We start from the raw sequence: 72,089 nt of genomic DNA, 5'->3' as shown, positions 1-72,089 counted from the left end.
TAATAAATCAAACAATGAGAATTCAAACTCGGATTGAGCACACCTATGACTTTGAATTCTACCCTGAGGCCAGACGAATCCGCGAAATTTACGGGTCTCTGCCTAAGTATAATCAAGACTTTTCATATTTTTTTCAGAATACGCATTGTTCGATAACAAGATTCCGTCACTTGACGGGTTACAGGTAATTGGGTAACTGGTTAAGAGATATCAAGGTCGTGTCTGGAGAAAAATAGTCCAATCATCAACGTGTGCTTCAAGTCGTTTCTTCCCTTCAAAACAATTGTCTCACAACTATTTTGTTAACATGGAAACATATTTGGTTAATAGCCTAAATAATAATTCGAAAATCGTTGCCATACCTACCACTGATTTTATTAATTTGTCTAGACGTATAAACAAACGTTAAGAAAATTATCTCATTATTGGAGACCGGAAAAATTCGCGGATTCATTTCGTGATAGGCTGAAATTCAAACATGCGTATAATTCTGCTGGTTCTGCTATTGGATCGCGGTTTAACTGGAGCTCTCTGGGCCAATGAGAGACTATTGACCAAAGAAGCGTCGAATCACAAGCTACCCAGTGGAGACGACTCACAATTTAGTAGCCAATGAACATGCGTGTTTACTTGAGAAGTGCAGAGGATAATGGAGGCTATCCTAGAGGTCATTGAATCCGCGAATTTTTTCGGTCCCTACTCATTATATGAAAAAAAGCATATTATATTATATCAACAAATCGTTTCCGAAGCATGATTTTGTTAGTAACGACTGATAATAGGGCACAAGTCAATGAATATGCATGAACTTAGTAATATTCAAAACAAGTATAAATGACTGAAAGAAAAAAGAGGTTCCTAAACCTGAACCGGTTCGCGCGTGTTCAGGGAAACCCGTCCTAAATGACGTGGCAGCCATGGAGAAGGTGCACGAATGTCAATAGCGAGAAGAAAAGTGGGTAGGAAACGTGTTTCATTCCAAGTAATCCGGAAAAATCCGGATCGCAATAAACCTCCTCTTTATTTGCCCTCCATTACGACATAGGTTTTTTTTTTAAATCTTTTCTCGCGCATTTTTAAGCGTGCTTTTTTTTTGCCTAATTTTTTGTAGGAAAAAAAACTTGTAAGATCACCTTCCTGACTGAGTGTATGTATGTATGAGTTGTATTTGTATTTCAAAGAATTTTAATATTTTTAGCTACTATATTTAAATTTTGTATATTTGGTCGAAATTGGTTTGCTAGCTAGAGCTCTGTGAGCGCTCAGCCTCGAATGTCACGTTGTATTTTTATTTGTTTTATTGCTAATTTATGAAAAAAAACCTCTAAACTAATAAAATAACTCTAAATGTTAAGTTCTATATGTTTAAGATGTATGGAAAGAAAACAGGAAAATAACTTTAAATGTGCGATCATAACGCATTAGTAGGGGCATGCATATTTCACGAAAAGATTTCGAGACTAGCTGAAAGTTAAAACATTCTAGCATCGTCTATGATTCCTGATTGGTAGAGACCGGAAAAATTCGCGAATTCATTTCGCGATAGGCTAAAATACAAATAGTTATACCTCAGTGCTGCCTCCGCTATTGGCTCACAACTCACCTGGATGACTCTGGGCCAATGAGAAACACCCGACCAAAGCTTCATCGAATCACAGGCTGCTACGTTGGGACGTCTCACAAGACAGCAGCCAATGAGTGGGTGGCATTTGACCGAGTGTACGTAGAACTATGGAGTTCATCCTGCAGGTCATTGAACCCGCGAATTTTTCCTGTCCCTACTGATTGGGTGAGTTCCTTTCATGTACATGTCGACTGTTCCATCACCAATCACAGTAATTCAGCGCGGAAGCAAACGCGTCCTGAGTGGCTGTGTCAAATAAGGCAACGACTTATCTCGCAGACGGCTGCCAATCGCAAGGAAGAAACCAATAGTACGGGTATACCTTGTTGCAGTCTAAAACGCGTTCATATTTATTCGCGAAAAATGCGTGCCCCTACGCATTAGTAAAGACAGGAAAAACTAGCGGGTTCATTGACCTCTAGTATAGACTCCACATTCCTTTACGTACTTGGGAAAACGACACCAGTTCATTGGCTGCTGACTAGTGAGGCGTCTCAACTAGGTTTGTCTCTAATTCGGCACTTTCTTGGTTTAGGGTTTCCCATCGCTTCACTGTTCCCCAGATAAAATGTAAGCCAATTGCATAAGCGGTGCGAAGGTATATTTGTTTGGATGTTAGCATTTCGCGAAATGACTCCGCGAATTTTTCCGGTCTCTACGCATTAGTCAGGCAGTTCACAAATATCAGATAATCAGAGACTCGGAAAATTCGCGGAATATTTCTGGTAACCAGTTAGACTGCAAAAATCTACACCTAGGCATTGCTTTGATCATAGGTAGAGACCTGTAAAATTCGCGGATTCATTTCGCGATAGGAGAGAGTCCAAATACTTTTGACATTATTTTGCTTCAGTGATTGGGCCAAAGTTTATCTGAAGGACTCTAGGCCAATAAAAAATCTTTAACAGAAGAATTAGCGAATCACGATCATTCCAGTCAACAGGTGTTACGAGTCGGTAACCAATCAGCAGATGTAATTTGCGCGAGTGCATAGAGGATCATGGAGTCTATCCTTTACGGATTTGAATTCGCGAATTTTTCCGGTCTCTAATCATAAGTTCACAACAATTGTTCCACCACTCCCTTCTACGATTTCGAACTACGAGGCTCAAGGCTACGAGTCTACAAGGTTCTAACTGGCTACGAGGTTACAAGGTTACGAGGCTACAAGGCTACATGGCTACGGGACTACAGTACTACGAGTCTATAAGGCTCGAACTGGCTACGAGGCTACATGGCTACGAGACTACAAGGCTTAAAGGTAACAAGGCTTCTAGGCTACGAGTCTACAAGGCTGCAACTAGCTACAATGTCTTCATTCAGCAAAAATCACATCTTCCCAGTTCAAAGATGGGGAGGTTTTACATAAATGAATCAGCCAATAGAGGAGAAAATGAAGGCACGTTGTACATAGTACTGTGAATTTTAGCCTGACACTAAAATAATCCGAAATTTTTTCGGACCTCTACAGATTAAGTTTGGAATAAATCTAATTAACAACAAAACCTAGTTTGCAATCTTTATATAGTGAGACATTCGAAGGAATTGCACTGATACAAGCACAATGACTAGAGACTTTAAAGAATTTCTCGTTATTATTCGATAACAGTCTAGAATGAAAACGTATGTACATATTGGTGATCCTTGTCAATGGAACATGAGTAGGAGCAAGCATTATAAGCGGAAAAAAAAATATTTGAAGGCCTGTTAGACTGCAACAAGGTATATCCGCAACATCGGTTTCTCCCTGTGCGGGAGAAGTCGTTGCCTTATTTGACGGAGCCACTAAGGACGCGTTTGCTTCCGCTCTGGAGTACTGTGATTGGTAGAGACATGCAAAATTCGCTGATTCATTTCGCGATAGGCTAGCATCAAAACAACTATACCTTCGTACCGCTTCTGCAATTGGCCCACATTTTATCCGGGGAACTGTGAGCCAATGGGAAACACTAAACCAAGAAAGTGCCGAATTACGGACAGCCTAGTTGAGACGTCTCACGCGTCAGTAGCCAATGAACAGGTGTCATTTCCGTGAGTATTTAAAGGACTGTGGAGTCTATCCTAGAGGTCAATGAATCCGCGAATTTTGCAGGTATCTAGTGATTGGTGAGCTGACAGTAGACACGCGCCTGAAAGAATCTCACCGAAACACGAAACAAAGATGATTCTACAGTTTTTTGACTTTCAGCTAGTCTCGGAATCTTTTCCACAAAATATGCATGCCTAAAACACGGAAATTTCATGCATCACCTAAATCGCAAGGTAGGCTGCAGACGTGTATACCAATGGTTTTCTTCGACGAATGCATCACAATTCTCTCGGCGTTCCCCCTATTCGGCTGTGCGACAGTCAAATACCAGCTAGCAGCAGAGAGACCGAATAACAGCGACCCACGCAAAAGAATGGGAGGTAATACAATAAGGAATCAGTAGAGACCGGAAAAATTTGCGATTTCAATGACCTGTAGGATACACGCCATGATCCTCTATCCACTCGGGAAAATTACATCTGCTCATTGGCTACCGACTCGTGACACCTGTTAACTGGGACGCTAGTGATTCGATACTTCTTTTGTTTAAGTTTTTTCATTGGCAGAGTATCATTCAGATAAACTGTGGCCCAATCACTGATGCAGTAAAAAGGCAAACGTTTTTTGATTCTAGACTATCACGAAATGAATCCGCGAATTTTTCAGGTCTCTAGGAATCAGCCAATAAGGCGGGCTTATGAGGTCACGGTGTACACATTACTGTGAATTTTAGCCTGACACCAAATGAGTCCGCGAAATTCCGGGTCTCTAAGTTATCAACAGAGACCGGAAAAATTCACGGTCGTTTATAGAGCAGTTAATTCTATATGTACTCGGAAAAATCGCATCTGTTCATTGGCTACTGACGCGTGAGAACTGTCAACTGGAAGGCTTGTGATTTGAAACGTCTTTCGTTTGAGGGTTATTCATTGGCTCAAGAGTACTTCATGTAAACTGTGGTCCAATATTGAAGCAGCAAAAAGTAAAACGCATTTGTGTTCTAGCCTGTCGCGGAATGACACCGCGAATTTTTTCTGTCGCTAGTTATCATGAGCACACATGAAATTTCCAATAATATGATTCGCTGTGCGATAGTTTGATAAGTAAAAACTAGGGGCAGGCACATTTCGCGAAAAGATCTGAACACTTTTTAGACTGTAACATGGAATACCCGCACCTGTGGTTTTTATCCTTGTGACTGGCGGCCGTCTGCGAGAGAAGTCGTTGCCTTGTTTGACCGAGCCACTCAGGACGCGTTTGCTACCGCACTGAATCACTGTGATTGGTGTTGTTACAATTGAAGTGTACCTGGGAGAATCTCACTCAATCACGAAACACAGACGGTGCTACAGTGTTGTAACTTTCATCGAGTCTCGAAATCTTTTCGCGAAATCTGCATGACCCTAGTAAAAACGTGATGTATTTATCAAGAATATCATCGTGGCCTTCTATAAACATCACGCTTGCTATTTAAAAGTTGAATGGAACACTTAATTTCAAATATGGAATTCGGTAACGCAAGCAGAAAGTTGGCCGAAGCTTGCGTTGCGTTTTTGCGTCTTGCGTTAGTTTATAAACGGTGTATTTGAAAACGTCGTAACTGAAATTTTTGCGTCTTTTCGTTCCTTGCGTGGCCTTCTGAACCTAGCCTCGACACCCGGCCAGTCCAGCTGGTGTCGAGTCGGCAAAGCAAGCCCGTGCTGCGTTGCCAAATTTCCGACGGAGAGCAGCTGTTCGTTTCCGAACACGCGCGCCGTCCGTTTGTTTCGAAAGCAATCGCGAGATAACTTTGTCGGTCAACCGCCTTTCTGCGACGTAGAGTGGATGTGTGTGTGGAAAGCGCACGCGTCTCTGGGCAGCAACAAATCTTTGGTCCCAACACCGAGACAGGGTTTGTTTGTCAACACAACTCGAAAAAAGTGTGTCGTGGCGCATGCTGTTAGGCACGTTTTTGAGGTTATGAATTTTTTTACAACACTTCGTTATGTTCCAGTTTCAACGACTAAAAGGGGCATGTCCCGTTCCGTGACATTGTTTTTAATTTTTTAAGTTTAAGGGGCCCGTCAGTTCAGGCGTGTATCTACGTCAGTGAAGCGGGGTGATAAGTGCGACGCTCTGCTGGTGCTTCTAACGCCGTATCGCCTCTAAGCGCAATGCTCTGAACTAGCGCGCTGTCTTCTCGTCGGGCATAGGACAACTGTGAAATTCCAGCGATGATCCTAACATTATATGGCGGATAAATTAAGATAAACTCGTAATGCAATGCCCTTAAGGGGCCCGCCTCGTCAGGGGTGTATGTGTGTTAGTGAGGCGGGATGATAAGCGCGACGCTCGCTGGTGCTTCCAGCGCGGTATAGCCTCTAAGCGCAAGTCTCTGAACTGGCGCGCATTCGTCTCGTCGTCACAGGATAACTGTGAAATTTGAGCGGTGACCGTAACATTATATGGCGGAGAAATGAAGATAAAGGTGTTATGCAAGCCCCTTAAGTGCTTTCAAGAATCTGTACTGATTGTGTTATGCCTAAAAATTACTCTGAAAACACGCGTTTTAGGCATTTTAACGCTTCTAAAAATACAGTTTAAAAACTTAATCCGAAATTAAAAGTACTTTTCGGTCCTCAGCGAACTCTTAAATGCTATTCGTAAATAGGCCCCACTCGGATATCTTGAGTAGTTTTGAAATCGCGTTGTTTTTCCTGAAGCTCTGCACACCGTACGTGTGCCCAGGTAGGCGGGCCCCTTAAGTGCTTTCTGAATCTGTACCGGTTGTTTAATGCCTAAAAATTACTCTGAAAACACGTCTTTTAGCCATTTTAACTTTACTAAAAATACAGTTTAAAATATCAATACGGAAACATAACTACTTATCAGCTCTCGGCGAATTCTTCAATGCTTTTCGTAAACAGACCCCACTCGGATGTCTTGAGCAGTTTTCAAATCGCGTTGTTTTTCCTAAAGCTCTGCGCACCGTGTGTGTGCCCGGGTAGGCGGGGGCCTTAACACGGTTAAACTTGTAGACCTTTCGTGTGGCCGAACTTCAACAAAATGAAAAACTCTATACATTTGGTTCACAACTTTTTCATAATTAGCTGCAAAGTTAAATTTTTTCACATGTTTGTGCACTATGGATAGAGACCGGAAAAAATCGCGGAAACATTTCGTGATAGGCTAACATCTAAACAAGTATACCTTTGTATAGCTTCTGCGATTGGCCTACATTTTATATGGAGAACTATGAGACAATTGAAAACCCTAAACCAAGAAAGTACCGAATGACGGATAAGCTAGATGAGACGTCTCTTGAGTTAGCAGCCAATGAACAGTCGTCAATTTCCCGAGTATGTAAAATACTGTTGAGTCCATCCTAGAGGTCAATGAACCCACGAATTTTTCCAGTCCCTAACTATGGATAAGAAAAACAACATTAATAAATAACTAATAATTTTTGGTTTTAAAGGCAATGCTGGTGGCTACTGCGTTGTATTGTTTAAAATTATTTCAGAAAATTGTATTTAATATTTTAAAATCATGCAAATTCTGATGATTTTAAAAGGCCAGGTAAAATTATATATATTTTTGTTTTTGTGAAAGAAACTAAACCATATCACAGCAGCAGTAAAATTGACTTTAAACTTAAAAAGTTCAACTTCATTCCATTTATCCATACTGCACAACAACTTGAAAAATGCAACTCTGCCAGCTAATTATGCAAAAAGTATGCGATATATATATATATATATATATATATATATATTCCCGTTTTTTTTATTTCAGCCTCTCAAAAATTCGGCAAGTTAAACCGTGTGGAACGCGATATAACCCTTAAATGGTCCCGTCTATCCGGGCAAACATACGGTGCGAAGAGATTCAGAAGAAACAACGCAATTCGAAAACTGTTCAAGTTATCCGTTTGGTTGCATGACTGTTTAGGAAAAGTGTTTAAGAATACGCTGAATGCAATAGAGCAGTTCTGTTTCCAAATTTCGTTTTTAAACTGTATTTTTAAAAAAGAGAAAATGTAAAAAAATGTGTTCTTTTTTTTTTCAGAATTATTTTTAGGCATGAATTGAGATCGGAAAAAATTCACGACTCCATTTCCCGACAGGCTATATGCCAAACACGTTTACCTTCATGATGCTTCAGAGATTTTAAAACAACCACGAAGGACCAAGAGCTAATAAGAAACCTTAAAAAAAAAACATTTTTGGAATCACGAGCAACCCAGATAATTATCTCACAAGTCAGTAGCCAAGGAGCAGGCAGCATTTGCCATAGTACGCAGAGGTTCGTGCTATCTATCCTAAATGTCAATGAAACAGCAAATTTTTTCAAGTCCCTAGGCATGAAATATCCGTGCGTTAGTTTTCTCCGAATGCTCCTGATTATTACTGTCATTATGCTGTAGGTTTTTTCTCCGTTTGCTCCCGATTATTCCTAACGAAATTTCTGTTGTTTTTCTCCGTGCGGACCTGGTTATTCTTGGTAAAACTACTGCTGATATTATCAGAGTGTTTCTGGTTATTCTTGAGAAAACAATCGCTGCATGTAATTATTTTTGTACTGAGATAAGTAATATTATACAGAGTCTCGTTTGATTGGTGAATAACTGCTACTAAATCAACACTTACAATATATTTTTTTTCAGGTGTAATTCAAACAAACATCATCCATTACTCAGTCAAATAATATGCCTTGATACAGCTTCGAAGCACTATCATATAAGACGAACTTCCTTCTTTTTGATGTCTAGCGAAGCCTTCTTACTCCTGCGACCGTGAGTAAGCATGCCGCATCCCGCATAAAAATTAAATAATATTTACCTAAAACACAGCACGTGATTCCATCTGTTGGCAGGAATAGGAACTACTTGCAGCAAGTTTCTTGCATGAGATATTAAAAATTCTATTTAAGTAATGGTTCCAATTTAAAACTCTCAGTAAAGAGCTGCTATTAGTCTCACTAACTAATATTGATCCCTGTTCGATGTCTGCAGCTGTATCGAAAGGTCACAAGTGTAAGTTCTGCAACAAGGAATTTATCTTGTGAAAGAATGGTAGACAACGCGAGAAGAATTACTATGTTAGAAATCTGCTGCAGAAAATGATAATTTGCGTTCGTTGTAGCAAATCGTTTACGCGAAGCGAGAGAGAGAGAGCTTAAAAAGACACGGCATAACTTGTAACGCCAAGCCTTCTTACAAGATAGAGAACAACGATGGAACTACTATTCTAAAGAAGAGTGTTCTGCATTACGCCAATAATTTTCCTTGTCTTGAACGAGATTGTGTTCATAGCTCTCCTGATCTCGACAAAGAACTTAAATTCAAGGACGATGATGATTTTTGGAAGAGTGAAGACAATTGAAGTATCATTATCATGAAAAGAGAACATATTCAAGACGTATTCAGGTAGATCCTCCGTACTTTGGAAAAATGATGGAATCTTAAAAAGGAAGCTTGAAGACGATGAAGAAGCTTCGATGTGAACGATTTCTAATTATTACAGTAATCTGGGTGAAGACGCTTACTTCTACGATTATGGCGACAGTGACTCAAAGGTTGGTGACAAGTCCAAAGACTTTGATGAAGCACCTAAAGCTGGCAAGATCGAAACATGTGATGAAGCCCTGAGACTGAAGCGATAGAAACTGCGTGATAAAATAAATTATTCCGATCAATCTTACGATGAACACTAGGCCGATAGTGATTTTAAAAATATTAATAATAGACATTCCAGGAAGATGACGATAGCAGAAGAGATTGATTAAACGTCATGGGAAGAGCCTAACATATTGGTTGGTTCCCTGAGACTATTGGTTGCATCTGTTCGTAGAGGAAACTACTCGCACATCGACGAAGTAGTCTCCATACTTAAAGAACTGAGGGAAGCTGGCTACATACAATAATCACTTGTTTAACTTGCATGTGTATAATATTGAAAAATAATTATTTATATTTCAAAAATTTGTTGTTTTATTAATTTTATCTGATTTCTAACTTATACTGAGTTCTAGTAATACAGAATACTTGTTTTGATTGTGCTTCCAAATGTGCTTCCTTTTTGTTGATTGTGTTTCCAAATGTGCTTTATTTTTTATTGAGCTTCCTTTTTGGTTGATTGTGCTTCCGATTGTGCTTCTTTTTCGTTGATTGTGCTTCCTTTTTAGAGTGTGCTTCCTGTTTAGATTGTGCTTCCAAATGTGATTCCTTTAAACTGATGGTGGATCGTTAAGTCTGTACTCAGGCCATGATTGGTCTCGTGTTTCGTAAATGTTTGGTCTAAACGCCTGCCATTGTACATGGCTTGTTTAAAGTGTTTCTTCGAGTATCATCGAAAAATACCCCTTGGTTCGGAGACGCTTGGTCTATACGCCTAACATTGAACAATATCTAGCTGGAAAGTATTTCAAGTATCAAAAAATTAGCATTCCATAGTAGGCACAGCGACAACATATTTATTCTTCGGGCAGGTATCGTGTATAGAGTCGCTTTTTGTAGAGTGAATGATAAATAAACTTTACAAAAGGTAATGGGAAACAGAATTTAAAATATATTTTAAGCTTTAGTTACTCTATCACTGGCCGAGAATCAAACCAAGGACGTAAATCTATCGAGTCAAACTTATATTTTTTTGAAGGATTTTTAGAATTTTTTCAGAATTTATAAATTAGTTATTTATTACAAATTTACAAAATATCAACAAAGGCTTACTAGAGTCTGGTAGACACGGAACCTAAGCTTATTTTAGGACTTTCCACCATATTTATTGAAATTAATATTTTTTACATAAAATTAATTTTTTTTCATCGATAAAGTATCGAACCAAGCACAGGAATCGTTCGAATCAATCAGTACCTATATTAGTTAAAGATATTTAAATTTATTTGAGAATTCTTCCCGAATTTTTAGTTAAATAATTACGAATTTCCAAGATTACGGCCTAATTTCAAGTCAGCGGGTGCCACAGTAATAAATGATTACTGCATTCTAGTGGGTAAAGATTAAACTAACATGGCGACAATGCATTATAGCAGATAAAAACAAGATGGCGGACATTACGTCATACAAGCTGACGATATATCTACCTTGGCATTGGTGGTGCGAGGTCAGTCTGTCGTTGGCTTCTATGGAGGAAGTATCTGTCATATATATATACATATATATGTGTGTGTATATATATATATATATATATATACACACTAGCTGCCCGACCCGGCTTCGCACGGCTATACTACAGGGAAAAGAAGACCAAATATCACATTTACAGTAATAATAAATTAAATACCATGGCAATTAATTTATTACAATGTTTTTTAATGTATCGGAGAGAAAACGAATAGCACCGATGGTTTCCCGACTCTCGAGCACGCAACGTACAACTGGTGTACCCGTACTTCGCTTCGGCAGTCTGCAGGCAGTACACTCTTGCGCCGCTCATTTTATATGCCCCTACTTGCGGGTACACCACTGCAGCGCCTCGAATGGAAAAATAAATCAAAGCGATGCCCGTTGCCATGTTCTGTTCAAACGTTTTAAATTCGAAAATTTACAGGAAATTTCCCTGAATCTAATCGCAGCGTCATCTGCCGGGTCGAACTGAAATTACTATAATTACTATAAGATACTATAAATGTTATAATGTTATAATTTATTTTACAAACTAATATTTTTATTTTCAAAGAGACATCAATACGTCATAAGTTGCATAGAATAAAATGAGAACTAACAATTTAAAATTGTAGGTTAAGTTGATTGTTATTGAATGCACGTCTATACATAATTTAAAGTAATGAAAAATCGTGTTAAATACTCACTTTGATACTGCACCTTACATATTTTGCACAATGCATATTTTTTATTACATTTTAATATGTAGAATAAAATGAGAACTGACAATTTAAATTTGGAGGTTAAGTTGATTGGTATTGAATTCACGTGTATAAATAATTAAAATCACGAAAAATCATGTCAAATACTCACTTAAATACTGCACCTCACAAATTTGCACCTATATTTTTAATTATACTTTAAAAAATTATTTCAATAAATAATAATATAATAATCTCAATAACCAATTCTATTTTAATTTTAATGTAATAACAACAATTCATAAAATCCATCCAAAGATTAACAACAACACATAAATAAATACACAACACACACACATATATATATACTGTAAACCTAAACCATTCAAAGATCAACAACAATTTATAAATAAAAAATTAATTAAATAAACATTTTCCAGTGGACCAAATTGTGAATCCAAACCATCCTCGAATCCCCGTGAACTCTCACAAAAAATTTCATCAAAATCGGTCCAGCCGTCTAGGAGGAGTTCAGTGACATACACACGCACACAAGAAATATATATATAAAGATACTAGATGATGCCCGGCATGCGTTGCAATGCCTCAATCAATTTTTTTTTGTAATTTTTTAAACGTATACTAAGCATCTCTCTTTATCTCTCTAATTCTCTATCTCTCTATGTATATCTCTATAACTCTCTCTATCTTTCTATTTATATCTCTATCTCTCTATATATCTTTCTAGCGGACCCGACAGACATTTTCCTGCCCAAATGTACTTTTTGTGAGATATGGATATGGCGGTAAGTATTTCTACGCTGGACATTTTGTATCTTCTCACTATACATGCCCCTCCTCTTGGGCATGCCACTTCCGTTACCAAAAACCTTTCCCATGGTTACGCAGAAGGCAACAACAATGCAAAAGCCCGTTGCCATGGAGGCTAATTATCAACAATGCTTAGTTTTTTGGCTTTTAAAGCGTGTATTTTTAGTTTTTCTTAACTCAGAATCGAGATAAAATATCCAATTGTGAATCTAAACCATCCTCGAATCCCCGTGAACTCACACACAAAATTTCATCAAAATCGCGTACAAACAGACAGACAGAAAAAGTACTGTTTTATTATAGTAAGATAGATAGATTATTCTTACATGTTCGCATCCATGCAGTATATGAAAAATTAACACGCATAGCCCCACACCTATAACTATACGTATCTGCTGCCCACGACTTTTTCCGCATGGAATTTTGTATTATCTTGCACCATTTAGAAATTTAAACATTATAACATAACAGTTGATACAGTTGTAGTAGTTTTCTTATGTTCACAAATGATAATTTTTCTCACCTCTATTTCAGTCTTTGCAATAAAAATATGTTACTACCTAAATTTTTAGTAAATATGTTTCTACTTTCAAATGTAATGACGGGAAGACACTTCATAAAATGTCTTTGTAAACCACATTTACTGTTTTTTCCGTCTCGAGCTAGAATGTAAAGATTGTCTGCATTACTGACCCGCGAGCAAGCTACATACATGTTAGAGAGAGAGAGTGAGAGAAAGACACCTATTGAATGTCTATCTAACTAATTTTTTTTGAGAGCATATTTTCATTAAATAAATCATGAAATCATTCAACGATAAAAGCTGTTTATTTAATCAAGCGGACGGGTTCGCTCCAAGGAGAAAATTGACGCGGCGAGACCTCGTGGACATAGAGAAATGACACACACTCACTATTTGTGTGGCTATGAAACATGATTTTTTTCTGCAATTTAAATTGTAATATACAAAAAGGGTATTGAAAATTGAAACAAATATGGCGACACTATAAACTGTCAGGATCTTTTTTTTTTCTTACACTCTACTTAGTTCCTTACAATAGCAAAACTTAATGGCTTCTAATAATGCGTTGCAATTTTTGCTTTTAAAGCGTGTTTTTTTAATTTTTATTAACTCATAATCGAGATAAAATATCCAATTGTGAATCTAAACCATCCTCACTATTTGTGTGGCTGTGAAACATGATTTTTTTTCTGCAATTTAAATTGTAATATACAAAAAGGGTATTGAAATTTGAAACAAATATGGCGACACTATAAACTGTCAGGATCTTTATTTTTTTCTTACTCTCTACTTAGTTCCTTACAATAGCAAAACTTAATGGCTTCTAATAATGCGTTGCAATTTTTGCTTTAAAAGCGTGTTTTTTTTTAGTTTTTCTTAACTCAGAATCGAGATAAAATATCCAATTGTGAATCCAAACCATCCTCGAATCCCCGTGAACTCACACACAAAATTTCATCAAAATCGGTCCAGCCGTCTAGGAGGAGTTCAGTGACATACACACGCACACAAGAAATATATATATAAAATATATATATACTAGCTGCCCGATCCGGCTTCGCACGGTTGGGGGAAATGAGACCAAATCTCTTATTTACAGTTATAATAAATGAAATAAAATGAAAATTAATTAATTTTGACAAAAACTTAATACAATGCTTTGTAATGTACCGAAGAAAAAACGAATAGCACCGATGGTTTCCCGACTCTCGAGCACGCAACGTTGTCATGGAAACGAAGTACCCACTGTTTCCCGGGCTTAAACACCAATCAACATTGATGATCAGTTTATTATTAATAATAAATTTTTAAGACCATTGATCGAAATAAAAACTACCCTATCTCTCAAGTTGGAAAAAATTACACATAAATGCCCATTTTCATCGAAATCAGTTGACTTGGTGAAGGGGGCCTTTTTAGAAATCAGATGTAGTTAGTAATTGTCTTCTTAATTTGAATAATTTATAACACTTTCAAATCCCGACCGACTTTGTTCTACCAGTGTATAGCTATTTACCTGTATATATCTAAAAATTGGTGGTCTGTATTTAATGAGTGATGAGGACTACACTAACAATGAAATAGTCGTTGCCATGGAGACGAATGAAGCATCAACAATGCTACAGCCGTTGCCGTGGTGATTTTCTGCCAACTCATACATACATCACATTAGAAAACTCTAAAATTATAAGATTAAGACCATTAATCGAAATAAAAACTATCCTATCTCTCAAGTTGGAAAATATTACACCTAAATGCCAATTTTCATCGAAATCGGTTAAGTGGTTTAGGAGTCCATTGAGGACAAACATTGTGACACGAGATTTATATATATTAATATATATATATATATATATATATATATATATATATATACATATATATTGCTATCGCTGAGTTAGACCCGAGGACTTCATGATGTAAGTGCCCTTTTTAAATTAAAATTTTATTAAAATAGTATTTAAATATTTTTTTTATTAAATTCAAATTATTTCCTGAATTTATTGCTAAATAACTACAAATTTTAAAAGTTGCGAAGTGACGAAATTATTTCAAAATGGCGAAACGTTTTTATTAAAAAAATAATTCATCAAATGTTATATAAATTAAAAAATATTCCTTGATTTTCTAGCATAAAAATACAGATTTTTCAATATGGCGAAAGTAACGAAAAGCGCAACGGTGACGTCATAATTAAAAATTGTGGCCATAACATCCTAATGGTCGAGATCATAACTTCGGCGGTTTAGTGTGGCTTGCTCATGAGGAATTTAAGCAGCTTTCGGGAATTAGAGCCCGTTGACATTTTTGAGGACTAAAACGGGTAATCCTCCGTCAAAACGGTAATTTTTCCCTTCAAAATAGGTAAATTTTTGTTTTTCGAATTTTTTTGAAAATTTTTGGCGGATTTTTCTTAAAAAATTGGAAATTTTGGTAAATTTTGGGAAAATTTTGAGGCTTTTTTGGGCAATTATTTGGTCAATTTTGAAGGTCAAGGCATCCAATATGGCCACCGTGACGTCAAAAACCAAGACGGCGGACACAATCCACACAATCTACATCTGGAACCCTGCCGCCGGACCTACTTTTATACACTACTCTTATGATTATTTTATTCTTCGTTGAAAAGTTCGTGAATTTACTGTAATTTCTAAAAGTGTACAATTTACTTAAACGTAAAAAACGGCAACCAATTATATTGAATTTCGCGATTATAAAAAAAATATTTAATATAAAAAAATCGAGACACGAGAACTTAATGTTACGAGTGGGGTAAGGCCCAATTCATTTACTGATAACTAGGGACACCTGTATTTCGCGATTTCATTTCATGTCAAGGTATTTCATAAAACACTGTAGCTTTTTCTAAGAGTCATGGGCTCATGGAAAATTGTGAGGGTGCAGCAGTACGGTGACCACATTCTCATTGGCCCCGTCAAGAGCGGGACGACACCTCCCACCGACCTCAGCCAATAACCACAGGAGAAAAGCTACAGTATTTTGTGAAATACCTTGACACGAAATGTATTCGCGAAATACAGGTGTCCCTACTTATAACTAAAGATTAAATTCAATCCAGAACACACTCTGTCCAATCTCTGTCCTTATAATCGGTCTCACGCCGACCAATCAGATGTCAGCTCGGCTCGGCGGTGGCTCGCTCCTCTGCCAGTCCTCGACGACTGCCTCGCCACTCGCCCACGCCGCGCCGACAGCACCGTACCTGCTGTCGCTACTGTCGCTACTGTCGCTACTGTCGCTACTGTCGCTACTGTCGCCCCAGCTCGCTACCGCAGAGGCGATCGAGACACACACTCTCTCTCTCTCTCTGCGGAGGGGACGACGGAACACTACCATACTGGAAGTATTCCACCCGGCCTCTTCGAAAAAAGGCGATAAAGTACCATAACGGAAAACTGCCATAATTTCAAAGGGCGAGGCGGAATTCTGCCATATTTCCTTATACACTCCATGGAATGAGTAACACCTGATTTTTCTCTCGGAAGGAGTGTAAAGAACACGTCGCTAGGTAGCGCTGTTAACCCCTCTAGCTGTTGATTATGGCAGAATTCCGTCTCGTCCTTTGAAATTATGGCAGTTTTCCCGTTATGGTACTTTTTTTGCCATTTTTTCGAAGAGGCCAGGCGGAATACTTATGTTATAGTTAGAGTCCCGGAAATTTCGCGGATTCCTCTGGCCTCAGGATATAACTCAAAGTTATAGGTGTGCTCGACCCATGTTTACTTTCCCATTGGTTGATTTCTTAGCGAGAACAATTTTATCCTTGTTATTTGGCACTGCCTGATTCGTTTACTTCTCTCCTAGCTGGACATCGTTGGCTCACGGTCGTAGAGGGGCGTGTCCAGATAACTGCGGTCCAATCATGAACACAGTGCGACAGTGTGGAGGTTTGCATTCTAGCTTGCGACTAAATGAATCCGCGAAAATTCCGTGGCTCTAGTTATAGTAGTCTTCCAGTGTGGTAGTCTTCCGCGCCCCCGCTGGTGTCTCTACCAGAGAGACTCTACCCCGTGGGGCAAGGCCTCCAGCCGTCCAACAGTCGCCGGTGTGTAGAGACCCCCTCCACACCACCCTCTACACCCGCGGAGGCCTGGCGTGGAAGCTCCCAGGGTGCTCATTCTAAGCCCATCGTGTCGATAGGATTTGTCGTCGCCTATCGATCATCGTCCCGTTCTCGACAGTTTCGCATTCCAAGTTTCTCTCTGATGACGTCATTCTCGATGTATAAAAATCGTTTACAAACTATATAGTTTCGTTAAGGAGAGGGTACAAGCTAGAGACCGGAAAAATTCGCGGTTTCAATGACCTTCAGGATAGTCTACGCATTCCCCTGCACACTCGGGCAAATAACGCAAGTTCATTGGCTGCCGACTTGTAAGTCGTCTCGGCTGGTTTGTCTGTGATTCGATCCTTCTTTGGTTTGAGGGTGTTTATAATTGGTAGAGATTCGTCCAGATGAACAGTGAGGCAATAGCAAAATCATATAAGAGGTATATGTATTTGAATTTTAGCCTATTGCCGAATGAATCCGCGAATTTTTCCGGTCTCTAGTACAAGCTAGAACCCCCCCCCCCCCCCCCCCAATCCCACACGATTCCCATTTCCTTGGCAGTTTTCATGCTTATTTTCTGCTTGCGCACCTCTGCTCCCGTGTGGATCACAGCTTAGCATCCTTCTAAGAAAGTATGGCTCTGAGTTTAAAAGTCTTACCCAAAACCGTACTTGAACGTGTTCTATTTTTCTGCCATTCTCACGAGCCGAAGTCTTCGCGATGACGGATCCGGGTATGATAACATACACTCCACTCGTGCATATCATCTCATTAATATTTGGGGACGAACCAAACATATTGGTGTGCCAAATAAAACTTTGTGATAGTGAAACTATCCTGAAATGCATTCTGTAAACTTAAATAGTCATGCCTGGAAATAATCACACTGTAACACGCAAGGAAACTAAAGTTGTCTGACCTAAGTGTCCGTACCGCATTTTGTTAGAGCGCGGTTCAGTGAATAAAGCAATTGGATGTTTTGTTGTGATTAAAACCCCGTCGATGGGGGGAAAAATTAAACTGCTTGTGTCATTGAACAAGTTGCACTTCATGTAATATGGGAAAAATTTATTTTTGTTTATCTAATTGCTATAAAAATTTTAATTCACAGCATAGTCCATTGGTTTCCTTTTTCCATGCTGGCATATAGCGTTAAATTTTTACTGATAATAAAAATAAATAATCAAAAGACAAGTCAAATAACTTAAATAATAAATTAAATCTCTAAATGAAACACTTTAATTTATTAATAAATTAATTTTAATAAATAAAATATACATAAATAAAGCATTTATATGAACTGCACACCCGGAAAAATGAAAATACGAGATGTTTTTTTTTTTCACTTAGAATTATATTTTATCTTACATTCTGCTTGTTTCTTTGTCTCGCTTGTTATCTACAGTTCTCAAAGAACATATACAAATAATGGCTCGATGGCATTTTGAACGCGAATTATATCCATGAGCTTAGAAACTACACGTAATTTTAAGATTATATCATAAATAACCAACATACATCAAAGCAGACACCAACTCCTTTAAAACCTGTTTGTATTATAATATGGCTAGGTGTCCAAACTTGCTTACCAAAGAAAATTTAACCTCGTTAAGTCGTAGGTTGCACATGATAACTTTACCTTCTAGTCAACTTAAGTGCATTTTCTTGCAAGTGAAGTATAGATCATAAATATGAAATATCCATTCCCGAGTTAAATGATTATAAAATAAACTGCCGATTTTTTTTTTTTTAAGAGTTTGGGTTATTTGACAGCAACATGTTTATGTTTACAAGGAGAAGCAGTTTATTTGGTCGTCAACTGCGTTGGCTGTTTTTCTGTCAGTAATAATTTAAGTATCTATCGTATGTGTGAAGAAACACATTTTTTGCTTTTATGCCTTGTGTTGTCCCAATACCTCCAATAGTTAAAGTTATTTATAAAACATTCCCTGAATAGCTTTCCAGTATTAACTGCACACACAAAAACATGATACAAAAAAATTATTATATTAGCTTTTACATGGTTTAAAAATTTATTTTAGAACATCATTAAAAATATAATATTATGGACAAATTTTCATAAGAAATACTAAATATCATGTCAAAAACAAACGTATTTCATGCATTAAAAACAAACCATAGCCATGTGTTGTATAAAATTACAATAAATATATTTCTTGTAGCATTACAAACTATTTCTTGGCAACTGGTTTCCAAAGGAATCCTTTGTGAAAGTAAAGAGAATATTTTTGTGTGTAAAACTATCGAAGCAAATAAATTAATTTCAGAAGCATCTATTGATCTGACTCCGTAAAACGTAGGCACTTAAGGGCCTGCAGTTCTTGCACGGAAACTATTTCAACTGACAGTTGCGGAAGTGATGTAACAGCCTCGGTTTGCGGTTAAATGTGCAAGTCGTGGCTGGTTTGAAGGGGACAAAAAATTGACTGGGGCTGAAAGGTCACAAAAGAAAAAAAAAGTCAGGACATACAATTCATTAATTTTTACAAACATCGAAATTATTTTGTGATTCGAAAGGGCTGGGAAAATACGCGGTTTTTACAAGGAAAGTCCTTGGAAACCCAGTTACCAACGATTTCACGTGTAAAACTGCAAGGCAGAGTTTTGTATCACGTGTAAATTTTACAAAGCTCTGCCTCAAAGCTTTACAAGTGATATCGTTGGCAACTGGGTTTCCAAGGAATTTCCGTATAAAAGTACAACAATTTTTTTAAAGCGATGATTCACACCTGCTCATTCGCTTCTGGCTCGTGAGAACTGTTAACTGGGAGGCTTTTGATTCTATTCTTCTTTCGTTGAGGGTTATTCATTGGTTCAGAGACTTTCAGGTAAACTATGGTCTAATACTGAAGCAGCAAAAAGTTAAATGCATTTAGATTCTAGCCTGTAACGAAATGAAACCACAACTGTCTCTCGTTATTCGGTTTTCCAAAATACGTTCGGCTTTGGTTTTATCGAGCTATAAAGTAATTCACCTGTTTAAGAGTTGTGGCTAAGAATTTAAAATTTTAAACTCAGCTTCACCTGTTATTGAATTTTTAACGCCATTATTTATTTTTCCCAAGAACATTTTCTACGGGTGTTTGACTGTGTAATGTACCCGGAAATGTTGGGTGTTGGAGGGATGATGGGTTGGTTATGCCGCGATTTTAATTCGCGTTAGGATAGTTTCCATATTCGTTTAACTTTTTGCTACTTCAGTGATTGGACCGCAGTTCGTCTGAAGGACTCTGAGCCCCAATGAAAGAAATATCGAATTACAAACATCGCAGTTAACAAGTGTCACGAGTCAGTAGCCTATGAACAGGTGTGATTTTCCCGAGTGCTTAGAGAATCGAGGAGTCTATCTTAGAGGTAGGGACACCTGTATTTCGCGAATACATTTCGTGTCAAGGTATTTCACAAAATACTGTAGCTTTTCTCCTGTGATTATTGGCTGAGGTCGGTGAGAGGTGTCGTCCCGCTCTTGACGGGGCCAATGAGAATGTGGTCACCGTACTGCTGCACCCTCACAATTTGCCATGACTCTTAGAAAAAGCTACAGTGTTTTGTGAAATACCTTGACATGAAATGAAATCGAGAAATACAGGTGTCCCTACTTAGAGGTCATTGAAAGGCGAATTTACCCGGTTTCTGTTAATGCCGTAAGTCACGTATTCTGAACTTATTCATAGAAATTGAGTACTATTGGGAAATATAAACACTAATTATTCCAACACAATTAGTACTACAGGATCGGTAAGTTTCCTCACGATAAATTAATTTCTGGTGGGTGTGAAACACATTAATTAAAAAATAATAATTTAACACTCTCTAACAATGCGAAAACTGTTTTGTAGTGATACCATTGTTTACGTGTAAATGTTCAAATTTACAAATATATGTAATTTTACAATAATATTTCTGTTCGATTTACAAAAATAAATTACTTTTAAAAAATACACAGTGGCCGTGTGAATTAACGATTTTTTTATACCCATGCGAGAGGATTATCTTCACCTGAGTGTACGAAGAACTGTGGAGTCTAACCTCAAGATTATTGACCCAGCGAATTTTCCCAGTCATTACTAACCAGTATAAAAAATTATGATCTCTCATTAGGCTGCAATTAGGTGTGCCCGTGCTAGTGATTATTTCCTTGTAATTGGCGGACGTCTGCAAGCGAAGTCATTGCCCTGTTTGACCGGGCCATTCAGGATGCGTTTGCTTCAGCACTGGATGGCTGTGATTGGTGTGCCAACAGTGGACATGTACCTGAAATAAACTAAGCCAATCACGAGACACAGACAATGCTGCAGAGCTTTAACACACAGTTAGTCTGGAAATCTTTACATGGCCCTGCTAATCGGTCTCGTTTGGTAGAAATAATTCTTTACCAAATTAGCTCACAGCTCAAACTGTACTCGCAAACAAAAACTTCGTACTCCGAGAGTGTCACGAAGGAAATTTCGTCACTAAATGTAACTGATATTTGTTAAAAGTCAGGAAAATATTCGCGGTAAAAATTTTCTTCCTGTCTTGTCAATTATGGTAACTCACCAAGAAAACATCTTCAGAGTTCCTATAAGTACAGCTGGAAATGTTTAAAAAATTTACTACTGTATTTTTCGAAACCTATCATCAGATGATCTGGTATTTGAAGCCGAGTTGTAAGACTTGAGCAAGCGCGGCTCCAGAAGGGGGGGGGGGGGGGTGGCGGTGGGGGCGATAGCCCCTCCCGAGACCAATTTTATGGATTAGTGCATATTTATGTTTACTTAAATATTTAATTTCATATGTTAAACTTTCATCTCATCAAAAGTTGCATGGAGCTACTAAGGTACTGTATTTAAAACCTGTAATTTGTAAATAATATTCCAAGGCCAATATCTGACCACTTTAATTTTTTGCAACTACGACCATTCTTTGTGCGATAGCCCCTCCCAAAAAGTCATCCTGAAGCCGCCATTGGACTTGAGTGCTTAAGGGGCCCCCCTCCTATCTTGAGACAAATATCATGTGCAGAGCTTCGGAAATAACCACCCATTTTGAAAACTGCTCAAGGTATCCGAGTTGTGTTTGTTTACTAAAAGCTCTAAGAATACATATGGTGAGGCCGGTTGAGTAGTCCTATTCCGTACTTAGTTTTTAAACTGCAGTTTTGTAAGCGTGCATGTGTCTAAACCGCTCGTTTTCAGAATATTTTTTTACGAAAGAAACTCCCGGCACTTATTTTTGAAAAAAAAAAAAAAAAAAAAGGGCCTTGCACTACACCTTTCGGACATAGAATGTTACAGCTACCGATCAAATCTCATAGTTAACCCTTTGTACGACGAGAATACTGTGCGCCAGTACACAGCCTTACGCTTAAGGGTGTATGTCCTTTTTCAGGTCATTCATTATTTTATATTTACTTTCCACGCGGTTAAACTTGTAGACTTTTGGAGTGGCCGAATTTCAACACACACACACTCTCTCTCTCTCTCTCTCTATATATATATATATATATATATATATATATATATATATATATATATAAAATTAACCTTTGCATTATCAGCTTACAAAGTTAATTATTTTAAAAAAATTGTGCAGTATGGGGATAAGGTGAACCAAATTGAATAATTAAATGAAAATATTTGAGTTTAAAGGCAACGTGGGTGACTACTGAGTGATAAAATTTAAATATATTTCAGAAAAAAAATATTTAATTTGATTTAACCGTTTTTGAATAATAAACATTCTGAGGATTTTAAAAGGCTACGTACTAATATATTTTTTTAAAGAAATTATACCATACATCTTAGTAGCCAGTAAAATTTACTTTTAACCTTAAAAGTTCCAGTTTTGTATCCCATTTCAATTCTCCTTATCCATACTGCACGAAAGTTAAAAAAAAAAATGCAACTTTGGCAGTATGCGATTAATACTTTTTTTTTTTTAATTTTTGTGAAATTTCAGGTACTCGAAAAGTCGGCGAATTTAACCACATGGAACGTAAATATGAAATGATGAATGACCTGGAACGGGAGGCTGTGTCGCCGCGCCGTAAGCACCAGCGAGCGTCGCACATAAGTAGAGACCTGAAAAATTCGCGGGTTCATTACGTGCTATGCTAAAATTCAAATAATTATACCTTAGTGTTGCTTCTGCCATTGATCCACTGTTCATCTGGAGGACTGAGGGCCAATTAGAGACCCTCACTCATAGAAGTGTCGAATCACAGGCCACCCAGTCGAGACGACTCACAAGTCAGCAGCCAATGAACAGTTGGCATTTGTCCGAGTGTGTAGAGGACATTGGAGTCTATCCTAAAGGTCATTGAACCCGCGAATTTTTCCGGTCTCTACACATGTCATCCCTCCTCACTAGCACGGATGCGCCCCTGGACCAGGTCGTCTGTGTCTGAGCTGCGTGGGTTCGACTCCCTCCTGGGTGAGAACACCGACCACCGGCTAAAAGGCTCATTTTTTTTTGGCTCGGGGAGACTGTTCAGAGGGAGAGGGGGGAAAGCCTTATTTGCATTTCGGATTCGTCCGGCCGGTCGAAGAGATGTTCTCGCGATATCCTATTAACTTACGAGGTGTTACGAAAGGGGGCGTCGACGTGTATCATATTTCTTTCATTTCCTTTCCTCCTCCCCCCCCCCCTCTTTCTCTCTCTCTCTCTCTCACCGAACCCTGAATCATCTCAATCTCTCTCCCTCCCTCCTCCCTCTACCACCCTGTCTAGTCGGAGGAATTACAGCTTCCCGTACTTTTCTTTCTCCTCTTCGTTATTTTCCTGTCTCCCTTCAGGCAAATCAAAAATCATCGCCGCTGACAAACTACTTTGAGTGAGATGGGCATAAAGGTACATAGGTATAGTCTGTGTCACGTTAACTTGTCCCCGCAAATAAAAATAATTCTGTACTTTTAAAAAGAGCGTTCTTTGAAAACCAGTTGCCAATAAATCGTTTGTAATAGATACTACAAGAATGATAGTGCAAATTTATACAACACAAGGTTCTGGTTATTTTTACATATATGTGAAATACGTTCTTCGAGTTAATACTGAGTAACTAATAGGAAAATTATGCGCATAATTTTATATTTTAATCGATGTCTCATTCAAGGATAATTTTTTGAAAACCGTGGTAAAGATAACCGGATATTCAACAACTGAACTTTATTTTTTATTAGGTATGCTTATCAGTGATTGCAGTTAGTACTTTAAAGCTATTCAGGGAACGGTTTAAAAATAACTTTAACTACTGGATGTTCTGGGACAACACATAAATGATCGGGTGAGAATCTGAACCCAGTATTATTACTGCGAACACAATTTTGTAGCGTTACAGTTGTTTTCAATTAAATGTACACATTTACAAATGTCTGTAATTTTACATGAATATTTTGTTCCATTTACAAAAAAAAATACAGTTTGACTCGACTTAAAAATTGACAGTTGCCAGAAGTAGTACTAAAGTCTACCAATCCTTCCAGCCGCTCATGCTCTGACATCTGTGTTTGCAAGCAGCTTTATGTGATTGTCAGTGCCAGTAAAAAAAAAAAAAAAAAAAAAAAACCTTTCGGCACAGCCTACAGGCGTATGTAGATTTCGAAGTACCTATTTATTCCGTAAATATTTTGGCAAATTCTATAAACTTCTGGAACATGTTAAGAACTTAATTTACGTGACATATTTGTGTTATCCAATATTACAAAATGATCAATTAAACATTTTCTAATTTTCCATGCAGCGAAAATATTACGAATATTTTATACTCAGTGTATACATCATTGAATAACTGAAAACGATTTTCATATTATAAGCCAATTAAGGTTATTATTTAATTTTTTTGACCTTCAAACACTATTTTTCATCCCTTGCACTAATAACGTGGTCGAATAAAAAATTGCTTTGCACCAAGGTTTAAGATAATATTAAGGTGGTTTAAAATAAGTTCGAACGAATTTGATACTAAGAAAGTTAAATTGTTTTTAAAATTTCAACCCCTGTTTTTATGGTAATAATACGTTTCATTAAAAACTATTTTAGCCAAAGATTTAGATGAAGTTTAGGATTTATTCAATAAATAATAACTAGGGACTGGAAAAATTCGCGGTTTCAATGACCTCTAGGATAGACTCCACGACTCTATGTACGCGGAAAAATCACATCTGTGCATTGGCTACTGACACGTAGGAACTGTCAACTGGAAGGCTTGTGATTTGAAACTTCTTTCGTCAAGGGTTATTTATTGGCTCAGAGTCCTGCAGGCAAACTGTGGTCCAATATCGAAGCAGCAGAAAGTTAAACGCATTTGGATTCTAGACTATCGTGACCTTAAACCGCGAATTTTTCCGGTCTCTAATAATAACGAATTTTATAATATATTTTTTTTAAAAAATGATTATTTTTTGCATTCAAACCTTGTTAATTCCACCCTTTGCAGTCATGGTAGGTTCTAGAGAAAATTATTTCAGACAAAAGTTGTTGATAATAATTCAAGGTTTTACAATAAATTAAAACGAATAAGATAGTGTAGGCCTACGTGGTATGGAAATCATGAATTTATTTTAAATTATACCCTTGTTTTTTCAATCCTCTGCAGCAATAAATAGTTCATCTTATCAAAAAAATTAAGACAAAAGCTTTAGATAAAAATTATAAGATTTACAAAAAAAATTTGAACGGATTCGATTGTGTCCTTACTAAGGAAGTTATGGATTTTTTTGTCTTCCAACTTTTATTATCCACCCCTTGCTCTTATGGTTGGTCGTATAAAAATTATTTCAGACAAAATTTTTTAGATAATATTCATACGCTTTACAAACATTTCGAACGGATTTAATAGTATGTATATTAAAGGAGTTTTTATTTTCCAATCTTTGCAGTAATGGTTGGTCATATAAAAATAATTTCGGACGAAAGTTTTAGATAATATTTTTAGGTTTTATTATAAAAAGGAACGGATTTAATAGTTACAAGGTACGGATTTTATGATTTTTTTTTTAATTTCCACCTTTTTTCAACCCTTTGCAGCAATGGTTCGTCTTATAAAAAATGGTTCCTTACAAAAGTTTTAGATAAAAATTATGATATCTAAAAATGCTCTGAACGAATTATTTGGTGTGCCTACAACATAGTTATGAGTTTTTTTGTCTCCAACCCTTGTTTTTTCTACCCCTTGCAGTTATGATTGACCGTATAAAAAATGTTTTTAGACAAACGTTTTTGGTATTACTCCTACAAGTTATAATACGTTCAAACGGATGTAATATCCATAATATTATGTGAATTTGATTGATTTTTCTGTTTCTCAAAAACCTCCATTTCTACCTCTTCAGTCGGATATTGCCCATTAACGAATTCGACCGCGATTTTGTGTTTATATTTTATGTATCAGTTTGGAAGTGAGTTGTGAAATATTACATTTATCATGTCCACTATATATATATATATATATATATATATAAACTTATGAGTAGACATTGGTTTTGGGGTCTATGGACACCAAAACGAAAAACAATATAAAAGTTTTCTGGAAGTCGCACCATGGTAATGTGTGCAATAGGTATTACCTAAAACTCATGTGATGCTTTGCAAGGAACATCGCAAATAATGTTACCACTGGTACTTCTCTCGATAAGTGCAAAATTTGAGAACGTAACAGATTATTCCGACCTTACGGCCGGCATTCTCACGTTCCCCTCCCACATATGCGCCCTATTAGGGTAGGGTGGGAGTAACATTCCAGTTCGTTTTTCATAAACATTCCAGAACAATAAATTTAAACAGAACTGTTAGGGATCGCTCCCTTTTGTTGATCGGGAGGGTATTAGAGCTTCGGCAATGACCACGGCTGGGGCCACCAACCCAGCATAGTCACCGCCTCAGCCCCTCTACCACACTCAGCCAACCAGACAGCTGGCTGTGTCCTGTGCCCTAAGACTTTTTCAGCACTGCTGGCGCCTTCCCCGATCTCCCACATCACGCTGGGACCCCTCAAAACACCCAGTGAACCCGTGGTCCGGTGGAGGCCTATCCAACCTCTGCTAGCTGTCCGGGCTAGTATACGTAACGTTACGAGAACGTAACAGAATATATACAAGGTTTAGACGCTATGGGGGCAAAACAAAATCATGTGTGGTTTTCACCAACAAAGTCAAGGTCAAAGATCGCCAGCGGCTTACTGACTGCTGATAGATGGGGAGTTTAAGCTGCTTTGGGGACATTTAGTTCTTTTAAAAACAAATATATTTTGAGACATTTAGAATGTCAAATTATTAATATTTTTATGGGAAATTGCCTCGAAATGAGAAATTTTGAATATCCATATTTTCTTTAAAGAAATTTTTGCGGATTTTTTTTCTTCTAAAAAATGGACATTTTTGGTAATTTTTGAGATTTTTGGGCCAGATTTCGCAAATTTTTTGCCAGTCTTGAAGGTCAAGGTCGAAGGTCAAATTCATCTAAGATGGCCTTAGTGACGTCCTAATCCAAGATGGCGACCTACTATCCCAATCCTCACCCAGCACCCAGACGCATGAGCCCCTTTTATTTACTATTGCCGGTATTCTAAACCGTCATAATAAAATAACTACTTAATTTAATTACTTTTGTGGCATCTTAAATTGTTAAGAAACGTTAAAAAAATTTAGACAGCAAAGTACATGTCTTTATAGGCGCCATTTTAGCTCTGGTGATGTCTAGACGGTATTCAGTCTCCTGCCCCTTCATCTGAATCATGTCCACAGCGATCCACTCTTTGAGGTTCTGAACGTTCGTGTACATTTTGTTTTCCAGATTCTAAAAAAAAGTAAAGTTTTCGCGTGACATAGCGTGACCTTGGAGCGTTCAACGCCAGCTCACACTCAAGTGGAGAGAACAGTTGTGAATTCAAAGTCACAGGTGTGCTCAACCCATGTTTGCTCGCCCATTGGTTGAATTTCTTAGCGAGCACATTTTTATCCTTGTTAATCGGCGTTACCTGATTCGCTCATTTCCCTACTAGCATCGTTGGCTTACGGTCGTTAAAGGGGCGTGTCCAAATAACTGTGGTCCAATCATGAACACAGTGCGAGAGTGTGAAGGTTTGCATTCTGACTTGCGACTAATTGAATACTTAAATTTTTCGTATCTCTAACTATATGGGTTTTCTATGCGGTTATGTTGTATAATTACAATTTATGGTCTTATATATATATATATATACACACACACTAGTTGATGCACCCTTGCATCGCTACGGCAGTATACAGACACAACTGTCTCGCAATGTTCATGATACATGCCCATCCTTGAGGGTACGCCATTGCTGCGCATCGAACGGGAAAAATAAAATGTTTCGAATTTTGAAAATCAACTAATGACACGAAAGAAAACTGTTAGTACTGAGATAAACCGGAAGAAACATATAACAACTAAGACGCCACCTCAGACAAAAAGAAAAGTTATAAAAATTTCGCATTTATTTAACCAATAATACCGTGTCAATATGATGGTAAAGATGATTAAGGAAAATCCGAAAGTGAATGAGGCATCGACAATGCAATAGCCGATGCCAATGAGACAAAGAAAGAATCACCAATAAGGGACAGGAAAAATTCGCGGGTTCACTGACTTCCCATTGGCTCACAGTTTCCTAGATAAAAGGTGGGCCAATCACAGAAGTAGTACCTAGGTATACTTTTTATTTTTAAGAGTTTAACTTATCTCGTAATGAACCCGCGATTTTTTCCCGGTCTCTAATCATCTACAATGCAACAGCCGTTGCCATGGAAATTACTGAGAAAACGTGATCAAAAAAAGCTAGAATTTAAAAAAATTAAGCATCTAAGACGAATTAAAAAAAAAATCTCTTCGAGGTGCAACGGACGTGCCCTGGAGAATCCACGGACTAAATTTTACTTTTCTAGGGCAATTTGTCTCCGCGCTACTTGAAATCCATTCAGATATACCAATCTAGTTGGCATTTCTTGAATTGTCACCTCATCGATCTGTTCCCTGTTGATAGTACATCAGCGGTTTTAAAATTGCCTGTTCTTTATATATTTTTTGGATATTATTTATATCTAATCTACTTTTTTTTCTGGTGGCTGAGAGGCGCAAATTATTATTATTTTTTGTTTCAGTTCTATAATGTTAGCTTGATCATCTGGCTTGAATATTTCTATAGTACGTAAAATTTATTCCTTATAAATATTTTTTTTCTTTCTTCTTTCTTTGTCCTAAACCTTTATATTCTTTGTTCAGACATCGTCCATAAATTGTTTATTCTGTATTTTCTGATCTCGTGCCATTCTTTACTCAGATTTCTTGCTTAACCTATCTTAAATGTTATCTCTTCTTATCTTCTTGCTTCGGTAATCGTCTTTCCTTGCATGTTATGCGTTTTGTCTGCAAGCATCGTCTTCTTTTCTTAACTTCTTTCTTCCTTCGTATCTTCTTACTGCAGTAAGCTTCTTCTCCAAGTTCTTGCATGATTCTAATTAGGATGTTATTCGTACATAATTATTATTATCTCTTGCTATTTCATGCCTTTCTTGTACCACTTATCTTCTTTTCTTAGTTTTTTCTCTTATTTATCTGCAATAATCTTCTTTTATACAAATTATTCTCTTATAGTTCTTATTTCTTCTGACTTCTTTCCGGTCTCTTTCTACGTTCATCGTCCTGTTAAATGTATCTTCATCTTATAACCCTTCTTTATTTAATTATCGTCTTTATTGGTGGCGAGGCTAAAGGCGATACGCCTTTACATACACTTAACCACATTAAACGTTTGCATTTCTCAAAATTTACATTGCATATCCAAAAAATAATACAACAATCTCAACAAATATTCGATAGATATTACCTACGATAGAAAACAAACTTCAATGTTAACTAAAAATGCAAAGATAAGGGATGAACTAATTCATATGTAACTCGGAATTGGCATGCACACCTTCTGAAATGTAATTGAAGGCTAGAAGTCGTTAGCGGCCAATTCTCGTAACAAACTTGCGAACTACAGACATACAGGCAAGCTCTCTCTTTCTTGTTAATTTGGACAGCGTGTGAGGGTTTCAAGTGAGTGGATCTACACATAAATTAGAAACACACAAATTAGAACAATCATAACTTAGAATTCTCGAGAAAAAAAACTAAGCTTATCTCTATCATAAGTTTGGACATTCGAACTTAGAAACACAGCGCAGAAATACTTAACTTAGAAAAAAACTTATAATAAGCATAACTTAGAAAATTCTATCTTATATGTTTCTAAGTTGTGTGCTTCCAAGATATGACAGCAACCCGGTTTCAAGCAGCGAACCAGACGATTCCTCCGGCCCCCCCGGCTGGCCGCCACGTCTGGCAACAGCGCAAGGACAGATCTTGTAGGGGGCGGGGCGGTTAGGGATGTTGGAAGGGGGGAGGGGAGCAAGGCGCGCACAGACTCGGCGGGAGTCGTTTCGGAACCACAGAGCAAGGAAGATAAAAGAGTCGCAACTCAATGCTTTAACTAACTCTCCCATTTTCTTCGGGGAAAAAAAAAACCGCCACCCCGTTTAATACAGCATTCCATAAATTCTAAACTGAGAATGTTTGCAAAATTACTTTATTACTTTTAAGCTGTTGCCCCCCTCCCCTCCCGTATTAAAGCGGGGGGTCCGGGGGTTTTCCCCCGGGAAAATTTTGATTTTAAGGTGTAAAATAGTGCTATTTTAGCAGTTTTCGGTACTTAAATTTAAATATTGTAATGGAAATTTTTTTATTAATTTTAATATGAAATTTGTTTGAGTGATGAATAAGAAATTAATTAAAGATTTGGTGCTAAGGGGGGGGGGGGGTTGAACCCCTAACCCCCCCCCCCCCTGGCTACGCCCCTGCGTGTTTCAGACTTAATTTTTGATGTTGGCGTTTCTGAACCGCCGAACAACCAACAATCGTCGCAGAAGAAGCAAGGGCAGGACAGAGGCGCCGTCGAACTTCGGTCTCTTAGATTTCAGCGGACTCGCTGGCTCTGATTGGACAACAGGTTAACCTTAGCACATCCTCCTCCCCCCCCCCCCCCCCCACCTGTTACAAAAAAATTCCAATCTGCAAAACGACGCTTCTGTCCTTTCGTATTCCGTGCACAGAAAAAAAAAACCAATCTTTAATTACTTTTACAAAAGATTCCTTTTGAAACCAGTTGCCAATAAATATATATATATATTTTTTTTTAATTTGCACAACACGTGGCTATGGTTAGTTTTTCATATATAAAGTACGTTTTTTGATATAGCTAATACCGAGTATTTCTTACGAAAATTGACGTATAATTTTATATTTTAATTGGTGTTCCATTCAAGAATAATTTGTTTAAACCATGGAAAAGATAATATAATATTCAATAATTTGACTTTATTCTATTGTATAATACTCATTAATAGGGGCATGCATATTTAGCGAAAAGATTTCGAGACTAGCTGAAAGTTAAAACATTGTAGCATCGTCTATGATTCCTGATTGGGTGAGTTCCTTTCATGTACATGTCGACTGTTCCATCACCAATCACAGTAATTCAGCGCGGAAGCAAACGCGTCCTGAGTGGCTGTGTCAAATAAGGCGACGACTTCTCTCGCAGACGGCTGCCAATCGCAAGGAAGAAACCAATAGTACGGGTGTATCTTGTTGCAGTCTAAAACGCGTTCATATTTATTCGCGAAAAATGCTTGGCCCTACTCATTAATACTGGAAAGCTGTTCAGGGAACGGTTGACAAATAACTTAAACTATTGGGAGGTACTGGTACAACACAGAGCATAATAATCCCAACCCAGTATTACTGCGAACACAATATTAGAGACTTTAGTAGGTTTGGTGACACGTAGCTAACAGCACACGATTCCTCGCGACATAATTACACCGTATTTCCGTTACGTTGTTTCTTCCCACATTCTTGAAATCAAATAGTTGTCGTGCTACTCCTTTAAAGATGAATTATATAAAATAGGTCTTTCCTGTACTCAACGTACCAATCGCTCTGCATCCAGTCTCAATATTGAGGGAAATACTATTGATAATTAGGGACTGGAAAAATTCGCGGTTTGAATGACCTCTAGGATGGACTCCACGATCCTCTATGTACGTGGCAATATTACACCAGCTCATTGGCTACTGACTCGTGACACCTGCTAACTGGGATGCTTATGATTATAGTCCCGGAAATTTCGCGGATTCCTCTGGCCTCAGGATATAACTCAAAGTTATAGGTGTGCTCGACCCATGTTTACTTTCCCATTGGTTGATTTCTTAGCGAGAACAGTTTTATCCTTGTTATTTGGCACTACCTGATTCGTTTACTTCTCTCCTAGCTGGACATCGTTGGCTCACGGTCGTAGAGGGGCGTGTCTAGATAACTGCGGTCCAATCATGAACACAGTGCGACAGTGTGGAGGTTTGCATTCTAGCTTGCGACTAAATGAATCCGCGAAAATTCCGTGGCTCTACTTATGATTCGATACTTCTTACGTTGAGGTTCATTCATTAACTCACAGTCCTTCAGGCAAACTGTGTTCCAATCACTGAAGCGGCAATAAGTTACACGCACTTGGATTCTAGTCTATCGCGAAATGAACCCGCGAATTTTTCCTGGCTCTATTTATAATATTTTACAAGTAAGAATATGCTTTGAAATTAATTAACAATGATAAACATGTCAGCTACGAACACAATACGGCATAACTTTGTTTACATATTTTTTTTTCTATACTCGGGGATACGTATAACAAACACTGCAGCCACCAGACAGCCTGCTAGTGACCAAGTTGTCGCCTAGTATCTGATCGCGATAGTTCTGTGGCTGTCTTGCCGCGTCTGATTATGTGTGCATGGGAGGTCAACTGCTATCTGACAAAACGTCGCGTCGTGCGTCATTCTGTGTGTGGCAGGCCTTATGTGGCCGGGCCATTCGGTACTCGTTCGCTTCCGCACAAAAATTTCGAAAGTTTTTTCGTGCACAAAACAGTCGACATCTAATTGAAATATACTCTGAGAAAAATACGAAACACAGACACGGCGCTAGAGTTATTTAACTCACAACTAGTCTCGAAATATTTTTCGTGGAAAATGCATGGCCATACTAATTCAGGGAAGGTAAAAAAAAGGGGAGGGGAGGTGTCTGGAATTAAGAATTCACTCTCCGCACTGTTAAAATTTTTCATCTTAAATTTACAAAGAACTGTGTTTACAAATTATTAGAGACCTGTAAAATTCTCGGATTCATTTCGCGATAGGATAGAGTCCAAATACTTTTGACATTATTTTGCTTCAGTGATAGGGCCACAGTTTATCTGAAGGACTCTGGGCGAATGAAAAATCTTTAACAGAAGAATTAGCAAATCACGATCATTCCAGTCAAAAGGTGTTACGAGTCGGTAACCAATCAGCAGATGTAATTTGCATGGGTGCATAGAGGATCATGGAGTCCATCCTTTAGGGATTTGAAATCGCGAATTTTACAGGTCTCTATTAATGACTCTTAAATGCTATTCATAACCACACACATTAAAAAAAAATATCTTGAAACGCTAATGAATTAAGCAAGGACGCCAGGATCTCTGCACATAGTTTTGGCGGCTCCAACCATAATACAACGTTATAGTATGTCATGTAAATTGTCTCAAATTCAGGAACATACTAGACTAGTTTCAACCTGGGGAAAGTACTCATCTCTCTCTCTCTCTCTCTCTCTCTCTCTCTTCCCCCCCCCCCCCCCATTTTCCCACCAAACTTACCAACCAAACAGAAACACTTCACAACAACTCATATCGCCACCACATTTTAATTCCACCATCCAGCAAATAATTTTTTATTCAACTTTGATGATAAATATTTGCATTAATTTCATTTTTAATACATCGCAAACGGAATGTGCGCCAAAAATTTACCAGTTTTTTTTTTTTTTAATATTTGACGCTATACATGTACGTGTCTTTCAATACATGTAATACAGTTCTTCCGCCCTCTATTTTTTTTGACGTGACAACGTCTAATAAATCGATGAACTCCGGCTGCACGCACGAAAAAGTGTCCCGATACGCACGTTGTCCCGTTACGCTGTGTCCCGTTACGCTCATTGTACGCTTGCGCCGCATCTATCTCACTTCCACTCGATTGGAACAACCATCGATTTGACTTTTTCGAGGCACATTAAACTTGAACCACTCCCATTCGTTTCCTACTTTTCCTATCATCTTCCTATCCTTAACAGAATACCTAACGCAGATTGGAAGAAGTTAAATAGCAAACATGTATAAAAGTTATAGTTAAAATAATCTCTTCGTTAAAGTAATAAACATATTTGAATTAATGAGTGCAAATAAAAGTAAATTTATTAATTAAATTGTAGATTTCATTTCACTCCTTCTTTGTATCCATACAAAATAATGATAATTCAATAAAAATGATTCAATTTTATTCATAAAATTATGCAATTATTTAATCAATGTTTTGTTATGACGTTTTTACGTTAAACTATCGTCCGTAAACCGACTTTACAGACAACAATTTTTTTTCTAACATTACCATATTCAAGTAAATATCCATAGACTAGTAAAAATTACTCTTCCCCGCCTGGCCCTACACAGTATAATGAAACGGCTCCGATGAAAGTGAAAAATATTTGGAAAAATGCCAAACCCTGGCAGACGATGGATTTTATTAAAATACTGCCGTACATTAAAAAGCTTCCCTTTGAGAACTTTGGTTTGCGCCACCCACCACAGATAGCAGCACCGTTGTTACACATTTCCGTTCCATTACTTCCGTCGCATTCGTGAAACCACTCCCTTCAGATGCCGTACAGCGAAAGTTAAGATGTTACACGTCAAAAGAACAGAACTACTTAACAGCCTTCGACGTATTATCAAATGTTTATCGCAAACAGTATTCATTCAACTAACGATTCGTCTGTGCCAACATCAGAACGCCATTAATATTCAGAAATAAATAATAAATATATTTAATAATGTTATTTGTGGGAATAAAACGGAGATTTTATCTTCTTATTATGATTGTTTTGACTCGTTTAGAATTTTTGTGTTGAGGAAAACATTTTACAGATGTTTTAAAATAAATGTACGAATAAACAAAGGTTTCACCGTCAGGTTGGAGTTATTTTCCCTTCAAATTTCACTCGTCAAAATATCGTTGTGGGTGTTTGATATTTTTAAAATAATGTGTAGCGCCTCAAATGTAGCCTAAAAGAATTGGGAGATCTCGGTAAAAGTTTATGTTTAATTACCAACATTTATTTTTTTTTATTTTGCCACCATGTCTTTTTTAAGGTAACAGTTAATGTTTGAAGGCACTGACTGAATATTCCTATTTTGCGTATTTGCGGTACAGCTGCCACCATAAATAAAACCAATTAGATGGGCATTTATGTGAATTAATACGTACAGCAATTTTGGGAGCCAAATATGGTTAAAAATTGGGAAAGAACTAGGTTAAACTAACGTTCTTTAAGTCCATCAACGAATAAAACCTTTAGTCTCAAATAAAATTCCAATAAAAATGCCAAAAAAATTTTAATGTATATCAAGACACGGAAATACAAATCGAACAATATTTTAATAAAATTTATATTTATTAAATTGTATAAATGTATTAACGAGACCTAGATGCTGAACACGAGCAATTCTTAAAGGGACCTAGACTCTAATTTCATTCGGTTTTATGCTGGGTGGGTCGTTTGTAACCGATTTCAGAGAGAGAAAAAAAAGTGTGTGTATGTGGAGTCCACGCGCGACAGAAGTGAAATTTCTTGCCTATTAGGTATAGATAGAGATATATTATTTACATTTTCAATCACACTGTTCACATAAAAATGAATGATACTTATAAAGGTAATTCCACAAAACAGTATCTCTTTTCCTTCGAACAAACTGTAGAAACTTTAAATTAAATAAAAGGATTACGGTAGCGTCAATCGTTAGCCGTTACGAAAACTGATGGAGTATACGAATCACAATCAGCGTGGCATCACTGCTGCGCCATTTATACCTCTCCCCTTCCAGCCGTTACATCTAGCGATTTATATATTTTCCTAGCCTAAATTATTCTAAGTGTGTAAGGGAAGGGTCCAGGTTAGGGGAGGACCTATGTGTGTCTCAGGCCGAAGCATCTAGCATATAGCATGCTACTCTTATATACCCATCCCCTCTTCCCTCCTCTAATTTGTCGTCTTCTCATTCGACCGCTGGCGCATGCGTTGGAGTGGCGTCGCCGCTGACGCACTCTCCTCTATCTGTTCGCCCACCACACGTACCTGACCATTCCCCTCACGCGATGGGAAATTTTCGTATCGCTCGAAAAAATCGTAGCCCCCCCGTCGGCAAAGAAGTTCCACTTCAAATAAGGAGCCATGTTTAACATGGGCGTGAACTCTGCACGTCTATACTCCTGGTGTCCAGGTGTACTGTATGCGTCGGACCCGCTGCGTTCGCAGAAAAGGCGACAGACGCTGGCGATCTGTTCACCAGGGTGTCCACAAGGAAAAAAAAATATTTCGTACCAATTTAGGCGAGAAAAAAGTACTAGATTAGAAAAAGAAGTACTAAATTATAATTTGTTATGGTTTTAACAATTTAGGAAGTTATTATGACATTGCAATGCGGGCATGTGTCGTTTTGCCTAAAGGCGTTTTGGCTAATTTGAGGCAAAACGCCGTTAGGCAAAACGCCATTAGGCAAATCGTCGTTAGGCAAAACGCCGTTAGGTTAGGTAAGGTTAGGTTAGGTTAGGTTAGGTTAGCTTAGGCTAAGTTAGGTTAGGTTAGGCAAATCGCTGTTAGGCAAATCGCCATTAGCAAAATGCTGTTAGGCAATTCGCCGTTAAGCAAAACGAGGTTTTGTCATCATAGTAACATTTTAGGCAAAACGCCGTTAGGCAAATCGCCGTCGGGCAGAACTCCGTTAGGGAAAACGCCGTTAGGCAAATCGCCGTTAGGCAAATCGCCGTTAGGCGAAATGACTTTAGGCAAATCGCCGTAACGAATTCATGTTTAGGCAAACCGCCGTTAGGCAAATCGCCTGTTACTCTGCAATGCTCCAACTTAAATATCACACACCACACACACATACATTCCATAGTTTTTAAAAATAATTACGGTTTATAATAAAACACATTGGAGTTACTGTAATATTATTATATTAAAGAAAAAAGTACTAGATCAGAGCGTAAAAGACCACTAAAAACTTATAAAAGTACTATATCTAGTACGAAAGTACTAACTGTGGACACCCTGCTGGCGATCTGTTCCCATGGACCAGAGTGACGGAGGGGAGGGTGGAAGGCGGGCTGAGGGGGGGGGGAGGCGGGACCCGCCCTCCGACAGCAGATGTCCCTGAAGGGGAAAAGTGGCCGACAGACTTGACCTTGGCAAAGCTTCACGCGTGGCAGCGGAGTTGATTTGGTTTTTTCAAATCCCCCCCCCCCCCCCCCCCTCAAACATAAATACGGGATTTTTTTTTTGTAAATGGAACAGAAATATTCATTTTGAAATCACAGATATATTTATGTAAATTTGTACATTTACACGAAAACAACTGTGTCAATTTTAAAATAGTGTTGGCAGTAACACTGGGTTCGGATTCTTGCCACGGGCATTCATGCTTTGTAAACCGTTCCCCTGAACAGCTTTCTAGTACTAACTACGCACATTGATAAGTACAATAAAATTAAAAAAAAAAATTTTGAGTGTTCGATTATCTTTTCAAATTTTTTTAAAAAGAAATTCTCAGTATTATCTCGAAAAAACGTATTTCGTACTTGCAAAAATAACCATAGCTATGTGTTGTACAAAGTTACGATATATTTTTTGTAGCATTACAAATTATTTCTTGGCAACTGGTTTTCATAGGAATCATTTGGTAAAAGTTCAGAAAATGTCTCTGTGTGTTCTCGAGTAGGCCGCGGGTGATGATCTCGCTAATAAACTTTTGTAAAGTTTGGACGATGAGCGTCCATTGTTTCGGCTACTTTTGCTGAGCTTGTTTTAAAACTGTGTCGGAAAATAGCCCAACGTAATATTTACGCGCAAGCTGGATAAAACTTTCATAATCTTGCCATGACGGATGTATAGAGAGGAAACTTTACCGATGCAAGGGAATTTTAGTTACGTTTGGATGTACACTGTTGTAGAACTTTCTAGAACATGGGCCAAAGACTTTTCGGCATCGGCTTCCCACTTTTTTTTTACGCATCACTCAACCAAGCGTTTAAGTATTTTTGTTTGGATGAGCTCATAAAATCCATCTAATACACGTTAAGATCTTGATTAGTTTAGTTATTAGTAGAGACCTGTAAAATTCGCGGATTTATTTAGCGATAGGATAGAGTCCAAATACTTTTGACATTATTTTGCTTCAGTGATTGGGCCACAGTTTATCTGAAGGACTCTGGGCCAATGAAAAATCTTTAACAGAAGAATTAGCGAATCACGATCATTCCAGTCAACAGGTGTTACGAGTCGGTAACCAATCAGCAGATGTCATTTGCACGAGTGCATAGAGGATCATGGAGTCTATCCTTTAGGGATTTGAAATCGCGAATTTTACAGGTCTATAGTTATTAGTCAATTATAAGCTATATTATACGGCAACGGAAACAATGTACAATTTATATCGAATATCCACATTTAATATGCATTTTTATAATCAATATTTGAGGTACTTGTAGAGTTAATGTTTTTAGTAACGTTTCGTGCATTTAATTGGCGCGCAGTCTACTCGTCGTGCATTTGAGCCGTATCCATAACACTTTTTGCCGCGTAAATGAAAACAAAAGTGTGACGCAAGTCACCTTGAGTGCTTTCAAGAATATGTACCAGGCGTTTCATGCCCAAACATTTTTTTTTTCTGAAAGCACACGTCCTGGCCATCTCCACAGTTGTGAAAATACAGTTTAGAAACGAAATCCGGAAACGGAACTTACTCGTCAGCCCCTCAGCGAATTCTTAAATTATTTTCGTCAACCGAAATCACACGGATGTCACGAGCAGTTTTCAAATCGCTTGGTTTCTTTTGAATCTCTGTCCCTTCAGAGTAAATTTAGGAACGTGTGCAGAGTGTGAAAAAAACATATTTTCCGAATTTTTTTTCCGTTCTAAAAAGCCACGACGTCTGATATTCACATAATTAGAGGCCTGAAAAATTCGCGGGCTCATTACGTGCTATGCTAAAATTCAAATAATTATACCTTAGTGCTGCTTCTACCATTGGTTCACTGTTAATCTGGAGGACTGAGGGCCAATTAGAGACCCTCACTCATAGAAGTGTCGAATTACAGGCCACCCAGTTGAGACGACTCACAAGTCAGAAGACAATGAACAGTTGGCATTTGTCCGAGTGTGTAAAGGATATTGGAGTCTATCCTAAAAGTCATTGAACCCGCGAATTTTTCCTGTCTCTACACATAGGGTATTAGCCCTAATTTATCCAGGTGCTTAGAAAAACAGCAACTTCTACTTTTCAATGGCATCTAATCCTCTGCAATCAAACGTGACGAATTAAGCTGTTCTTAGGCGAGCTTCCTTGAAAATGGACCTTCCAGGGTGTGTCGTATATCGCATCACTGGGGTCTTGCCCGCTGGTGCGGCCAATCCATTTTTATTTTTTTGCTTTGGTTCTCATGGCTTATCGCTCGCTGACGTTATTCGGCGATCGCGCCGTGACAGTGAGCGATACGCCCCACGAGCCAACGCAACAAGTGTGCCGCGCAAGGCAAGGGAGGGTAAGTGGGTTCCGGGCCTGGACAATTGTACACGACCTTGCTCTCTCGTCGGCGGACAGGACAGTCCGCGAGGTCACGTGACCACACGTGACTTAGTTAGTCACAAGCTTAGAACCGTCGTAGCTTAGAATTCCTGGGGGAACAAAAAATATATCCACGTAACTTAAAACTGTCATAAGATAAAACGATCATAACTTAGAACTGTCATAACTTAGAAACTCGTAACGACGAACCACACAACTTAAAAACGTAGTAACTTAGAACTGTCATTACTTTAAAAAACATCTATCACGTGTGTTTTTAACTTGCGTTTCTAAGCTGCGTGTTTCTAAACGGCGTGTTTCTAAGTTTTGTGTTTCTGAGTTGTGTTTCTAAGCTGCGTGTTTCTGAGTTGTGTTTCTGAGTGGTGTTTCTAAGCTGCGTGTTTCTGATTTGTGTTTCTAAGCTGTGTGTTTCTGAGTTGTGTTTCTAAGCTGCGTGTTTCTGAGTTGTTTTTCTAAGCTGCGTGTTTCTGAGTTGTGTTTCTAAGCTGCGTGTTTCTGAGTTGTGTTTCTAAGCCGCGTGTTTATGAGTTGTGTTTCTAAGCTGCGAGTTTCTGAGTTGTGTTTCTAAGCAGCGTGTTTCTGAGTTGTGTTTCTAAGCTGCGTGTTTCTGAGTTGTTTTTCTAAGCTGCGTGTTTCTGAGTTGTGTTTCTAAGCTGCGTGTTTCTGAGTTGTGTTTCTAAGCCGCGTGTTTATGAGTTGTGTTTCTAAGCTGCGAGTTTCTGAGTTGTGTTTCTAAGCAGCGTGTTTCTGAGTTGTGTTTCTAAGCTGCGTGTTTCTGAGTTGTTTTTCTAAGCTGCGTGTTTCTGAGTTGTGTTTCTAAGCTGCGAGTTACTGAGTTGTGTTTCTAAGCAGCGTGTTTCTGAGTTGTGTTTCTAAGCTGCGTGTTTCTGAGTTGTGTTTCTAAGCAGCGTGTTTCTGAGTTGTGTTTCTAAGCTGCGTGTTTTTGAGTTGTGTTTCTAAGCTGCGTGTCTCAGAGTTGTGTTTCTAAGCTGCGTGTTTCCAAGTCACGACAGCGTCCCGTGAGAGCTAACACGCCGTTTCCCCCTGGTCGTGAGTAGTCTGGCAATGAACTCTCTGCCGGGAAGGAAGGCGGCGAGGATTCGGAGCCGGAGCGTCGTTCAGAAATAGCGAGAAGCCGGTGGCCGCCGTCCAACACGGGCGTAAATAAAAAAAATAAATAAAAAAAAAAGAAGGGGCGGGGACCCTAGACGCATGCACCCTCCCTAAAATACCTGCGGTGCACAGGGGGCGGGCGAGGGGGCGAGGAAAGATGCCACGAACCTCCGCCCGAGGCGCTAGCTAGACGCGCGCGGCCAGAACAGTCCCCCGTCCCCACCTGCCGCCAAGTCTCCAACCCAACCGCCGTCATTTCTTTTTTTTTTTTTTGCTAACTCAAAATTTTTTTTTCTGCCAGAGATGTGTTACGTCCAACCTCGGTAACGATCAGTTACACGTGTTCCCATGTTGCGAATACCTGCACTTGCAATCAGGGGCGCAACAACAGGGGGGGGGGGGCAAGGGAATTGCCCCCCCCCCCCCCTTCTGAAACCTTATACGGGGGCAAAGAAAGTGCTGTGTAATCAATTTTTAGATAATAAAACTGCTTAAATAGCACCATTTTCCACCTTGAAATACAAATTTTCCCGGGGGAGGACCCCCGGACCCCCCGCTTCAATAGGGGGATCGATGATTCTTTATTAAAAGGTATATTGCCCCCCCCCCCTTTGGAAATTTAGTTGTTGCGCCTCTGCTTGCAATACGAAACACACGACACGAAATTGACGTAGAATTCTTGGGAAATAATGCCGAGCGTGATAAATGCATATACACCACATTTCTTGACGCGAATCACAATTAGTTTCCGCACCCGCCGCTAGGATTCGCTGCCGGAGCAGCTACATCGACTATAGAATCTTTCGATTTGCAGAGCGAAAATTTAAACTACTTAATGAAAAGGCTCCGATAAGAGCGAAAAATAATTCTAAATACCGGCTAGGGGCCTGTTTTTCAAGCAGGAGTTTTTATTAAAATGCTTTCCATTTTATTAAAATTAATTAAAGACGTAATATTTTAAAGTTTCCTTTTTGGCTTTGTGAATTTTTGTTCACGCCATCCGCTACAGATGGCAGCACTGTGGTTACACATTTCCGATCCATGCGACTTCCGTTTCATCAATGAATATATAAACATTATATATATTCAATGGTTTCATCCACGAAATTACTCCTACAAAATTCCGTATACTGAGAGCTAAGATGTTGCACGTTAAAAATAGAACCACGTTATTTTACGTTTCTTTCATTACTCACACCGTTATAAAAAATTGTAACAATCCTGAACGTGTAACAGACGTTATCAATGGTCTTCAGAATAGTTACATATATAGAAATAGTTAATTCAGTGTACAGTTAAAAAAATATTGTAAACTGTATTTTATAATATATCTAAGGGCTTGGAGAAAAAAAAACAAATATGAAAAAAAATTGTTGTCAGTTATTAAAATCACAAAAGAAAATCCTCTTTACTAAAAAAAATCTTAGCACTATATATATAAATATATTACAATATTTACCTAAAATTACCTAATTTAAAATTATATTATGCAATTGTAAAATAAACTCATTAAAATGTATTATGTTCTAACATTTGATTATTATAGAGGTTTTTATTGTGTCCATTTAATCATTTTACTGCCATAATGTTTTCATATTTGTTTATTTTTTGGTTTCAACCTCTTATTTTATGAAAAAAAGTTTGCTTTTTTTTATACTTTACATTACATTGTATTCACAATTTATGTACATCAAGGTCTCCGTAATGAAAATATATAGCCAATAAATCAAACCCCATCGAATTGTGTCAAGTTATTCAGAATCTATTATTGTTTTTTATATTCTCGTCATTCGTGCACGATGAAAACTTGCCTAGCTTCTAAATAATTCACCGAGGGCAGATTAGTAGTTCTGATTATTTATTTCGTTTATAAACTGTTTTTTCAGAAGAGTGAAAATGACTGAAACGCGTGTTTTTTTTCAGAATAAATTTTAGGCGTGGAACATCCGGTACAGATTCTGGAAAGCAATCACGGCACTTGCATTACACCTTTATCTTCATTTATCCGCAATATGATGTTATGGTTATCGCTCACATATCACAGTTGCCCCTATGCACGATGAGAAGATTGCGCGCCAGTCCAGAGGCGACACCGCGCTAGAAGCACCGGCGAGCGTCGCGCTTATCGTCCCGCCTCACTAACAAAGATACACCCCTGAATAGGAGGGCTCCCAAACTAGTTCTTACCGTCCAAGTCAACCATCTGCAGTAGCCTAGACAAGTCGGAATAAGTCGGCGGCCCTGTTAATTAACCATACGAATTATATGATTGTTCAAATTTTTACAATATAAGTATATGGTGCACGCCGTGTTTGTTCAAATTCTTCCAGCACGAGTTCAGGGTGAATTCCGTGGATTAAATGGACATCTCTTTACCGTTTGTAATCAATCTCTCATTACGCTCATGCATTGTTATTGTTAAGTTTCTGAACAGCATCATACAGTGAAGCTGTGGAAACGGAAAATGAACTTCTGGCAAGTGATCATGGTACACTTAGTATTTTTTTTTTTTTAGTTTGTATGTATGGCCCACCGTTTTATAAATAGCAGATAAAGTATGGAATACAGATCAGGTGAGAAAATACATCTATAAAATGTAATATCCATTTAATTGTAGCTGCAATCACAGAATGAGGCGTGCTTTAGGAGCTAGCTTAGTACTGATGTAGTTGCTCCTGGAATAGGATGATTATTAATGACAGTTGCAATCGCCAACATCAAATAATCAGTTATTTCCTTTACCAGATGGTCGCATATTGAAAAGCCTGTGAGTAAACACCAAACCATGACAAAGTAAATAGTTACGGAAATATATCATTTATGTTTTGCCATTCCAAATAATTTTAAGAAATAATTTTGGACGTGTTAGAATTTACAGATTTTTTTTTAGAGGAAATGATCACGTGACACTATTTTACATAGTTTGTAAAAACTTTCCCTCGCTATAGTAGTATATCTCACGAATCTCGCAAAATAATATTATTTAGAATATAAGGCATAACTTAAAAATCAGGTGTGGTGGCAATCAAATAAAAATAAGCTCCGTTGGACACGATAAATGGCTTGAATAATTATTTTTTTACGTTTATTTAAATGTATATAACCAACAGTGGTAAGGTTATCTACCCGTACGTGCACAGGATGTATGTAAATTGCGGGGAAAAAATTTAATAGGCGGCAGTAAACGCGTCAAAACAAACAACTTTTTTGTCAGGGGTCAAATATGTCGTCCGGAAACGAAACTTTGCAAAGCTACAGGCGCGAGCAGTAGCGCGCTAATTTGAATTCGGCGAGCTCCAGGGGACTTTTTCTTTGGTTGGGAGGCCGAGCGATCGTAGCCAATGGCGTTCAAACACTCCGCTGTACATAAGTATATATATACATACATACATATATATGTATATATGCATATATACACATATATGCATATACACACATATATGTATATATGTATTTAGTATGTATATATAATAACAATTGGCAAAATTTGAGGCGTTGTCCACAATGTTTTACGTCTGACCACGGGATAATGTATTATTAGAGACCGGAAAAATTCGCGGATTCATTCGGCGATAGGCTAGAAGTCATATACATATACCTTTAAGATGATTTTGCTATTGGCTTACTGTTCATCTGGACGAATCTCAACCAATTATAAACCCTCAACCAAAGGAGTGTCGAATCACAGGCAAACCAGCTGAGACTACTTACAAGTCAGCAGCCAATGAACAGGCGTTATTTGCCCAAGTGTACAGAGGAATGTGCAGTATATCCTGAAGGCCATTGAAAGCGCGAATTTTCCGGTCCCTATGTATTATTAATGGAGACTGGAAATTTGTTGCCTAATCATTTAGCGCAATGCTAACATCCAAACGAGTGTAACTTCGAACAGCTTCTGCGATTGACCCACATTTTATCTGGGGGAACTGTGGGCCAATGGGGAAACCCTAAACCAAGAACGTGCCGAATGACGGACAACCTAGCTGAGACGTCTCACGAGTCAGCAGCCACTGAACAGGTGCAATTTTCCCGGTCATGTCTATCCTAGAGGTCAATGAACCCGCGAATTTTTCCGGGCCCTAATTATTAATTACTGTTACTAATAAAAAGAAACATTTTATATCAAAACATATATACTGTTGAACAATTAAAAAAAATACAATACCTCAAATTAAAGTAACTGAACTCAAATGTATTATTAATAAATTTAAAAAAAATTACCACTTTTTCATTGTATGCTCTTAAATAGATTACTGGTGTTAACAGTGGACAATAAAAAAACCCATGAAGTTTCGTGCTTTAGCTAAGGTCCTTGAACCATATAAAAACACTTATTGCACAAGGTCATCAGCTCTGAAGATAAATGAGTCTGGGATGTTTTCGTGGTTGTGAAAGTTAATGATACGTTCGTATTTTCGTGCATGGAGTAATGACGAAATAACAGTACACACGCAAGCTGCGCTAATACATACGTATTAAATGTGTTTTTTTTTTTCAATACTTATTCCACCAAACTAGAGTAATTTTGACTGTACCAAATTATGTCTTTTTACAATAAAATTACTTGTAATAAACATGTCTGAGAAATATGCACAAGGAACAACGAACAAAATTATAAGAAAGCATTTGTTTGTTGAAAAACATGTGCCGAAACAGTAAGATAACATTGAGGTCATAAGATACGCACGATAAAACATGATATGAACTTTCCTGTCAAAACTTTTATAAATTTAGTTACAAACGCCATGCACAAATTTATATTATTTTAATTTCGTATTCATAGGTAAAATATCACAATTTTGTGAGTTGCATTAAGTTTTGTCTAAAACGCTGCTCAATTTAAAGATCTCGGTGTTTAATGGTGTAATGATAGACGCCAGGAATTTTTCACGGAAAAAAATTCCTTAACGCTCGTTAAACTGGAATAATGTATGGTGGCTGACTTCTAGAGAAGCAATTGCCTTATTTGACTGGGCCCTTCGGTACGCGTTTTCTTCCGTACAAAACTAATTGTTATTCGTGTGCCGACAATAGACATATGTCTGAGAGGAATCTCTGAGAAAAACTCAAAACAATGACGAAACTTGTAAATGGAATCGAAATAATGATGTAAAATTACAGAATGTGTAAATTTTTTTACATTTACATTAAAACAAGTGTATCACTACAAAGTAGTGTTCGCAGTGTTACGGAGTTCAGATTCTTCGTCGGGCGTTTATGCTTTGTGTTGTCCCAGTACCTACAATAATTGTTAAAAGTTATTTGTAAACCGTTCCCTGAATAGCTTTCCAGTATTAACTACGCGCATTTATAAGCATAATAAAACTAAATAAGGTCAAATTATTTAATATTCGATTTTTTTTCTTTGGTTTAAGAAAATTATGCTTGAATGAAACATCAATTAAAAATTAAATTATGCGACAATTTTCGTAACAAATACTTAGCATTATTTCGAAAAAACAAGCTTCATATATACAGATATAACCATAGCCAAGTTTTGTACAAAGTTACAATATATGTCTTGAAGTATTACTAACTAGGTATATCTTGTGGTCTGGTTGCCAAAGAAATCTTTTGAAAAAGTATTGTATATTTTTCCCCCCACAAGGATGAAAGCCACAACCTCAACTTGAACAGTTCCGAAGTTTACTGAAGTAAAATGTTAGGTTAGGTTAGGTTAGGTTCTCATAACTGAAATGAAAGGGTGTTTAGGTTAAGTTAGCGTTATTTAAAATACTCTATGACCGTCAAAATATATAAATCCTTGCAATAGGTTTTTTTTTTAAGTTATACTTCTAATGCGACTTCCAACAAGGTTGCGTTAAACGTTTAACGCTCCTGGGGAGGGGGAATAGAAAGAGAGAGAGCGAGAGTGAATGCTATTGTAAGGAACTAAGTAGAGAGTAAGAAAAAATAAAGATCCTGACAGTTTGTAGTGTCACCCTATTTGTTTCAATTTTCAATACCCTTTTTGTATAATTTAAATTGCAAAAAAAATAAAATAATAATAATGTTTCATAGACACATAAATAGTGAGTGTATGTCATTTCTCTATGTCCACGAGGTCTCGCCGCGTCAATTTTCTCCTTGGGGCGAACCTGTCCGCTTGATTAAATAAACAGCTTTTATCGTTGAATGATTTCATGATTTATTTCATGAAAATCTGCTCTCATAAAAAAGTTAGTTTTATAGACATTCAATAGGTGTCACTCTCTCTCTCTCTCTCTCTCTCTCTCTCTCTCTCTCTGAAAATCAATCTATGAATCGTTACAAATTTATTTCCTTTATTTTTTATTTTGATTTGATACAATATGATTTCACTAAAAATCAATTTTTACCCCTTCCTATTTTCATTTCCACATTTCGAAGTTTCACTTCTTACGCGCGGAGGGAGACTCCACGCACTATTTTTGCATGCAATTAAAAACTATTTTTTAATGATGCCAAAGAAGTATAACTTCTCACGCGCGTACATAAGTACACGCAACCATTTTTTTCTTTTTCTTTTTTTCCCACGAGCTGATCAACAAAACTTCGGAAGACTTCGGAACTGTTCGAGTGCGGCTCGGCGTGAGAGAGGGAACTGTTTGCTCCGTGGCGGTGGCAGGCCTGACCGGGGTGACTGCGGGGTTGTGAGGAAGGGTGAGGAGGGAGGAGGGGCAAACCTGTCCCGCCCGGGCGCGGCAAGATGGAAGCGGGAGCGCGCGCGGCGCTGAAACACGCAAACTCATCGCTGTTGGCGTCACCGCCCCGGGGGTATTAACTAGTACTAGGAGGGGGGAGTGGAAGTAGATGGTGCAGGGGGGGAGGGAGCATTAGCTGCCGGGCTTGTTCGTGCGTCCGTGACCGCCACCTCGCCGCCGTCGACTCGAAGGAAACAAAACGGTTAGCCTTGAAGACGTATTGCAAGCGCCCGAGGAGCTTGGGAACGGCTTCGACAAGACGGCGGCTTCCCTTGTCCACGAGTGGCGGAGAAGGGGGGGGGGGGGGTGGTTTGGTTGGCATGTGGCCAGGGTTGGGACTTGACGTGACGTGTAAAAAATGGTTTTCTACACGACATGTAATATACACGTAAAAAAAAACACGTAATTAATATTTAAAAAAAAGTAAAATACGTAAAAAATCTTTGTTGCCATTTTATATTTTTTATAATATTATTAAATGTGGCCTGGAGCCTGTTAATGTAGAATGTAAGTCTTTCCACACAAGTGGTGGCCAAAGCTTGACGTCAGCATGCAATTGATATGATTGTGGAAGGCAAGCAATGTATCATGTGTATTCTAGGAACATTGTTATCTTATCACTACATGGAAAGGCAAGAGGCGAGAATGGATGTCACGCTCACATATCACCAGAGTTCCCAACCATATCATATTACAGTGACAGTGAGACACACTTCCTCTTCTAGACCAAATTTGGCTGACAAGAAACAGATTCAGTGATGTAGCAGATGTTGTTATGTTAGCAAGACAAGTCCTTCTGTGGTGAGAATCTGAGATTTATTATAACTTCTAATAATGAATCGTGGTGGCAGACCACTTCATAACATATATGGAGAACTTAGTTTTGTTCATATGAAAGTTGAATATAAAAATTGTGCTAAATGCTGCTCCTGTGAAGTGATAGTAAAAAACACTGCAAAGGAGCGTCTCAAAGCTCATAGAAGAATCTGTTGTAGAAAAAATCCACAAGAGCCAACATTCGCAGAATGTTCCCGGCCCCGCTCTACACTCGAGATGTCAGTCGAAGATGAGATGGTGGACAATCCTTTGCAGCAGGACCTACAAACCAGCTGTTGTGGCAGTTCAACACCACATACTGACTTGGATAAGGAGTCTACTGGTTTTACTAGCCAACCTACAAAACGCTCCCTCAGCTCTACATTTGGAGATACAATTAACAAGTTATATTGAGAATATGAATGCTTCTGAAAAAAAAAAAATTACTTAGCTGTTGCTAAATTTGTTTTTGGTTGCAACATTCCATTTAGTGTTGTGGATAGTATGCATTTTAAGGACATGCTGCATAAATTGCGCCCTGCCTACCAATCCCCTGGGCGAAAAGTAATTTCTAACAGACTACTTGATGACGTGTACAAGGAAGAATCTAAACATACACATGCTGAGCCTGACTCTGTTTTACTCATTGATGGGTGGAAAAATGAATCCAATAATACTATAAATGTTGTTAAAATGCTACACAATGTCAATGCAAGTACTGGAAAACCAAACAGTTTGTTTTTGGAAGCTTTTGATCTTACAGGTGAGTCAGAGACAGGGAACAAACTATGTGAAATTGTAGAAGAGGCATCTGAAAAAGCTAAGACACTGTATAACACACATATATATTGCACTGTGTCTGATAATGCCAGCAACATGGTTAAAATGAGCAAATGCCATCAATTATGGCATTCTGCCTGTAACTCTCACACTGCAAATCTGTTGGCTAAGGACCTTCTACCAAAAAACGTGTCTTCGAAGGTAAATGAAGTTCTGAAAACATTCAAACATCCAGATCAGCAGCGCCAACTTTTGTCTTTTAGTGGTTCTAGAGTTTGTCTTGCAGTGGACACTCGCTGGTGCTCTCAATGAGATGCCTGTGCTTCTCTGAAAAGCAACATTACAGCAATGCGTAAAGTGGCAGCTAGCGATGAATTAGCCAAAATTTCACCACAAGTGAAATGTCTTTTATTTGATGAATATTTTCTTTCACAAGTAAATTATATAATTGCGCTCTTAGATCCTGTAAGCCAGCTCGTTAATGCTTGTCAAAAGTCAGACAGCAGTGTTGCTGATGCAGTAGAAATGTGGATGTCACTACAGTTACCTAAATATATACAGCATGTCAGCAAATGTACTTCACCCACAATATCAAAGTCAGAATCTTAACCAAGTTGAAGGCTTCATATTGAAAACTTTGGATGCAGAAGGTCTGTCAAGTTTTCAACAGTATCGGGAAAAGGCTGGAATATTTGGTGACCTTATCAACAAAGGCATTAAATCTCCAAATCATTTTGGTTTTGTTTTTTGCAAAGAGGCACCATAAGCAACTAGCAGATTTGGCTAACAAATTACTAAACATTCCAGCATCATCTGCGCAATTGGAGAGAGTTTTTTCCAACTGGTCGTTTGTCCATAATGCCAACATGAATCGCCTTTCATTTGAGAAATAATAAAAAAACTAATGCAGGTTAATTACTCTCTTAAAATGAAAGATCAAGCGTGTGATGATTATTGACTACCCTTAGTCAATGTAGTGAAGTGGTCGCTTCGTTAATTTATAATTAGTGAATGTTGGAATTTTAAACATATTATTATTACCATAAAAAATATATTTTGAATTCAAGCAACTTATTACTTATCATTATTGTGTTGTGTTTACAAAAGTTAAAATAGTTTACCATCAGAAGTTATTCAGAAAACAATTGTTATTTCCTGCATAGAGTGAGGTGTAGTGAGAAATTCCGTATTATCATATCAAGGAAAGAGATTTAGCATAGCATAACACAGATCAAAACAAGTAAAAGTTAAAGGTGGAATAAACACATTTAAAACTGATTAACATAATTTAAACAATCATGTAGTATGTGTAGATAGTGAAATATATGTCTGAAGAGAACAGTACATGTATAACTAAGTTGTGTTTGTATATGAATGACAGAATTCAATTTGCACTAAATGTGTTGTTTAGTATGTAAAACCTTAACAGAAATAATAATTGAAGTAATGTTCTTTTGTCTCAAACCATTAATTTTAATGTTAGTTAATTACACCATGAAGAAAATTGTTTTTGACGTGACAACGTCTAATAAATCGATGAACGCCAGCAGCACGCACGAAAAAGGATGACTCATTGTCCCGTTACGCACATTGTCCCGTTACGCACATTGTCCCTTTACGCTCGTTGTACGCTTGCGCCGCATCTATCTCTCTTCCACTCGATTGGAACAACCATCGATTTGACTTTTCGAGGCACATTAAACTTGAAACACTCCCATTCATTTCCTACTTTTCCTATCATCGTCCTATCCTTAACAGAATAACACAGATTGGAAGAAGTTAAATAGCAAACATGTATAAAAGTTATAGTTAAAATAATCTCTTCGTTAAAGTAATAAACATATTTGAATTAATGAGTGCAAATAAAAGTAAATTTATCTATTAAATTGTAGATTTAATTTCACCCCTTCTTTGTATCCATACAAAAAAGTGATAATTCAATAAAAATGATTAAATTTTATTTATAAAAGTATGCAATCATTTCCTCAATGTTTTGTTATGACGTTGTCACGTTAAACTATCGTCCGTAAACCGACTTTACAGACAACCAATTTTTTTACATTACGTATTTTACATTTAAATTACGTGTAAAATACTTACAGGTAATTTACTCACCCAACCCTGCATGTGGCCGAACTGCAGACGAACCGGACTGAAACCACGTTGGAACGACCCGCTTTATTCTGCTTGACGCTTAGCCTGCAGTGCAGAGGAAACGGGGAGCACTGTTGCCAGACTGACACCACCGGGTCGTTAAAATCAAGTCTTATTTTGCAAACCATCGGTAATCATAAGTTTTAATATATAGTTTTAAATATACTATTTCTTGATTTTGTTTTATAGGACCATAAAATAGTTTTTACTGACAGTAAAAATACAGTTGCAGTCATTCAGACAGGAAAAAAAAATATTAAATGCTAAACACTAAATTATTATTTCACGGGAGAAACTATTTGTAAGAGTCACTATTAATAACAAAGGCATTCCATGGTGTGTGCAATGCTGAAAAAAAGCTAAACTTCTTTAAAATAAACAAAATGTTAAAAAAAATATAACATTGAAAACAAGATAAAATCTTTCAATTACATTTTCTTAGAAATAACAATTTGGAAATTACCAGATGAGGCCTCTTGATGAAATACACCAGAAAAATTAAACAAATCCTCAATACAACAAGAAGTTGTGTCTGAAATATTTGTGCTCTATGGCGTGCAGAACACACCGAAACAAATGACAGGGCTAGTGGCAGAAATAGTGCATTGGAAAGAGAAAGTAATGCACACTTAATTGCACGCTGAAATCTGAGGATGAGATGCGTTATTGTCCGTATAGCGGCTCTTAAGCGAAGAAAATGCCTAAACTTTTGTTACGAACGCTATAGACCAGACCGCGATGCCTGTTTCGGAGCTGGTTGGCAGCCCTGCACGGCCACTGACGTAACGCGCCGTGTCAAGTGTGGTCCACTGACGTAAGGCATGGCACGCTCGCCTGGCCGGATTACAAGGGTCGTTGCTACCCCCTACCCCCTCTCTGCTCCCCGCGCATCGTCCTGCCTCGGCGCCATTATCTATCGCTGAGCGGCCTTGAGAATTCCGCGGGCCGCCGCGCGGAGTGGCGAGAATAAACATCGCCTTTCTGGACTTTTTCCGGGCGTCGGGTCGACACCGAGTTGGACGCGAATCGTCACGGCCGCTTCCGTCGGTTCTGGAAAGACGACCCACTAGATGTGTGTATCGGAATAAAAAGGGCGATGCATTGATGATTTCGGAACCCTTCGACCGTTCGTTTCTCGGCACGTCTAGAGGGGTGCAGCGGTGATTTCCTCCAGTATTCTCGTGTTCAGCTCCTCCGAGGTGCGAGGACGATGCTTGAAGACCTGTTCCCCGCAGGAAGAACCGCACGGACCACCCCACGTGACCTCAGAGACGCGAGGTGCTCAGGGAACACCTGTCCGAGTGCCGCCGCTGGAACTATAGCCGTGCGGGCTGTAGCGCTATCCTGTTGGAGTCGCGAAGCGGTCGAAGATTTCCAAAATCGCCTTCATTGCTGCTGATGGCCACCATATTCCTGGTGTGGTAACCAGAATTGGATTTAAATAAAAATAGAGGGATGTATACTGATTCCAATAAAATAAACCTAATTTCTGTAAGTTGCTCCGTTTTGTTTAAATGTCCCCTCAAAAACCGATACACACCTTTTGCCCCACCCTGTGTTAATTTTCAGGAGCTGGCTGGCAGCCGGGTGGGTGAGATGCAGGCTGTTGTGCGCTGCCAATGGTCACCCACACCAAACACCTCCAGATACCGGACAGCTCTTTAATAACAACAAGGCGAAGTGTGCAATTAAACCTAGCATAAATAAATGTTAGTACACAAATATTTCATTAACTTCTTTTTAAGCAGTTTGAAGCACTAGAGGTTTATTTCCCCTCGTAATTATGTATAATGATTATAGAATGGTTTATAAGTAAAAAAAAAACAAGTTTTTTCGTTGTCACGATATTGGTACCCTATGTATTAGATAGCTACAGTCATAACGTAGAATCACAAAAGATATAATTTTTTAAGTTATAAGTTCTGGCTTTCTCAGTTATAACGTTTCTAAGTTGTGTTTGAAGTGTGTTTTTAAGTTACGTGTTTCTAAGTTGTGATATTTCTAAGTTGTGTGTTTTGGCGATGTATGTTTCTAAGTTATGATCTTTCTAAGTTATTACAGTTCTAAGTTGTGACTTTCAAAGTTATGTGGGGATCCTTATACTGGGTAATCCGTCTGCCATCTCTCCGACTGAAGTGAAAAAGAAAACGCCAGGTTTTCACACAAAACCCTTGGAACTGTCCAGTATTAGTCTCTAGCGCATTTATTCAAACCCGTGAGCAACCAACAAACTAATGCGACTATAGATTCCCAATTGCCCGCCTCCTATCCCGATCAACTCCTGTACTCACCTACGCATGATAATTGCAGTCCCCATGTCTGTGCCCAAGGATTTCCCTGTGTCTATGCATGTTACAACTGGGCCCAACTTAATTAGTTGTAGTGAAGAGTTGAGATAAATGAGTTAGTCCGGTATTCCAAGACACAAAAATAAGGGTATAGGTGTTGAATATGCTACACATGTACCCTAACCGCATTCCCAGTGCACCTATGGACACGGTCGGTCCGTTACTTTTAGGGAACGGATTTTGGTGTCCTATCTGTTGCCCAAATTCCGCGCATGCGCAGACCTCACTTTTTCGTTGATTTCGTCCAGATGGTGGATCCGCATCTGGCCCATTAACTCTTATATAGTCACATTTTCAAAGTTCATACTGATGTCCCAATTGAAACTTTATGATAGCAAATCTATCCTGGAATAATATTTTGACGATGCAGTGTCCTGCCACTGTTGTTCTATGTTAACAGAGTTTGTGAACAATTTCACGAGTTTTTCAAATGTACGTACAACAAAATCACTTGATGCATTGGAAGTGATGGGATACAAGTAAGATATGTTACATATTGCATGTTATAAGCATAATAATTACACTTTAAAAAATGAAATTACTGAAAAATAACCGTGTATCAATGGAATTTAACTGGTTTACTGTTGAGACTCGTCCATTTTGAATTCGTTTGGAGTTCTTTGAAATTTTATTGCAGTGAGGTTACATTGATTCGCAATAGTTAAAACCACTTAAAATTTAGAGCTTACACCAATTGAACGATTATTTATCAGAAGAACTTTTCATTTTGGTTTCTTTTTTCCCTAAAGCCCAGTACACTTGAACCTCTTTCTTGTACACAAATGTGCATCATTTATAGTATATCGAGTATGCCAACCACTTCCTTACACGTACTTGTATACTAAATAGTGACTGTTTTTCACTATGTTATTTGTATAAGTCGACTGTATACCAGCAGAAAATTATTCGTAGCAGAGTTAGAAAAGATAGTTTGATATTTTTTCCCCTACATGCATATCAATTTTAGTCAGTTTTAGTATAAGAGAGATTAAATAATTTTTGATGTGTAACATCTTAGCTCTCGGTATACGAAATTTAGTAGGAGTAATTTCTTGAATGGAATGGAACGGAAATGTGTAACTACGGTGCTACCATCTGTGGCGGATGGCACGAACCAAAGGAAAACTTTATAGTTTTAACTGATAAATGATTATTTACAATATGGGAAGTATTTCAATAAAATTCCTTGTCAACAATCAGGCACAAAGTCGGGGTTTAGTATTTTTTCAAGTCTTTTTGGCTTTTATCGGACCCTTTTCATTATATAATTTAAAATTTCGTTCTGTTTATCATATGATTCAATAGTCAACGTCAATAGTCTCCGGCAACGAAACCTAGCGGTGGTTGCGAAAACTACGTGTGATTTGCATATATTTACCACGCTCTTCATTATTTTAAAGAATTCTATGTTAAATTTCGTGTCCGAGGTTAGTATTATAAGTGTATTTTCAACACTGGAACACATGAATTTGCTCGTTACTGAGATTATATGGTGCACATCTCTGGCGAGTATTAAAATACTTGCTCACATTTTGTTGTTGTAGTAAATAGATAATCCTGTCCAAAATATGCACATAAACTTGTATCATCTGTCCTGCGCACTATGTTTGTTGCGTACTTTCTATTATTTTAAGTAAGGCCTACCTAGTGTTTTTTTCTTGTTGACCTTTCTTGTTATCTTTCGTGCTATATAAAAAAAAAACCTTAAGAGGGTAGAGCATAAGAAAATTTTTCCTAATGTCAAAATGAATTAGTTTTTGATAGCTACTGGATTGTCACATTTTGTTGACTAAAAAAAATTATATCATTTCAGAATATTAAATATGTTTATTGCCGCGAAAACATTAGAGACATCAAAAGTAACGTCCGAAAACGTAAGTCAAGAAAATGCAAAACGTTTTCGAAACGGTAATCGTTTATGGTTATCATCAATTCACCCACGATTTGAACCCAAAATCTCTCGCGCTAATGTAGGCACTTCAATCAACTATTTTTTTTAACGGTTTTTGGCGTTCATAGAATAGTTTCTGATAAAAATAATATTAAATATGATATGTAATTTGAAGATTGTAAAAAGTTAGTTGTGTTCCAATGAATACCAATTTTACAGTTTAGTAATTACGTCTATAACATGCAATATAAATTTGTTTACAGACACCATAAGTGCTTTTAGAATTTTATAAATCAAATCCAAGTTCATTGAACGTTGTTTCTGTTTGTGTTATAAAAATTTATATTTAAATTATTTTCTTTTTAATTAGCAATTTTTTTTTGCCTTTTGAATAATATAGGTAAGGGAAAGTAGGTAAGCATTAACTATCCTAAGCGATATTTAAAAAAAATAATAAAAGTATTAAAGGAGGAATGAGAGAAAACTTGAGGGATGCATGCCTCCAATTCTCTTTTGTATTTTACTTCTTTTTTTTTTCTGGGATGAACGGCAAAATAAAACATTAGTTTCTAAACACGACCTTATTTCCCTCCCCCCGGCCTAATTAAAGGGGAAAAAAACGAGCTTCAGGATCCACCGCTTTCAAAGGTCGTATCCAGGAGGAAGGGGCAGCGGAATAAAAAGGGGGTGGGATTAAGTGCTCCTTCCCACTTGAATTGGAGAGAGAAATAAGTCTTTCAGTACTCAGAGACGTGTAACAGCTAAACTCGGTAACGAGAAAATTCACGTGTTCTCATGTTGCAAATACAATTATAATACGTAAACTCGGACACGGAATTTAACTTAGAATTCTTGAAAATAATGCCGAGCTTCATACATATACGCAAATTGTGTTTTCAACTACATTTCTGGACGCAAATAACACATAGTTTCCACATCCGCCGCTAGAATTCCCTGCCGGAGCAGCTGCGTCGATTATTGAATCATTCGATTTGCAGAGAAAAATTTTAAACTGTATAATGGAACGGCTCCAATAAAAGCTTTAAAAAAATAAGATTTGGAATATACTAAACCCCGGCTTTGGACCTGATTTTCGACAATGAAACCGGCAATACTTTAAAGATTCCAAGTTTCCCTTTGGCTTTGTGAACTTTGCTTTGTGCCATCCCCCACATATAGCGGCACCATGGTCCCACATTTCCTACTCATGCAATTTCTGTTCCATTCACGAAATTACTCTCACGAAATGCAGTATACCGAGAGCTAAGAGGTTACACGTCAAAAATCAAAACAAGGAGCAAGAATCTGTAGTTAAAGAAATTTCGTAAAAAATAATACCCAAAATCTATTGTTAAAAATATATGTTCTTCCTTTTGTTTAATTTACCACGGACCTTCGTCCCAAACGAAAGAGGTATGTTACTTTACAGTGTTTTTTACCACAGTTTTTTTTGTCACGCCGTTTTGAAAACGAATATTTTTTTATGTAGGGTGAAAAAAAGAGGGGGGATATGAGGCCGAGAGAGGACACGGGGAAAAAAGTTTTGTTTGAAACAATAATCATAATTCATGTGTGTATGACGAAATAAATAATATTTATTTTCTATAACAAAAATCTATATTGTTGGCGTAACCAAATTTTACGTATGACAAAATTGATTTCGTAAGCCTAACAAAATATACAGTTGAAATGAAGAAACCATTTTTGCTAGGTCATCAAAATCTCTCCCCCCCCCCTCTCCCTAAAAAAATTAATTGTGTGAATCAACTATAGATATACATATAATAGTTTTACCGTATACAAACAAATAAGTTCCAGCAAAAAATAAACCTTTATCTCAGTGGAGGATAAAGATGTAGCGCAATAGCCTATTTAAAAAAAATACTTTTTGTTTTCTTTTTGGTCAATAAGAAAGCATTCAGTGGACCTTACGAGGGTAACAACACGTCGGAATTATTTATGAAAAATAAAGACCTACCCTCAATTATTTCAATAAATACATTTTACGACAGCGACAGGTTCTGCGGTGGTAGAACTTGTTCAATTGAAAGTTATGCAGACGCTCTCTATTATTTATTTAAATAAAAAAAAATCCTTCAGCTCCATCATCAAAGGTGTAGACCATAAGTCATTATATGTTTCAACTTTTATTTATTTATTTTTTATTTTACGATGAACCTGCAACTCGAAGTTAGTCTGTCGAATTTATAACTCACACTGTATTGATTTATAGACCTTAGTAAATAATTAAATGTGGACTTTGAAATCTTCGAGTATCTATACGGCGAAAATAAAGGAATATATTACTTGCGGTTGAGAATGAAGCAGAAATTCTCTTATTGTGTTGACATCACACATCGTCTCGTGTTGAATGGGTTACGGCTTACGAGCCACTTTGTTTTCATTAGCTTTTTTTTTTCAAAACAAGAAAAAAAGAAAGAAGTAGCTGTTCATCTCAAATAAAAAAAAAGAAGAACGGGGAAAATGATGGGGGAAGCGTGCCACGGCTTCGTTTTTCCCCTTTTTGCGATTCTCTCCAAGACCAATAAAAGTGATCGCGACTTGCCCCGCAGGAGGACTTAACAAAATGCCGGTAGCGAGCGGGCGAGTTCATTTGGTCGTGTGCCGACACTTTTACTCTCCGTTTAAAACGCCCCCTCCCCCTTTTTTTTATTCTCCTCCCCCCCCCCTACTACCTCCCCTCACCCATCTGTATAACCTGCTACATATATTTCTGACTCCAAAAGCAGGCAGCAACAAGAAGACAGCGAGGGCGAACAGGAAGAAGAGGTTAATAAAATTAAAAAAATAAAAGCTTAAAGAGTTAGAATTAGAAGCAGTAGGGAAGAAAAAAAAAGTATGAAATATATGTAGCTGCCAAACAGCACATGTTGTTACATTATAAAAAAAAATTTAAAAAAAGATGAAATAGTCTAGGAGAGTGGTCAAGAGTTTGTAGTAAACAGATTGAGCAGCTGAGAAAAAGGAGTGAAAAGTGTAAAAAAGAAAGCCCGCTTCTTTCATTTGTTTATTTTTTTCTTGCTTCACTTGATCGTTTATTTGTTTCTTTCCTTCTTCCCCTTTAATCTTTTTTCCTCCCTGAGTTTTTTGTCTCTCTTTTTTTTCTCTTCCTCTCCCTCAGTAGTTATGTTACATCGTGCTACTTTTTTGCGAAGGAATCTGTTTTTTTTTGTTTTGTTTTTTTCATCCGAACGTAAACAAAAGATGATGCGGCGCGGAAGACCGGCCTAGTGCAAGCAAACAAAACAAATAGACTCAAACCAAACAAAAACCAAACAAAACACAAGTGAGAGCAGCTAGTCTAGACGAGGAGGAGACTTCTGTGAATTACCATTCTCGACGCTGTTAGTGGAATCAGGAAGAAACGGAACGCAAACAACGTGCTCACTGGTTTCGTTTTTCTTTTTTCTTCTTTTTTTTTTTGGCGGGAAGTCTCCGGTAGCTTGCCCGTAAACAAGCGAGCGTAGCAATGGGCGATTGTTGCTTCCTTTCACTACTACGCCGCGCGGCACTTTATCGCCGCTATAGCAATCAACCCCGTCTTTTTTTTTTTCTTTTTTAGTTTTGCTCTTCAAGAGATGGTAACCATCAAAGGTGAAGCCAGAGGGCAAGTCCGCGGGGTCAGGACCAATACCTGTTTAGGATTACAAAAAAAAAAAAAAAAAAATTGGTTGTCTGTAAAGTCGGTTTACGGACGATAGTTTAACGTGACAACGTCATAACAAAACATTGATGAAATGATTGCATACTTTTATGAATAAAATTGAATCAATTTTAATTTAATAATAAAAGAATAAATACTTGAATTTATACTAGTAATCAGATTTTTAAAATGCAAGAATAATTAACCTTTATTGGCGAAATTTTTGTTGTAATAAGCAATGAAAACCACATTAACTTTTCACTTCACTTTATAAACAGTCGACGAAACAGTTCACGTGTAGATGACTTGTAATTAATTTTAAAAACTGGCGTTTAGCTATAAAGTTTAAATATAATTATGAACAAGTTTTCATATAAATAAACTGTAATGAAATATCTATCATCAATTATATGAATCAGCATAATTTTTTAGTCAATTGTAACATAACTTATTATTACGGCACTCGCCGACAGATGCTACTTTTTTTAATAATAAAAGAAAAAATACTTGAAATTATACTAGTAATCAGATTCATTTTCTTACGTACATTTGACGTAGAAACACATTTATAAACAAAGTTTTAAGTTTTCACTTCTGTCGGTGCGGCGCAAGCGTACAATGAGCGTAACGGGACACATCGTAACGGAAAAATGAGCGTAACGGAACAATGTGCGTAACGGGACCCTTTTTCGTGCGTGCAGCCGGCGTTCATCGATTTATTAGACGTTGTCACGTCAATAAAAACACAAGTGAAGACAGAATAATAAAAATCACAGCAAATATAAGCTACATAAGTGTACAGAGAGATTAATTTGAAAGGATTTTTTTAACACTTGTTACTGTAAGCATGTATTTCATACAATCTTTACATGTTATATATATATGACTTGTTTTAACGAAATCATCAAACATATTACATAGGAAAAAAAAGTGATAAAAACAGTTAAATAAAAACCAAAATATAAAATGTTCAGTTTTATTTTCTCGAGCAAAATCATTACTTTAATATATTTTAAATAATCGGGAGTTCTAAAAGTTTACTATTACCTGAGATTTTAGTGTGACGATCAGTTTTCTTTTATAATTAAATTATATAAAGTTAACTTACTCATAGAAAAAAAATGATGTAGTGGTTATATTGAACCCCCCCCCCCCCCCCCCCTCCTTTCACAAAATCCTGGATACAGCCCTGAAACATAGAGACGCCATCTAAGTTCAGTTTTATTTTTCTAGGTTATAACCATTTTCTGTCTGTTAAAACTTCAAAACTGCCTTCGTTCCACAATGACGTAACAATTGGCAAACAACGAGAAGTGAATTTCACTGTCACATAAACTAATTTATTTGAAGGAAAAAACCGAGTATACGAGAGTAAAACATGTATATAATAAATAGAAACCACAAAGTAATGAAAGCATACTAGATATTCATGAACTTGGAACAATTATTTACGTATTTGAAACGTAAACAAATATGGCTGCCATCGCGGCCAAATACTCGGCTTCTATTGGACACACGGAATATCTGGGCATTGCCGAGCTAATCCTTACTGCGTGCCATTGTAGATTCTCTGCTTTCGTGTCATTGTACGAGCCTAATCGTATAACGGGCCTAATGCTAAGCATATAAATTATTGGCATGCCTGACATTAACAGTAACTGGACACTACAAGACGGTAACTCCTGTGAAGTAATTGGCTTTAAAAAATCATTCATTTTTGTTTGTAATGACTACAACTACAGACGCTATGTTATGATGGTCTTTGAAAGCCTTCTAATGAGGGTTCTCTGACTTAACGAAGGCAAATTTACAATACTAAGCGTCAAACAAATTTATTGGCATAGAGTCAGTTAAAACCAAAATTCCGTCTCCCCTTAACCCCTTACAGGTACGGGCTATTTAAAACTAACTATACATAGCATACATTGTGGTTTCTTGGCATACGTTAATTTTTCAGCCGTTTAAATAATGAAACTAGTTTATAAAATAAAATAAACTTTCGAATTCCTTATTTTTATTTCCCCACTCTCCCTCATTGCAACTAGTAAAACACGTTACAGTAATCATTGATGTAGAAGTAATTTGGGTAATGGAACGGAAGTCGAATGGAACGTTGACGTGTAAGCCCGGTGTTGCCAACTGTGGCGAACGGCGCAAACCAAAATTCACAAATACAAATGGAAACTTTATAGTATTAATTTTTTAATGAATTATCACGAGATGGGCAGTGTTTTAATCAAATTCCTTGTCAAAAATCAGGTCGTTTCATTATATAGATTTAAATTTCGGCATGCTAACCAAACGATTCTATAGTCGACGCAGCTGCACCGGCAGAGAATTCTAGCGGCGGGCGTGGGAACTACGCGTGATTCGCGTCAAGAAATGTTGTTGAAAACACTATTTGCGTATAGGCCTATATTTATCACGCTCAGCATTATTTTTAAGAATTCTACGTTAAATTTCGTGTCCGAGTTTCGTATTATAAGTGTATTTTAAACATGAGAACACAGTTATTTGTAAATTTGTACATTTACATGAAAATAAATGTATCATTCCAAAAGAGTGCTTGCAGTTATACTGGGTTCGGATTCTTACCCGGGCATTTATGATTTGTGTTGTCCCAGTACCTCCAGTAGTTTAAGTTATTTGTAAACCGTTCCCTAAATAGCTTTCCAGTATTAACTGCGCACATTAATGTGCATAATAAAACAAAGTAAAGTCCAATTACTGAACATTCGATTATTTTTTCCATGGTTTGAAAAAAATTACGCTTGAATAAAATTTTAATTTAAATATAAAATTATGCTTCAATTTTCGTAATAAATACTGAGTATCACCTCGAAAATCGTATTTTATATATTATGCAAAAAAAATAACCATTGCCACGCAGGCGCGTAGGAACCGGAGGGGTGACCCAGGCGACTGCCCGGCCATAACATTTCATGGCCGGGCAAAGTGATGGTTTTGCCCGGCCATTGCATCAGATGAACAAGAGGCATTGTCTTCATTGCAATGCTAAGTGGTTTTGTGGGATTTTCTTGTCTGTGCGCTACTTTATTCTTAAAATAAATTAAGACTTTTCGATAAGTGTACAGGCACAATAAAAACGGCAACTGTTCTTGTTTTCTTCTAAATATTCACGTTTCACAGTGCTGATAGCGGAAATATTATTGTGGGATGTAAGAGCAGTAAATGTTTCCGCTCATTGCAGTAGCTTACGCTCCGTTTTTGTCCACCCTTGTCTACCTGACCTTCAGACCCTTGCATTCGCTCCGCCTCGTTTCTACCTAACGGTAACGACCTGACTTGCAGAGCGCTTTCCACATCAGTCATCATTCAACAGCGGTAGGTCTTGCTTTTAAGTCCAAGAAACTTTGTGAGCCGTACAACAGAACTGTTTAAAATAAACTTATTTATCTGTAGTATCTTGAGTGAGTAGTGTGGAATGGCAGTGATGAAAAACATTTAGGGTTTAAGGAGAAAATTTATAACAGTATTTTAATTTTTTCGGCGTACAATGACTCAGAAAAGCATCAACTTTTTCTTCAACAACCGTTCTGCACAGTCCTGCAGTTCAACACAACCATCGCCTAAAAAGCAGTGCACATTAGGCTGTAATGCCTGTGAAGACAAAGATCCTAAAGAAGAGTTGGATTCCTTCTTATTACTTTTGAGCAGTTTAGACTGAGACGAATTTTTACATGATCCGGAAAACCATATGTAATATACCTATTTAACATTAAAGTTTAGTATGTCGGTACATTATTTTTTTCCGCTCGTCGCTCGTGATTATTCTAGTTATAAAAAAAATTCTATGAATCTACAAATTATTGAACAAGAATTTATCAAGCAGATTTGCAGTTATTTTTAAGCATCTTCACTCGCCTATTCTGTGGGGTTCGCATTTTAAACTTATTCTTAAGGGGAGTCTGACAGTAAAAAAAATTAAAATATTGACTTTTATAATTTTTAATACCAAAATAAAATTTCGACTTTCCTGAATCTATACTAATATTATAAAGCTGAAGAGTTTGTTTGTTTGTTTGTTTGAACGCGCTAATCTCAGGAATCACTGGTCCGATTTGAAAATTTCTTTCAGTGTTGGATAGTACATTTATCGAGGAAGGCTATAGGCTATATTATATTATCAATAAAATTAGGGATCCTTACTAAAAGTTCAATTTAAAATCAAATGCGTTGGAGGGGGTTAGATACAACATGCAGTACACGTACGAAGTGTGTGTTGACAATGCCGCAGGCGCTAGAAGTTTATTTCCTATTGCCTATTAACATTGTTGCCACGCACTAGATGCCTTATCATTCTTAATTTTCCCATACAAGTAAAGAACACCCGTGTGATATTAACAACGAAGCAATCGGTACCATCATAAGAGTTCAATTAGCATTTAAATACTTTTTATCACTTTAAATCGCAAACCTAAACTATTGTTTTTTTCCTCTCTATGTGTTTAATTTGTTTTTATTGCCTTTTTTTTCAAGTATATATATTTTACAGACTTTAAACTTCACAGTAATGTTCCTTATGTTACGCAGGATGACATTTTCCGAAAATTAGATCCCATGGGTGGTTAAAACCAGGCAACAGTGGGTACTTTGTCTGCATGAGAACAGGATTTTTCATTGTTAATGCCTTCTGCATCTCCATGGGAACGGGCATCGCGCGGCAGTGGCGTACCCACAAGGAGGGGCATGTATAATGAGCGGCACAAGAGTGATCTGCCTGTAGACTGCCGTAGCGAAGTACGGGTACATCAGTTGTACGTTGCGTGCACGAGTCGGGAAACCATCGGTGCTATTCATTTTCTCTCCGATACATTATACAGCATTGTAATAAATTTTCACTGATTTTTTTTAAATTTACCATTACTGTAAATGGGAGATGATGTGGCTTAATCTTTTTCCATTAGTATAGCCGTGCGAAGCCGGTTCGGGCAGCTAGTAAAATGATATGAGTGTTATTGCGAAAAGCATTTTTCCATCTTTAATTTAAATCTTTGCCTTTTCTACAGCTCTAGATAACTTGATGATATATGGGGACTAAATTTGAAGGTGCTTGTAATTTATGTACTCTGTGCAGTGGGAAAATTCAACAAATTGCCTTTAAAATGAATTCTACGAGGCGAAAACTGAAAAGTGAACAATGTTTTGTGATGCCGAGCCATAAGTAAATTTGTTATAAAAAAAGTTAAAATTTATGCTAGTAGTGCATTCTATTTTTATGTACGAAAGATGCCAGGTAGTACCATTTTGCTCCTTAGAATACAATTTTTTTTTCTACCGGGGGAGAGCCCCCGGACACCCCCATTGTTAAATCCACCACTTATAATGATACTCTCCTTTGCCCCCCTCATTAAATATTTGCTTCCTACGCGCCTGTTGCCACGTGTTGTAAAAAGTTACAATACATCTCTTTTGTAGTGTTACAAACTAATTTGTGGTAACTGGTAGGGACTGGAAAAATTCGCGGTTTCAATGACCTCTAGGATTGACTCCACGATCATATATGTACTCGGAAAAATCACATCTGCTCATTGGCTACTGACACATGAGAACTGTCAACTGGAAGGCTTGTGATTTGAAAATTCTTTCGTCAAGGGTTATTCATTGGCTCAAGAGTCCTTTAGGTAAATGATGGTCCAATATTGAAGCAGCAAAATGTTAAAACGCATTTGGATTCTAGTATATCGCTAATTTTTCCGGTCTCTAGTAACTGGTTTCCAAAGGAATCTTTTGTAAAAGTACAGAATATTTTTTCTTTTGTGTTGGCATCAATCACTACAGTGGCCGAGTCTCTCACGTCTTGCTGTTACGTTGTTACGAACACGCTTGTTTCGCACCATCGCCATATCGCTAGCTTACGCCTGTTTGACCACGAGAACCAGGACATGTTCTCACACGTAACGTTTCAACGTTACGTTTCCGGACATTGTGTTAATCAACAAAAACTGCTCGTTTACAAATATTCTCTACCGGGCACGTTTGATTCACGATCAGGATTTTCCCAACCTCTTATATAAATGCAAAGAGATTTAAATAGCTCCAAGAAAATGGTTACCGATAGAGCCCATAAATTTCACTGATTCGTGAGTTCAGGGTTAAAATTCACAGTCCCGTTCTTTATTTATGAAATGGGGAATTTTGATTTAATTCAGTTTTTTGGACACGCGCCATTGCAATTTTGCACTGTTACTCACGGAAAAATTCCGAAAATTAAAAAAAAAAACACATAAAAATATGAAGATAAAAAATTCACAGAATACAAGACAGAGTTAGCTGATGTCGGATAAACGGAACCAAAGATGCAACTAAACAAGAATTATGGGCCACACAACGATGACAGCCCGTATAAATATCGGACAGCACCAGAATTTCCGTTGAAGGAACTTAGTCATGGAATAAATTATGTAACAACACAGACCAACACAGTGGGTTAGCAATGAGGAGACAGATTAAATTCAAGCAGACAAAAAAACCTGGACAACGCAGCAAACATATGAACACAGCGATGAAGATAAACAAGTACCATGGACAACACAACTATGATAGCATTGGTGGACACAGGAGGTTTCCAGTGACAACAGTTGCGACGTTTCGGGAACTGACATCTGTTCCCGTCATCAGGCACAAACTGATGCTGTACTGTGTTGTAGTCGTTGTGTTATCCATAATACAATACTTATTTAGTTTCATCGTTTGTTCCGTTTGTCCGACATCAGCTGATCCAGTCTTGTTTCCTGTGCATTTTTTTTTATCTTCGTAGGTTTTTTTTTTTCGGAATTTTCCATGACAAACAGTGCAAACCTGCAATGGCGTATATCCGAAAAGAAACTGCATTAGAATCACAGTCCCGTGTCTCCTCCCCATTGGCTGGTTTATTATTTAGAACCTCCCCTTCTTTTGCGTGGGTCGATGTGATTCGGTATCTCTACTGCTGGGTAACTATTCAATTAAAACTAAACACGTTTTGCTATTCTGGTGGGAAACCAATTTTGATGGTATCTTGGGGGCGTCAGTTTGGGGGGAGGGGGGGAAGTTGATCTCATTTTTCGTTCAATTATTAGTATTATTACCATAAATATTGCACACACTAACGCCCTATCTTCTTACCTCCATGAAAAATAACTGCACCGTTGCCAGGCAACGACCGACATATTGCTCTTTCTAATATGATGGTCGTGAGATCTACGCAATGTTTTCTTTCTCAATGATCAGTCGCATCTGTCAATCACGCGACCACCAGCCAATCAGAAGGCCCGGAAAATATCATCCTTCTGTCCGTCGAAATCTTACCGAACTTAAACTTCCGACGGAAGGATGAAATTATAACCTCAAAATTGTCTGTAAGTTATTGCCTTTATTAAACATTTTTTTTAAATATTGTTCATCTGTTTAGTTGCTTTCATACTATATTTTTAATTTGAATTTAAAATGTACTAAATTTTGGTATTTGACACAAATATTTACCTATGGATGAAAGTGTAATTAATAACGCAAGGTAACTTGAAAATACATTTAAATAAATATTAGAGCGAAAAAAAAATTGTTTAATGATTTATAAGTACAAAGTGGCATGAATATTTTCGCGAATCAATCTGAACGCTTGTTACAGATACTACAATGAAGTAAATCCGCGCCGACAGTTTCTTCGCTATGATTGGCGGCCGTCTGCAGCTCTGACCAGCCAATCAGGGCGAGCTTGCCTCGGCACACAATTTCCCCGATTCCTGTGTCGACAGCAGAGAGGTACCCGAGAGAAACTCAACCAATCACGAAACACAACTTCTCTCGAAATCTTTTCGCAAAAAATACATGCTTAGCATACATGATCGTCAAAACTAATAAACCTCTTGCAGGAGAGATTTTCTCGAAATGTGGCCTTCTAGACAGTTGGCAGCATTCAAGTGGGAAAAAATATATATAATATATCATCGCGGACGTGTGGATCATTGTGAATCTCTTCGCTTGTCAGATATACGGATGGTGGACGGATAGGGTACGGTCGGATGCGACGAATAATTTAGTGAGAAAATTTACTGTATCTTATAACTAGAGACCTGCAAAATTCGCGGATTCATTCGGTGAACATAGGTATACCTCTTAGATAATTTTGCTATTGGCTTACTGTTCATCTGGACGTATCTCAACCAGTTATAAACCCTCAACCAAAGAAGGATCGAATCACAGACAAACCAGCTGAGACGACTTACAAGTCGGCAGCCAATGAACTTGCATTATTTGCCCGAGTGTACAGGGGTATGTGCAGTCTATCCTGAAGGCCATCGAAACCGCGAATTTTGCAGGTCTCTACTTATAACAGTGTACAGGGAGCTGTGAGCCAGTTCTTATAGCTCAACGCTAAATAGAACCTTGGAAAAATAAATGAAAGTTTTCAAGTTATTGTATTATTTTACTTATATTTAAGAAATATAATTTAGTTTAAAATTTATGAAACCCTCAAATTGGTTCCACCTTTTTTAACTATGAGAAGCAGAATTTTTGAAATTTTTTTTATTACGTTGGTACTCGTGTTGAATCTTGGCAAAACGACGAAGAGAACATGGCGTGGTAAAAGAGACCGGCGTGATAGTTCAAAATAATAATCATTCAGTGATCGCAATTGCTGTGAAATATGAGCGAATTTGATTTGTACTCAAATAAAGAAGACTAGAAGAACATTGATATGCTTTTCTTCGCTCTCCCATCGTTATACCTGCTAAACTTAATGTCACAAAGACATAGGGGGAAAACAAATTATGGCTGCTACTCCAAATGCTAAGTAAAAAAGAAATCCTATTTTTCTCATACATTTAGTTTATGGATAACACACATAATTTATTGTAAATTAAACGCGTTTCAAAACAGTATTAATGTTGGTCAAGTTTGCGATCTTGTAGCACAATTAATTATGAAGAATAAATACGAAGATTCAATAGTTAAGTAGTGTTCACTCTGCACCTGTGCTTTATTTATGAGAGCGTCTTAATAAGTAACGCGCATAATATTAAAAAAAAAAAAAAAAGCAATCAACGACGAAATGAAACAGGAATGAAAGTATTACCTATTTATTACTTTTCCACATAACTGCCATGCGTGTTGAGGTATTTGCCCCAACGATGGATCAGTTTGGAAAGTCCTGGTCTCACGGAACACAGTCGGAAGCGAGAAGAGCCACATTTGAGAAGAGCCCGTTTGTGTTCATCGTCCGAGTGAAACTTCCTACCACCGAGGAACATCTTCACGGGTAGGGCATGTGTTATTTTGCCTAAAGGCGTTTTGCCTAATTTTAGGCAAAACGCCGTTTAGACAAAACGCCGTTAGGTAAAATGCCGTTAGGAAAATCACCGTTAGGCAAAACGCCGTTGGCCAAATATGAGTTAGGCAAAACGCCGTTAGGCAAAACGTCGTTAGGCAAAAGGCCGTTGGGCATAACGCCGTTAGGGAAAACGCCATTAGGCTAATCGCCATTAGGCAATTCGCCGTTAGGAAAAAAGCTTTTTCCTCTTTTAGGCAAAATGCCATTAGGCAAATCGGCGTTAGGGAAAACGCCGTTAGGCATATCTCGGTTAGGCAAATCGCCGTTAGGCAAATTGCTGATAGGCAAAACGCCGTTAGGTTAGGTTAGGCAAAACGCCGTTAGGTTAGGTTAGGCAAAACGCCGTTAGGCAAATCGCCATTAGGCAAAACGCCGTTGGCCAAATAGTAGTTAGGCCAAACGCCGTTAGGCAATTCGCCATCGGACAATACGCCGTTAGGCAATTCGCCGTCAGACAATTCGCCGTTAGGCAATTCGCCGTTAGGCAATTCGCCGTTAGGCAAAACAAGGTTTTGTCATAGTAACATTTTAGGCAAAACGCCGTTAGGCAAATCGCCGTTAGGCAAAACGCCGTTTGGCAAATCGGAGTTAGCCAAAACGCCGTTAGACAAATCGTCGTCAGGCCTTTGAATATATATACTGTATAGAAGTCGCCAGCCCAGGTTAAAACTTCTAATACGGTTTTGAGGTAGTTGGTTAATTCACCGCCGCAATCGCCACCATCTCTAGGGCATCGACTTGTGGTGGTCCCTAGCGGACAAGTGCCGAACTCTTCAAACACCCCTTCCCCCTCCTGTTGAACGAACTTGAGCTGCAGTGAATGATTGATGGGGGGTGCGGGGAATGACAGCGGGCGACAGGGCTGCGCTCTAACGTGTAAATAATAACTAAGACGATACAGGGCGTTACGGCAGCGCACTGCAGCGGTGAAGTTCCCAAGCTGCTCATCTTACGCTTTTGAAAAACGTAGAGTAAATCCTATCCACTCGCGACTTCTATACAGTATATATATTCAAAGGTCAGGCAGAACTCCGTTGGGGAAAACGCCATTAGGCAAATCGCCTTTAGGCAAACCGCCCTTAGGCAAATCGCCTGTTACTCCACGGGTACATACAGATGGAAATCGGGCTGTATGGTGGTTGCACCAAAACTTCCCAAAACGTATCCCTGAAATTATCCACGAATTGGTGCGGTCGATACAGTCTTTTTTATCTGTAAACTTCCACCATCTCCGAAAAGATCTCTCCAACTTTCTTTCCTTTTGCACAAATAAATCTTATCACAGCCTCGTTGCTCCTCCACAGTTGGCGATGTGATCACAAACGCAATTTTTTTTTTTTACCGGTTAGCGCCTTCTAATTCCCCTTTGATGCGTAACATCTCAGTTTTCTGTGTACGACATGGATTGGAGTAATGTCGTGAACGCGACGGAAGTAGGTAAAGGAGCGGAAATGTGTAACAACCACGGTGCTGCGATCTGTGGAGGATGGCGCGAACCAAAGTTCACAAGGCCAAAGGAAAAATAAATTATACTAGTATAAAATGTTCAAACAAGATGGACAGTTCCAAAGCCGAGGTTTAGTATTTCTTTAAGTCTTTTTTATTTATTTTTTTCGCTTTTAATCGAAGATTTTCCATGATAAACTTTTTTTTTTTTTAAAATTTCTGTCTGCCAATCAAATGATTCAATAGTCGACATAGCTGCTCCGGCAGCGAATTCTAGCGGCGGGAGCGTTCGCATCTAGAAATATAGTTGGGAACACGATTTCGCTCATATTTTATCACGCTCAAAGAATTCGGGGGATATAATTCCGTGTCAGAGTTAAGTATAATTTCATTATTTACCAATTATTTTTAAGGTTGACGTGTGCGTCAACTTACTCTGCGGAGCGGCAGGTCGCCGGCGAGATTGTGCTTGATGGTGGACGGGGGGAGAGGAGGGAACTCGCGCGAGTTGGCAACGCTGTAAGGACGCGGGTCGAGTCGGGGCAAGGTCACCGGCGGCGGCGGGCCGGCACGCAGGCGCGCCGCGCGCACCAAGGTCCGACATTCGGGGTCCCCCGCCGGCCGGCCGGCTGCCGGTCCAGCGGACCAATCAGGAGTGGGAGTGGGGGGGATATCCCCTCGGCCCGGCGCGGCCTTGGAGCGAGCTGCCGTGCCTAGAGGGGCTCTGCCGCTACAGGCCGCCGCAACTAGCCGGACCCCGGCCTTCAGAGTCGCCGTGGAGGGTCCCCACGTCTACATCAAGGGCGTAGCCAGGGGGGGGGGGGGGGGTGTTTAGGGGTTCAACCAACCCCCCCCCCCCCCTTAGCACCAAATATTTAATTAATTTCTTATTCATCACTCAAACAAATTTCATATTAAAATTAATAAAAATTTTACCGTTACAATTTTTAAATTTAAGTACCGAAAACTGCTAAAATAGCACTATTTTACACTTTAAAATCCAAATTTTCCCGGGGGAGGGGGGCATGATTCTTAACACCATCCCCCCTTCCCCATACACAAATCTTGGCTACGCCACTGGTCCACATACACACACGTCACGCACACACGGTGCACGGCATTCGGCGGGAGTGATTCAGTGAAAAAAAATATATATATACATGGAACATAAGTCGACGATAAACGGAAACATAGAAAAAAAAACCCGTACACAGTCACTTTCGTGAAAATTAGCAAATCATAAAAAAAGTATTGGTGTGCCAAATGAAGCTGGAATACATTTGGTAAAACTAAAAAAAAAAGTCGTAGTAAAAATGTAATTCCCAAGTTTTATAATACCTGAGAAAAAAAACGGGCATTACAATGATTATAATACATATTCTCTTCTTTATTTCCTTATTTGGCTTAATACCACAGCGGCGAAGCGCACGCATGTTTACCTAAAGGGACGTGGTATCAAATCTCGCCACTGAGAATTTTTTTTTAAATGTTTTTATTACTAACATTATAAAATAATAATATATTATTAAGTTAATTGTAATGTTGAATCAGCTCAATAAGGTTAAGGTTTGTTTGTAAGAAGTATTTGAAGACTGATTTCAGTCGTTAAAACAGAAATATTTACAAACATATACTTAGTGTTATGCGTTTTAAAATGTTTCAGGTTAATATTTCAGTATTTGATGTGTAATGTGTGCGGAAACTTTATAGTATTAACGGTTTAGTGAATTTTAACAAAATGCACAGTACTTTAACAATATTACTTGTCGAAAATCAGATCGAAAGCCGGGGTTTAATATTTTTTCAAATCTTTTGTCGGAGACGTGCTGCTATCTGCGTGTGATGGTGGCAAGCGACGTTTACGTTTCAGGCAGCGAATTCTAGCGGCGAGCGCAGGAAGTAAGTGTGTGATTCGCGTCTAGAAATTTTGGTATGGACTTGACACGCGAATAATTTATAGATAAGTTAGTATATTTTTTATCACCCTCGGCATTTTTTTTTTAAGAATTCTATTTTACATTTTGGTGTCCGAGTTTTGTGTTATAAGTTTATTTGCAATATGAACAAAATGAGAACATATGAACTTACTTGTTTGTAGAGGTTAAATGTTTACACATCACTTGTGAGTGCTGAAAGATTCGCTCACATTTTTTTTTCTCTCGCGTAATTACTTTTATTTAAGT

The sequence above is a fragment of the Bacillus rossius genome, chromosome 13 (genome assembly GCF_032445375.1).
Source record: "Bacillus rossius redtenbacheri isolate Brsri chromosome 13, Brsri_v3, whole genome shotgun sequence".
Classification (NCBI taxonomy): domain Eukaryota; kingdom Metazoa; phylum Arthropoda; class Insecta; order Phasmatodea; family Bacillidae; genus Bacillus; species Bacillus rossius.
Note: the sequence above shows the minus strand (reverse complement) of the source record.